The 72089-nt window shown below is 34.0% G+C and overlaps 4 protein-coding genes and 1 pseudogene across 4 annotated transcripts; all 5 read right to left on the bottom strand.

Annotated features, from left to right (window-relative positions):
* Positions 1–15134: 15134 nt before the first annotated feature.
* Positions 15135–17457, bottom strand: LOC116126536 (annotated as a pseudogene).
* A 2856-nt stretch (positions 17458–20313) lies between these two features.
* Positions 20314–26353, bottom strand: LOC116126588 (BAG family molecular chaperone regulator 7-like). The gene is made up of 3 exons (XM_031412267.1): positions 25479–26353; positions 23991–24281; positions 20314–20767 (listed from the first exon to the last, which is right to left on the bottom strand). The coding sequence occupies exons 1-3, from the start codon at positions 26157–26159 to the stop codon at positions 20540–20542; spliced, it is 1200 nt and encodes a 399-aa protein (XP_031268127.1). The 5' UTR covers positions 26160–26353; the 3' UTR covers positions 20314–20539.
* Positions 26354–37584: 11231 nt separating this feature from the next.
* On the bottom strand, positions 37585–39185 carry LOC116126535. Its single transcript, XM_031412221.1, has 4 exons — positions 39057–39185; positions 38792–38939; positions 38266–38330; positions 37585–37746 (listed from the first exon to the last, which is right to left on the bottom strand). Exons 1-4 carry the CDS (start codon positions 39177–39179, stop codon positions 37585–37587), a joined length of 498 nt encoding a protein of 165 aa, XP_031268081.1. The 5' UTR covers positions 39180–39185.
* Positions 39186–42013: 2828 nt separating this feature from the next.
* LOC116126562 (E3 ubiquitin protein ligase RIN2-like) lies at positions 42014–50546 on the bottom strand. The gene is made up of 13 exons (XM_031412234.1): positions 50346–50546; positions 49470–49908; positions 48295–48372; positions 46689–46775; positions 46463–46584; positions 45827–45923; positions 45615–45720; positions 44855–45012; positions 44592–44729; positions 44445–44512; positions 44120–44350; positions 43161–43548; positions 42014–42398 (listed from the first exon to the last, which is right to left on the bottom strand). The coding sequence occupies exons 2-13, from the start codon at positions 49707–49709 to the stop codon at positions 42342–42344; spliced, it is 1770 nt and encodes a 589-aa protein (XP_031268094.1). The 5' UTR covers positions 49710–49908; positions 50346–50546; the 3' UTR covers positions 42014–42341.
* Positions 50547–54153: 3607 nt separating this feature from the next.
* On the bottom strand, positions 54154–62575 carry LOC116126534 (E3 ubiquitin protein ligase RIN2-like). Its single transcript, XM_031412220.1, has 5 exons — positions 62375–62575; positions 61499–61937; positions 60325–60402; positions 58716–58802; positions 54154–54483 (listed from the first exon to the last, which is right to left on the bottom strand). The coding sequence occupies exons 2-5, from the start codon at positions 61736–61738 to the stop codon at positions 54154–54156; spliced, it is 735 nt and encodes a 244-aa protein (XP_031268080.1). The 5' UTR covers positions 61739–61937; positions 62375–62575.
* Between the last annotated feature and the right edge of the window lie 9514 nt (positions 62576–72089).

The following is a 72089-nucleotide window of genomic DNA, read 5'->3' as shown; positions in this document are numbered from 1 at the left end:
TTAGGTGTCATGAATTCAACATTTTTGGATTAGAGTTCTTAACGCTTATGAGTACATTCTTCCAACTAATCAAGGTATGGACCATATAGATCTGGTCTCACCTTTTATTCTAATCAAATAACTTTTATTCTAATCAAATAAAACATACTTTAAACAAGAGTTACTCTATCTACTTAGGATTTAGATAGACACGTCCTTAATTGCTAGAGTGTGAAATTTATGTTTAGTTGTAGTATTTATACTAAACATAAAATTCACATGGTCTATTCAATACATTCTAGATGCACAAGTATCTTTGGCCTAAAGCCTTCCACTTCAATAACTCGAGACTCGTCATTCCCCATTAAGGCATACAACACAATAACCTTTAACTAAATAAAGTGTCCAACTTTATTTAAGGTTGTGAACAAGTTTTGGACTTATAAAAAAATATATCTCCTATATATGAACACTTCATATAAATAGTTCTTCACAACGATCGAAGTTTAGGAGCCTTACACATTATGATGATTAAGTTATCAAACGATTTAATACATTGTATGATTTATCATGAATAAAAAACATGTTTGTCATTAAAAAAAAAAAAAAAAAAAAAAAATCTTGCATGTAGGACATATTCCAAAAACCTTTGAAATCAAGCATATTAAGATTAATTTTGGTCGTTCAAATATAACTTACAAATTTATGCTAATTCGTACGTAAAAGATGAGATATTAATGAACATACTCTTAACTTTTTATTATTTCTTATTTTTTCTAATTTCAGCATTGGATTGAATTAAAAAAATGGGTATAAGCCCATTGGCCGTAAAACCTAAAGAAGATCATACAATCCAATAAGAATTGTAAACATCGATTTGATACTATTGAACTTCTCGGGAATGCTTGTAAGTTGTAAGATTTCGGACCCATAAAGAGATCTTCCCGCTGGCTGAGGATCCACCACTTCGAGCATTGCTTCAAGCTCGTCCACCATTGACCTCTTTGCAGCTCGCACCATCAGATCAGCTCCCTAACATTGCGAAGAATCAGAATATCAGATGGAAAAGCAATATAGACTAATGCTTCATTTCAATAATGCAGAAAACAGTGTTAAAAACCACACCTGCAATAGGCAAATGATATGCCACTAGGATTGTGTTTGATAGTTAGGGTTAGTCTAGGTTTTACTTCTCCAGATTGAAATAAACTGAACCATGTTATATTTGGCATAACATGGAACTGGATAAAAACGTATATATCAAAAAATTAATTAAAAATCTTTAAAACTAATTTAATATTTTATTTTTCAATTATTAAAATTCTCTGTAACATTCTATTTATAATGTGAGTAAATAATTTCTCAGTTATAATTATATATTAAATTAAATTAACATTACATAGTTAACAATATTTATATTTATGTTATGACTTAAAATTGAAAATTCTACTTAAGAATATTAATAAAATAAAGTAATGAATATATAATTTTATTCAAATAATAATAATAATTCTATTCTATTGGTATTAATCATCGCAATTCTATCATCTTACTTTTAATAATAATAATCTTAAGTAATGTATACTAACAATTATTATATTCTTTAACAAACTTAAATGGAAAATATATTAATTAACAATTTATCATTTTAGATCATTATTTCCATCGCACGAATAAAAATTTTAGTATTATTGAATATAGTATTTCTATTTTTGGATAGTAAAGTTAAATTAAGTATACAAAATTTATTAAAAAATTTCTACTAATATTATTCTTTTAAATATATAAATTATTTAAGAATAGATCATTATATAAGAACAATATGATATTATTAATAACATTTTAGCAATAAAATAAAACATTAACATTAATTTACTTAATATACATTACATAAAATGTAAAAGGAAAAAAAAAAAGACTGTCAACTTCCAACAAGGAGAACGGGACTAAGTCTCGTCCCATTCCCCTAAAAGAGTAACCCAACATGCGATTGGACTAATTTATTGTTTGACATATTTTTTAAACAATCAATAATACTAAACTTACCGATTTTTCCCTACCGATTTTCTATCCAGACTGACGTGGCATGAAATTATTGAGGCAGATTTGATGTGGATTGATGGGGCAGATGAGAGGCACATGCCACGTCAGTCTGGATAGAAAATCAGTAGGGAAAAGTCGGTAAGTGTAGTATTACTGTTAAACAATTGATTCAATCCGCCTTACAAGTAGCCCAACATGGGTTGACATGATACGAAAATTTTTGTATCGTGCCAGGGCCTTAAAAAAAAGACGCAAGGCCGACACGACACGACACAGCCCGCTAAAAAAAGTACAAAAAAAGTTAGTCATTAATCGTTAATAACTGTTAAATTTCTTTTATTTTTTCACACTACAATTCTAGTCTTCATTAAACAGGCAAGTTGTCCTGCATGCACAGGCCACAACACGGCCCATGGCACGACATACCTTGCATTTTTAGGCACGACACGACATCACCCACTGTCAACTCTAATCCAACCCTGTGTCCCAACTAGAGTTGACAGTGGGCCGTACCGTGTCGTGTCTAGGCCTGTCATGTCATTGGTCATGCATGCCAAGATCCACAAAAATTTGTGCCATGGGTCGTGCGATGCCAAGACCCACAGAAATTCATGCCTTGTCATGTCTTGCTAGCCCGCCAAATCTAAAGGCCCACAACACGACTCGATATATAGCATGTTGTGTTGTGGGCCTAGCACACAGGCCAGCCCACACACTTAATGAAGACTGGAATTGAAGTATGAATAAATGGGAAATAAAAAAAAAAAAAATGAAATACCCACTACCCCCCTTGCGTAAGAGTAATGCTATGTGCACTAACTAATTAGTACTAATCCAAGTACAAACATTAAAAATTTGAAATTTTTTTTTTAAGTTTTTTGGAAAATTTCAAATTTTCAATATTAGTACTTGGATTAGTACAAATGGTTAGTGCACATAGTATTATTCCTTGCGTAATGACTAATTTAAAATAAGCGTTACCCCTTATGAAGGTAAGGGTTATTTAAAAATAATTGTTACTCCCTTAAAATTTAAACTAACCATTACCCCCCTGTGTAGGGGGGTAACGGTTATTTAAAACCGTCGTTACCCCACTATTTTAAATAATATTCGTTATTAACGATTAATTTTTTTTATATGTACTTTTTTTAGCAAGTCGTGCCGTGCCGGCCCACGTGCCTTTTTTTTATGGCCCGCATTATTGTGGGCTTTGGCACGAACCCATGCCGGGCTACTTTTGAAGTGGGTCATGCCAGCACATGTTTTAAGGTGGGTAGACAAGAAATAAGCCTAGTCCTGTCCAATCCGGACTCCCAAGTCCCAAACATACCCAGAGTTTTAGTGCTAAAAGCCACTGCCTATAAATCTAGCAACCATATCAAAGTGTTGTGCTTAAGAAACTTCTAATTCAAGTTTTGAGTCCACCCCCATTGACACTTTATTGAGAAAAAAAAACATGTTAATAAGGGGTATGAGAGTTGGCAACCTTCAGCACTGTAGGAAAGGGTGAAAGATACAAGCGAAAGGCAGACCAACCACATATGCAAAGTTCAACACTACTGAATGCATTTTTAGTGCACTTATTTCCTATTATACAAAGGAAAATGGGCAAGACAAACTAATTCAGTGACAGATTCCTGTATCATCCCTGAATTGTCAGCATAAGCTACATGCTTACACATATACCAAATGAGAGTAAATACACCATTTTAGTTGGCTAATTAACTTAAAATAAACTACCTAATATATACAAATAATTAATTTTCCAAGAACACACATTAATCAAACTCAAATAAAAACATCTCATATAGAAGCTTGCTTCTAGATAAGATTGTCAAAATCAAAAAAAAAAAAAAAAAAAAAGAAGGAACTATGGTTAACAACATTAAGAATTACCAGAGCAACAACCGTTATTGCAGACCATATACCCAACTATGTATGCATGAAAGGTAAATCACCAAATAGAAGTAAAAAAGTAAAGCAGCTTTCTGAAATACAAGTAAACTTACCTCAATGGCATCAACAGTGAGGAGTAGGACCATAATTTTCTCTGAGAACCTTTGTCGCTCTTCTGCATCACGAGCCACTTGACGACGGTAGGAGAAGTTGTTGAACAATGCTCTAATCTCCTTCAACTTCATCTTTGCAAAAGCCAGATCTCTAAGAGCACGAAGAGCCTGAGATCTTCGAATCAGATAAGCTCTGAAAGTCATCTGAATCATTATTGCTGCATCTTGAGGAGACAGTTCCTTGTGCTTGCCCCTGATGTTTCTAACAACTCCAGGTCTTTTTGAAAAAGCCTTCCTCGACAAGAAAATAGAACATTAGAGCCTCAGAACATCGGGAACACTCAAGTAAAAGAACATATAAGCTTTTAGTGCAAAATAATAAAGGCATAAAGGCTTTATAAGTTCATAAGGATTGGATTTGCGTGTTTACGAAAATAAGAATGATATGATTTATTTTCCTTCAATAATAGGGGTATAATCAAGTAAACAAAGGATGCATTTGAATCACTAACACTTAGAATGAATAGTACTATACTTCTCAAATGATGTGGCTTTAATTTAAGAAATTAATGTGGATAATGAAATAATCTGGGAAATTAAATGCGAACCTATGTAGACTCTGATACAAGGTCTTTAAAAACAGTTAGATAACGATAAATAAAAATGTGGTGAACCTCATCAACCGTTCATAATTCACTGATATCAACAGGACCTCGTATTGTAAACCACTAGGAAGCATATCCTTCCAACTGAAAAAGTAAATGCATGCCTTTCCATTCATATAATCTTTTTCTTTCTGTCATCTGCAATACTCAGAATCCCTGGACTTTGATTATGAGTCAACAATCCAATAAATTGTTAGCCAGGAGACTGGTAAAACACAATGTTGTTTACTAATTCAGGAATTAATGGTATAAAATTATATTCTCCCAAATGCAATCATTGAATGACCTAGAACTGCATTGAAGATGTATTAGTGAGACAAGCATAACAAGAAGAAAATCTGATCAATAATTCACCGGAGTCTAGTTTCAGCACAAAGGAACCAAACTTAAAAACTAAAAAAAAAAAAAAACTAAAAAAAAGGCATCCCGCATTATACCCTGAAAGGGAATTGTGCGACTGTATTATGTATATAGTTCAAAACCTTCTCCAATTCGCTTATTCGCTACTTCAACTGAAATTCAAGACACACACCTAACAATAAAATTAAAAAAATTAAATTCACTTTCATACCATAATAATATCAGGCAACTAGCAGATGGCAGTGATAAACACTTAATTAAGATACATAGAAGGGAACAGACAATCAACATCACGAAATTCTCCATGCCTTCATCATGTAGTCATTTTCACAAATCAGATAATTCGTGTCTACAGGTCAGTAAAGGGTTTCAATTATAATTGACCACACACAATAATACACTACTTTTAAATTTAATACTCGCTGTCGCAAAGGATTTAATTAAAAAAAAAAAAAAAAATTTGACATACCTGTCTTAAAACAAGAGCCCCATGATCGCAAGGCTCTTCGATCTCCACCACACGCCTGTCATTCTCTCCTTTCTTCGTATCTTTTTTCTTCTCTTTCTTCTCTTTCTTATCTGATTTGCTACAGTCACATCACCACCGATATTTATAGAGTTTCGGGTTTGACGAAACGTGCCGTACAGGGTAAACTCTCGGTTGTTGAATCGGGAACACACCACCTAAATTAATTTATTAGCGTTTACTCACGCCTTCTGTGACAGCGAATTAGTTACCTGCCACGGGATGGGCGAGTGGATGGATGAAAATAGAGGGAGCGCGTGAAGATGTGGGTTTTGTGAATTTAATTTGTCAATAACTAAAAGAACCGGAAAGGGAGAAGCTTCTGATTAGTTTAATAAAAACGGTCTAACGTCGAGGGGTCCACAGGAATCTTGGGGAGGAAGGACACGTGGCTTGAAGATTTTGCGGCCAAAGTGCGTGACGACACCTGTGACTGAATCGGAGCTGATATGGCCACGTTTGGAGCGGGGCCCGCCACGTAAGTGCTGGACGTGTTTAGAGACGTGTCGTCGCTTTCAATCACAGCTGTGTGGTCGTCGGTCCGTGACGGATGCTGTGTTTAAATTATAGCAGCCAAATACGTGGACCCACGTGCCAGGTTATGGGACCGTAGGGACCTACTTGTTTTAAGAAATAACAGCCACAATGGTTCCCACGTGTGATTGACACTGTTATTCTACTTACATCACAGAACAAAAATACTTCATAAAATTGTTTGAAAAGTATACAATAAAATAAATAAATAATTTTTATTTCATTTCTAAGTGTCACTTGGTCGAGGCATTAACAAAAACATTTATTGGTGATGTAATGTTGCCTCTTGGACCCTTGGTGACATCTTAAAGCCAATTTCATTTATAAATAATTAGCATCATATTATTTACAATACTTCCTGTTATGTCTAAAAAAGTAGGACTGACATAGAACTTTGTCAACATGGAGTGGTTAAAGCTTGGAAATGATCTGCGATCGCTAAGACGCAAGCACATCGTGCGATGACATAAGCGGCATGTCCTTGTCAATGCAGTGGGTAAGTGTCAAGTTAGTAAATGGCTGGGAAGATTGTCCACATGTCTAAACCTTGCATAAGACAAGAAAATCATTCGGGCAGGTGAATAATGAGACGCAGAGAATGATTTGCACGATACCCCACCCACTTACAGATTTAGTAATCATTATCTTGGTTCATCCCACTACAAATAGAGGCATTCCCTCTCATTTGCAGGATTGGCTAATTTTCACTCTGAAATAGTTTACTCTCTCTCTCACTTGTATTCTCTCTAATTTGTATATCAGTTCACTGAACGCGAATTGATCTTATTCTCTTATTAATACAATATTAGTGGATGTAGGATTCTCTTTTGAGCATCCGAACCACTTTAAACATTGTCTTTCACCCTTTATTAAGTTCAATACTCTCATCTCGCGTGTGATCTCTAAGTCTCTTTAGCATTTCACACGTGCGAATAGTTGGTGTCAAAATCAAGTATCAACCGTTTGACACTAGAATGAGGGCCTGATTTAGTACCTGCTCTTCATCAGAGAAATCTCTGACTAGTCAGTCCCACCACAGCAAATGGTTCGCGGCTTTGAATCTGAGCGAACCAACTATGGCAATAAAGAGATCCCCCAAGTATAGGATGACACTTCTCCCAAAGTGCCATCAGTCCAGCAGAATATCATGGGGGATATTCCTTCAAGTTTGCGGCTTGACCTAGCCGTCATGAGCTATCTGGAGAGATTCAATAACACCCTCCAAACAGTCAGCCAAACGCTTGACCGATCGAATCAGGTCACGCCAGTTGAATCCAATGAGGCGGTGCCACCGCCAAAGACGTCTGCAAGTTGCGTGAAAGTGCAGAAGAGGCCGAAAGCCTATGCTGCGCACTGTAGCGCGTCAGAGAAAGGGGAAGCAAGTGGCGCTCAACGGACCCAAAGGCTCATAGGGGCTAGCAAACACCGATCACACCTCGAGTAGAATACCTGTGGCATTGCGACTCAGTGACATGTCGCGGCATCAACTGTCCCATGCCACATTGCACGAACACTCCCACAAAAGTGCAAGGCAAGGAAATTCTCATTATTGCCAAAATGACGATTTCGATCGTCATCGTGTAGGGGATTCCCATCGTCTGCGGGTCGGTTCGTACCACCGTGGAGGTTGGAAAAATTTCCCAAACCACTCAATGCCATCGCACGGCTCTAGCCAGCTTATGCTCTGCTGATCGCCTCCAGGAAGTTGCGACCTTATCTACATGTCTACACAATCCATGTATTGACCAACTATCTGCTCAAACAGGTCCTTTAGAAACCAAAAGCTTCAGGTAAGTTACTCAAGTAGGTGATAGAACTAAGTCAGTTAGATCTGTAGTACAGACCGAAAACAACCATTAAAGGGCAAATTGTTGCTGATTTCATTTCAGAATTCTCATACCAACCAGTTAAGGAATCTAAGCAGCATGTCAGCAAAGTCACCCAGGAAACCATTCAGAATCTATCAACCTGGAGCCTTTATGTTGATGGATCCTCGAACAGAAGGAGGGCCAGGGTAGGCCTTCCTTAGTCCCGGAGGGACTCGCATCCACGGTATTCTTCGATTTGGGTTCAAAGCAACCAATAATGAAGCCAAGTACGAAGCATTGCTCGCTAGTCTACGATTGGCAAAAGAAATTGGGTCAACTGTGATCAGTGTCCACAACGACTCCATACTGGTCGTTAACCAGATTTTGGGGGAATATCAAGCCAAGGAAGAAAACATGATCAATTATCTGCAGAAGGCTAAGGCCGAACTCGAGTCTTTCAAGCACTTCGCGATCAGACAGATTCCTAGAGATAGTGATTCTTTTCCAGATGCCTTGGCAAGAATAGCCTCGTCGCTAGACTTAGATGCACCAGAAAGTATTCTTGTTCAATACATAGAGATCCCTAGCATCAAATCAGCCGAACAAGCCGTGAATGCGATAGAATCAATTTCCTAGATGACTCCAATCATTCAGTATCTCCGGGATGGGACCTTGCCCAACGACAAGGTTGAGGCAAGAACCCTCCGAACTAGAGCTGCTCGTTACACACTTATAGGAGATCAATTGTACAAGCGAGGGTTTAGCTCCCCTCTCCTCTGATGTGTAACCGACGAAGAAACAGCTATATCATGAGGAAGATACATGAAGGGATCTGCGGTAACCACACTGCTGCGCGATCCCTCGCTAACAAAGTTGTTCGTCAAGGGTACTATTGGCCCCTACTCCAAGAAGACACCTTCAACTTTGTAAAAAAATGTGACAAATGTCAGCGATTCGTGAATGTACCGTGAGCTCCTTCCCACTAGCTGATAACAATGACTAGTCCCTGGTCATTCTCCATGTAGGGAATTGATCTCATTGGAACCATGCCAGTCAGAAAGGGAGGGGTCAAGTATACAGTGGTTGTGGTGGATTATTTCACCAAGTGGGCCGAAGTCGAACCACTGGTCGTGATCACTACCAAGAAGTTCAAGAACTTTGTCTTCAAAAATATAGTGTGCCACTTCAGAATTCTTTATACCTTCATCTCTGATAATGGGAAACAGTTCGACAATAAGGATTTAAGCAGTTTTGCGACGAGTTGGGGATACATAAAAAGTTTTCCTTGGTTGCAAGATCGTAAGCCAATGGTTAGGTTGAAACTGTTAACAAAACCATCAAGCATACTCTAAAAGCTAAGCTTGGCGCTGCCACGGGTAATTGGGTCGATGACCTCCCCGAAGTCTTATGGGCATACAGGACAACTCCAAGAACCTCTACTTTAGAAACACCTTTCTCGCTAGCATATGGTTGTGAGGCAATGATCCCAGTGGAAGTAGGGACTAGCTCACTTTGGAGAGACCTATTCAATGAGAAGGACAATGAAGCACTTATGCGTGCAAGTCTGGACTTAGTTGAAGAACGTCGCGGCAAGGCTCCGCTAAAGATAGCATATCAATAGCGCGCGAAAAGTTTCTTCGACTCTAAAGTCAAGAGAAGAGACTTCCAGGTCGACAACCTGGTTCTAAAAGAAGTCCTTCTCGGTACAAGAGAACCAAGTGCGGGAGTATTAGGGCCAAACTGGAAAGACCCATATCGCATCGCTAAGGTGATATGGTCAGGGACTTATCACCTCAAAAGACTCAACAGTTCCGAGGTACCGCAAGCTTGGAATGCTGAACATCTTCGCCCCTATTATCAGTAATTCCGAAGTCGCTTGTTTTTAATTTCCTTGTAAAGATTTCTTTTGAGCTTTGTAAATAAGATCGCTCTTATGTAATATTATTCATCGCATTTGTTTTCCGTTCTGTTCGCATGTGTAACATTTGTCTAGTGCAAAATCTATAAATGCTATCACAAATAGTTAGCGAATGACCTTATATCCACATGTGTAACGTTTGTGGAACACAAAAAATTATAAGTATTCACAAATGGTTCAAGAAACAATCTTTTTATTTATTTATTTAAGTCAAATCTGAAATACAGATGTGTGACCTCAGTGTCTTCGGGTTGGTTGCCGACTATCAGGTCAGTTGCCGGCTCCTCCAGGACATATTCCTCCGGGACATACTCCTCCGAATGGTCATCTCCCGGATGAAACTCTTGACTTTCCTGCTCGTTGTTGGCCCTCGCCATGGAAGCAAGGTTCCTTTGGTAGTCAACAGGGAGATTGGTGAGGTCCATGTTCGGATTCCTAGGTCGCGGGGCATAGATGGACTGAATAGACCGGTAAGCAGCTTTCCTCTCAATTTCCAATTTTTGTCGTTTTATCTCTTCGGTTAACGAAGCAACGCGCCCCCGGGACAATTCGAGGTCAGCCTCAAATGCCCCCTTATGCTTTTCGATGGTTTCCCACAACTGCGCCCTTTCCTCTTCTGCTTGCAAAGCCCGCTTGGAGTTCGCTTTCATCTCTAACTCTTTCTCGCCAGCCTCCTTGGTAAGCTTGGCCACTGTCCGTTGGAGCTCTTTGACCTTCTCTCCCTTCTTCTCGAGCTCGGCCTTCTGGAAGTTCACCGTGCGGAGAGCAGCATTCCTCTCTGATAGGTACTAGTTCACCTTAATGGTGGACAAGTTCAACTCCATCTGCGCAGCTTCTAAGTACTGCTTCAGCTTCGCGTTCTCCTCTTTCAGCTCGACGAGCCCCCCAGCGGCTTCTTGTTGAGTCTTCTGCTGGGCCAGGTGCATAGCGAGCAAAGACTGCATAGCAAAGGAAACAGGGGGTTAAGTTCCATTTTGTCAAAAAAACAAAGGAAATATGAAAAGTCCTCGATGAGGACAAACCCTCTTACTTGAGTTTGCAGCTGGAATGCCATGGTCATCAGGTCCACGGGGTTGGAGGCCACGAACTGTGCAAAAGTCTCGGCGAGCTGGTGCTTTAGCAGGGGGAACATCACCGACTGCAGGTCCTCTAGGAATTGCCCCATGGAGTCCAACACAGGCATACTAGCTCCCGTAGCAGGCGGCATCTCGCCTATCGTCTCCTTGCCCGCTCTCCTCCCAGGAGCTGCAATCTGGCCTTGCTCCCTGCACAGACCCTCGGGGGCAAGCAAAATTCCAGTTGCACACTTGGGAAGACCTCCGGAGCGAAAAGCCTGGTAAGGTTGCGACCTCCCAAGCTGCACGCCCAAGCCCTCCGGCTCAGACTCTGACCTTTCGGTTGTTAACTGCTTCCTCTTCTTGGTCTTCTGGGCCACAGTCTTATGCTTAGGCCGAACAGCCACAAGCTGGGGAGCGTCCACTTGCTGGTCGGCGGGAGTTGGCGCCCTCACTACAGTCCCTTCGAGGGGGGTGCCACTGGGACCTGCCTCGACTGGTCCCTTGGCTCCGACTCTAGGAAAGGTGAACCCCCTGGCTCGCAGCGACTTGGGTACCTTGGGTGGCATGGTCGCTGCATGCAGATATCATTAGTAAGAAGTTCGCTACATGCAAAAAATAAGATTGACTAAGGCTACGGACACTTACGCGGTAAGTATTCCAAGGTTGTCTTGGGATTAAAAAAGTCATACTTCCTCAAGTTTGTGGTCGTCACGAGTAGTTTTGCGTCACGACACTGATCGGGCAGAAGACCGAAAGCTATTATCCGAGTGAAGTTGGTGAGATCTGTCAACCTGGTCGTCCTGTTTCCTGCGAAGACACGAAATAGTTCGTTAGCGAAGGCTAAAAGAAAAGGAAAAACTCGCCAAGTAAAAGAAGGGATAACCTACTTGGCTCCCTAAAATGGCAAATACCATCGTAATTGAAAAAGAAAAACTTCGTGTCATATGCCCCGACGTTGCTGGGGTAATTGAATATTCCTCCCTTGATCGTGGTTCACTTCAAGAGGTAATAAGAGTCCTTGTCCTTGCTCTTTTTTAAATAATACAAGCAGGCGAGCTATAGCGTAGTCAGTTCGCCGAGATCGTTCTCGCGACACGCGATATACATAGCCACGGCTATCATATACGTGTTCGGTGTCAACTGTAGAGGCGCAACCCCGAAGTAATCAAGGACTAACCTTATGAAAGGATGGAAGGGAATCAGTGCTCCGCATTTAAATATATTCTCGGAGATCGCAGCCATTCCCTCTAGTGGATTCCGAGCTGTGTGCGACCTATATTGGTAGACGTTTGCGCTAAGTGCGTATTGGTCTTCCACTTTCTGCATTTTCTCTTGAGTGGCCATTGACAGAATTTCTTGCGAGAGACCCACTAGGGCGTCCTGTGCCGATGAGATCGTCCTCTTGCCTGATCAGGTCGCTGCAGGGTCCATCTTTTCTATGGTCTGAAAAAGAGCGACACGCAAATGTTACTTAGCCTTCGTATAAAGTTTTGTACGATTCTAAAGCTCTGCCAAAATATGGAGCCAGAGAGAAGAGAGAGAGAGAGGGATTAAGAAATGATAATAATATGATAATAACTAATGAACAAATTTTGCAAAGAAATTGCAGAGAGCAAGAACGAGATCAAGAACGAGATCAAGCCAGATAAAAGAGAGGGGCTTTAACTAAGCCGTCTCAGTGTTCCATATTTATGTTGGAGGAAACGTGCTTAACTGGTTAAATTCTCTTGGTGGTTGAAATGGGAACACACCACCTAAATTAATTTATTCGCGTTTACTCAATTAATTTGTCAATAACTGTAAGAACCGCAATGGAGAAGATTCTGATTAGTTTCCTCACTTCAATAAAAACGGTCTGACGTCGAAGGAATCCACAGGAATCTTGGGGAGGAAGGACACGTGGCGGGGTGATACGTGCTTTGCAGGAGTAAGTAAGCTGGCGTGGGTTGCGGGAGGGAGGGACCCAGTCCGAGCTGGCAACAGAAGCTTCATAATTTTACTTGGTCAAATATAGATTCCGACAAGAGAAGTAAAAAATTGACTGAGATTTTATTGAATGGGGGTGGCGGTTGGTGAAGCTATGGAGTAGTGTCAAGTGTGTGTATATTTTGGAACTCACAATGGAATCTTTTAATTCAACGCCGCGTATAGTGATTTTGAATAGCAGGATAAAAGTAACCATAATTATTATTATTATTTTAATAATTGAGATATTCAACCTAGTTTGTGCACATATTAATTAATCTTTAGAGTATATTAAATAGACTATAAACTCAAATGACCAAGTAAACCATAATGTTATTATGATAGATGACCCTAAGGTTTGAACTCAAGAACTCAAGGAAGGAAGCAAACCTCTTTAACCACCAGGTCAATCCCTTGTGTTTTTTTTTTTTTTTTTTTTCTATCTTTATATATCCTAAGCTTAATATTATGTGTAGACAAGTCTAACATTAATATTGTTGTTACTTAAAAACACAACAGTCGAAGATACCCAATCGACCACGACGGGATTGGGTAGGATGCGTGTTTGATTAAGAGTAACCAATTTGGAATAAATTTTAGTGAAAAAGTGATAAGAGAACAGAGACGATTTTTAAAATGGTTCGATTCAAGCCTAAATTCGCTGCTATGTTATTGTTTTGTATTTGCTTTATACACAAAGTGATTACAGAGAAAAAAACACGTAAAAGCGATGTTAAACCCTCTCTAAGTGGATTTCCTATTCTTGTATGAATAATCGCTCCTCTAAAACTAAGGTGGTTTCTCCTTTTTATATACTCTTTTTGGTAGTGGTTGGGAGTGGTTATTACGGAGTGAATTACAGACATAATCCTCCATAATACAGATCTGAGTCAAGCCTCCTCATACTTAAGTGTGAATACGTATTCATGCTTAATACTGATGAATTTGTTAGTGAAGTCATTTCCTGTGAGGGCAACACGTGAGGCAAACCTTTCTGTCATACCCTAACATGGTATAGAGGACAAGTGGCATGAATCTGATCATCCAAAATAATTGTACAACAAATATTATGCACAAACAAAAATTAAATAATTTTTTAATTTTAATTGTCAGCCTCTTTGACTATCTAATAATAATAGTGATATAAGCTCTTCTAGATACGTCATAAAAAGACCCTAAAAAGTTAGAATTAACCTAATTTGTGGGTTCGTAGAAATTGGTTTGATTGATAATTAATTAAACATAGAAAATATTAAAGAGCAGCCAAGAAGGTTTTAGAATTTAGAGATTTAAGTTTGAGAAAGTTCGGAACACGTGGCCACCAACCTGGCACCTTAACTATATTATTAAGAAAAGAATCTCTAATGGGATATTAATTCTCAACCTTATTAGCCACTGAGTTTGACTTAGACCAAGTTGTTTATACATTTCTGTGACGTCATTAGAATCTAATTTGTATTCTTAATTAATTAAATAAATAAAAGATAAAAAATACTAAGAAAGTAAGAATCAAGCTGACAGTCTACATCAAACAATAAATATAAAACTCAGATAACTCAACGTGAATCAACTCAATTTTATAGACACAAAAATTATATATTTGTTTTTAAAAATAGAATCAAAGCCCACCAAGCAGACGCAATCAGGAAAAAAGTTGTTTGATTAAATATTTAAATATTTAATAAATAAATAGCAAAATATTTGAAGATTTTGTTTGAAGGAACAAAAGTCTTGATTTTGCCTTTAATTTTGGAAAGTGATGCATGGGACACTAAAATGTGAAATGAGCAAGCATGGCTGAGTCAGATTGATATTACGTTTTTACTTTGATTTTTAATTACCCCAATACTCAGGGAGTCAGGGTTATTTTCTTGGATTGCTTGCCAAATACTAGTTAATTGTATAACAATTGTCAAATAAAAAACTTTATGATTACGTATCTGGTATAATCAATGTTCGAAAAATTCATTACATTTTAATTTTAATAATGTTATAAATGATTGATATTCAAACCAAATAAATTTGATTGGGCTAGCTGATTCATCCTTTCATGTTGAACAAGGCCCATTTAAAATGATCGGCCCAACACCCAAATAGTTAGTAATCTTTCAACTTTGATTACAGTGGCTTTATTTATTGTGCTCTAAAGAAAATTTTATTAATTTTGACATTCATTGCAATATAATTACGATTTATAATATCATATAGTCATAGAGACAAATATGATTGTTAAAAATTAGTAGATCCAAAACTTTTTACTGCACGCAAATTAGAAACTGGAAGATGGCAAGCTAGTGTTGGAGAGAAAACTAGTGAACAGAGAAAGTGACCAATCTCGTGCCGACAATACAGCTTGGTGGCCTCCGCCGCGTATGGTGGTCAAGGTGAGTCCTTTATCATAAGTCTCCACCCACCCAGCTACTTGACGCTTGTAAAACCACGGTCTCCATTCTTCCATAACTGGTAACCCTAATTTGTTTACACTATATCTTGTAGACGTCACCGGTACTCTTGCATCCGCGTCACCACTGTAGTATTAATCATTTATTAATTTTATGATAAACCAATCGACGTGGTTGAATAATTACTTAAAAAAAATTACTATAAGAGTATTAATGTTTGAAAATGTGGTACCTATAGGTCCAGATGCGCATTCCTGCGTCTAAGAGCTTCGAAATGGTCGGCAACACAGTCGCCGGAGAGTCGGTCCATTTGGTAAGCTGAGAACTGAATAATTACATGAAAAACAATATGAGAAAAATAAAAAAATTGATACAATTTGGGTCTCGTATTTATCTTACAAATTAAATGTACCTGCATAGAGTGTAAGGATAGGGCAAATTGGTCACGTTGGCATGAAGTGCCCTTTGAACCTCTTTTTGGTTGAAATACTTTCTTACATAATTGTTTACACATGGATCAAACGTTGATTGTATGTCCTAAAATCAAAATATTAAATTAAATTAAATTAAGTTAAACACGTTTATATATATTTATATTGCAAATTTATGATTCTCTTAAATTTTAATATTCACTTAATTACTTCAAGGTTTGAAGAATTGGTGGTGGCAGAAAAGTTAAGGACGCAAACAGGGAGTAGATGTTAATATCAATGCCGGAAAAGCATCGAAGAAAGCTTTGAGTTGATCGTTGCATCGACTACTTGTATGAGGAGCTTAAAATCTTCACAGTCTGCCTTTAAGCTTTGTGAGTTTGTCTGATATGATTCCGTGACTCCATGCATAATCCACATCCCAAGGGTATCTGTTTGATCGTTAATCACCATTTCCCATCTGATTTTTTTTTTTTTCAATCAACATTAAATTTCAATTATTAGCAATTTAGTGGAGTGTAGAAAACAAATTTTAAGTAGGTTGAAGGAAAGAAATGTTAATATATTATATTAGGTAACAGAAGTAGTTCTTTCAGGGCGAGCTCACCCTCAATTTAAAAAAAAAATATTATATGTACAATTTTTAGATTTTGACCCAACCTAACAGAAATATTAATGGACAAAAATATTATGTGCAATTAATTTTTATTTTGGCTCACCCTAACAAAATTTCTGGATCCGCCCTTTGTTTTTTTGTGTATAGATAATAGGAAGGGTTACTACCATGAATCCTTGAGATTGATACATGATTCTTGGGTAGCTCCTTTGTTTGTTTCAAAAAAAATCAGCAAGTTGAGGAGCATAGTGTCCTAAATAATATAGAGATGAAAGCAAAATTATTTCTACATGATCAAGATATTATACGAAATTAACATATAATTTTCTTTTTATTTTTATCATTATATATCCAAAAACAAAGGAGTATTACACATGGCTATAACAATTTAATGAAAAAAAAACAAATTTAGTTATATTATTATTCAAAAATATCTTGTGATAATGAATATAAAATAATACGAAAAAGATTAATGTGAATAAAACCATACCACCATAACTCTCTCCGATATATAAAAATCATTGGATTTGAAGTCGGGAAACCTTTGAACCATCCAAGTAAATGCAAGAGTGTCATTGGCTACAACTTGATCACCGATCTCAAGTAAATCATTAGAGTTGCTGGTGTATAAAAGCCTACGCTCACCGGTGACTCTAGGAATAGAAGATTTCAACTAATTCCATTTTAACATAAGAGCGAAGGTTAGAAATGAAAAAAAAAAAAAAAAAAAAAGGTAATGATAAATATAGAGGAGATGCAAATTCGAGATCGTCATTACCTTTATTCCAAGAGTATTTATTGAGTTGTGAGTCGATTTATAAAATAGCTTGGCCTTCGTACCAAAAATGGTCCTTTCTTGTGCAGCTCCAAAGGCCACTGATGAGCAGCCAGGTCCCCCTTCAACCAAATTACAAAGGGCTTAACAGCAGGTTCAGTTTGAGCTTCAAAGAACCAGTAGAACATTGCCTTTTCATTTTGAGTTTGAAGTTGAATATAGCCGGAATAGTGCTGGAAGCTCCCCGGTGGTTGTCCCGGCAAGTTTGTGACTCTGTCGGCGACCCTTTGTTGAGCTTCTTCATCGGCAGCCATGGTGGAAGCCACCAAAGTGGTTATTAGAAGGCAAAGTAGCAAATGCCTCTCCATTGCTTCTTCCACTTAAGTGATGATGTTTTAGATGCCCTACATGAGAGTAAAGAGTGCATTTATATAGAGAAGAAAGGAGATTACACTGCCCTCTAATTATGGAAGAGATTTGGTTAGGGCAGGATAAAATATAAAAAGTGGTTTTAACTTATTCTTATACTAGAAAATTCTACCCATCTTATTCTTGTAATAGAATATATAGGAATAAGGTAGGTTTTAAGGTACAACTCTTTCCTTGTAGAATTAATGCACCTTTTGTTGGGATTTTTTTACATCTCACATGAATCACAGTGAAAGATGATTTTAGGTTGGGCTTACTAGAGCTTGTGGTGTTAGGTTGGAAACTTTATAACTCAAATTATATTTTCAATTCAGGAATTAAAATAGGGTTACGCAAGAAACTAATATGAACATATTTAATTAAAACTCCAATGAACAAGTTTATTATCTATTTAACTCTTAATTTCAATGAGCCTTGATCTATTAATTCTAGGCTATTCCACTAAAAACCCAAAATTGAACTCTTTAATTTAATTTTCTATTAAGAAAGCTTTGTTAAATTAATTTGATTAATTGTACATTAAAATCCTATCTATATGGCAATTAATAGCATGTGTATCCTCATTGAATATCAATGGTTGAAGTTGGGAGAATTTACCGTTTACCCTTTCATTAATATCTTAATCCGTTGAGACCATTTTTCATCTAATGGACGATTAAGATTGTCACAGTTCATATAAATATAAACACAATCTCAGTTTGATGAATATAATCATCTAATATTTGGCCAAAATTATTATCCGAAAGTCCTTGAAAAATCCTCAAGGTGATATTTTATCTCACTTAGGTGTCATGAATTCAACATTTTTGGATTAGAGTTCTTAATGCTTATGAGTACATTCTTCCAACTAATCAAGGTATGGACCATATAGATGTGGTCTCACCTTTTATTCTAATCAAATAAAACATACTTTAAACAAGAGCTACTCTATCCACTTAGGATTTAGATAGACAGGCCTTTAATTGCCAAAGTGTGAAATTTATGTTTAGTTATGGTATTTATACTAAACATAAAATTCACATGATATATTCAATACATTCTAAATGGGCAAGTACCTTTGGCCTGAAGTCTTCCACCTTACAAACTTGAGACTGGATATTCTCCATAAGGCATACAACACAACAACCTTTAACTAAATAAAGTGCCTAACTTTATATAAGGTGGTGAACAAGTTTTGGACTTAAAAAAAAAAATATTTCCTATATATGAACATTTCATATAAATAGTTATTTACAACGATCTAAGTTTAGGAGTCTTACACGTTATGTTGATTAAGTTATCAAACAATTTAATACATTGTATGATTTATCATGAATCAAATACATGTTTATCATTAAAAAAACATCTTGCATCTAGGACATATTCATACAACCTTTGAAATCAAGCATATTAAGATTAATTTTAATTGTTCAAAATGTATTAGTTTATGACTTGCAAATTTACACTAATTCCTACGTAAAAGATGAGATATTAATGAACATGCTCTAGACTGTGTTTGTTTTATTATTTAGAGTAGTATTTTTGAAAAAGTAGAGTTGGGTCGTTATTATGAGGTAGGATTTTAAAATAACAAAACACCCCCAAAGTTTGTTAATTTAGCTAAACGTCCCGATAATAAAAAGTTTATAAATTGACAAAAATACCCCCACCCACCCACATTGAATATCAATAGTTGGAGCTAGGAGAATTTACCGTTTACCCTTTCAATTACATCTTAATCCGTTGAGAGCATTTTTCATCTAATGGACGATTAAGGTTGTCACAGTTTATACAAATATAAACACAATCTCAATTTCATTAATCTAAATATCTAAATATCTAATCATCTAATACTTGGCCAAAATTATTATCCAAAAGTCCTTGAAAAATCCTCAAGGTGATATTTTATCTCACTTAGGTGTCATGAATTCAGTATTTATATATTAGAGTTCTCAATGCTTATGAGTACATTCTTCCAACTAATCAAGGTATTGACCATATAGATGTGGTCTCACCTTTTATTCTAATCAAATAAAACATATTTTAAACAAGAGCTACTCTATCTACTTAGGATTTAGATAGACACGTCCTTAATTGCTAGAGTGTGAAATTTATGTTTAGTTATGGTATTTATACTAAACATAAAATTCACGTGGTCTATTCAATACATTCTAGATGCACAAGTATCTTTGGCCTAAAGCCTTCCACTCTCGAGTTATTCCCCATCAAGGCATACAACACAATAACCTTTAACTAAATTAAGTGTCCAACTTTATTTAAGGTTGTGAACAAGTTTTGGACTTATAAAAAAATATATCTCCTATATATGAACACTTCATGTAAATAGTTCTTTACAACAATCGAAGTTTAGGAGCCTAACTCATTATGATGATTAAGTTATCAAACAATTTAGTACATTGTATGATTTATCATGAATAAAAAAACATTTTTGTCATTAAAAAAAAAAAAAAAAAAAAAAAACCATCTTGCATCTAGGACATATTCCTAAAACCTTTGAAATCAAGCATATTAAGATTAATTTTAGTCGTTCAAATATAACCTACAAATTTACGCTAATTCGTACGTAAAAGATGAGATATTACTGAACATACTCTTTAACTTTTTATTATTTCTTATTTTTTCTAATTTCAGCATTGGATTGAATTAAAAAAATGGGTATAAGCCCATTGGCCGTAAAACCTAAAGAAGATCATACAATCCAATAAGAATTGTAAACATCGTATTTGATACTATTGAACTTCTCGGGAATGCTTGTAAGTTGTAAGATTTCGTACCCATAAAATCCAAGGCGAAAATGGGCTCAACCGCATTCACCAACAAAAATTTACCGAAAAATGAGATAACAAACTAGAGTTCACTCAGGTTGCAAAAATAAATAGCCAGCACAAATACAAGTCCAAGCACATCAAGTAAAATCCTCAGCCTCAGGCAATGTAAAGACCAATTGTAAACACTTAAATAACAACATATAAAAACACTGACCCCAAAAGGGAGGTGATTTATTAATTACACAACCTTATACTATATGCATGCCTCAAAAGTGCCGGCAGCCTTCTCTTCGTCGATCATTTGTACAACCTGTGCAACGCCTGCTGCAATTTCTTTCTGAATAACACCATCAGGCATGTCAAAGGTCCTTCTCCTCATTGAAAGAGATCTTCCCGCTGGCTGAGGATCCACCACTTCAAGCATTGCTTCAAGCTCGTCCACCATTAACCTCTTTGCAGCTCGCACCATCAGATCAGCTCCCTAACATTGCGAAGAATCAGAATATCAGATGGAAAAGCAATATAGACTAATGCTTCATTTCAATAATGTAGAAAACAGTGTTAAAAACCACACCTACAATAGGCAAATGATATGCAACTAAGATTGTGTTTGATAGTTAGGGTTAGTCTAGGTTTACTTCTCCAGATTGAAATAAACTGAACTACGTTATATTTGGCATAACATAGAACTGGATATAAACGTATATATCAAAAAATTAATTAAAAATCTTTAAAACTAATTTAATATTTTATTTTTCAATTATTAAAATTCTCTGTAACATTCTATTTATAATATGAGTAAATAATTTCTCAGTTATAATTATATATTAAATTAAATTAACATTACCTAGTTAACAATATTTATATTTATGTTATGACTTAAAATTGAAAATTCTACTTAAGAATATTAATAAAATAAAGTAATGAATATATAATTTTATTCAAATAATAATAATAATTCTATTCTATTGGTATTAATCATCTCAATTCTATCATCTGACTTTTAATAATAATTATCTTAAGTAATTTATACTAACAATATTATATTTTTTAATAAACTTAAATGGAAAATATATTAATTAACAATTTATCATTTTAGATCATTATTTCCATCGCACGAATAAAAATTTTAGTATTATTGAATATAGTATTTGTATTTTTGGATAGTAAAGTTAAATTAAGTATACAAAATTTATTAAAACATTTCTACTGATATTATTCTTTTAAATGTATAAATTATTTAAGAATAGATCATTATATAAGAACAATATGATATTATTAATAATGACATTAATAACATTTTAGCAATATAATAAAACATTAACATTAATTTACTTAATATACATTACATAAAATGTAAAAGAAAAAAAAAAAAAAAAGACTGTCAACTTCCAACAAGGAGAACGGGACCAAGTCTCGTCCCATTCTCCTAAAAGAGTAACCCAACATGCGATTGGACTAATTTATTGCTTGCAATGTTTTTTAAACAATTGATTCAATCCGCCTTACAAGTAGCCCAACATGGGTTGACATAACACGAAAATTTTCGTATCGTGCCAGGGCCTTAAAAAAAGACACAAGGCCGACACGACACGACATAGCCCGCTAAAAATATAAAAAGTGGTTAGGGCATGATAAAATATAAAAAGTGGTTTTAACTTATTCTTATACTAGAAAATTCTACCCATCTTATTCTTGTAATAGAATATATAGGAATAAGGTAGGTTTTAAGGTACAACTCTTTCCTTGTAGAATTAATGCACCTTTTGTTGGGATTTTTTTACATCTCACATGAATCACAGTGAAAGATGATTTTAGGTTGGGCTTACTAGAGCTTGTGGTGTTAGGTTGGAAACTTTATAACTCAAATTATATTTTCAATTCAGGAATTAAGAATTGTGGTGTTAGGTTGCACGAAAATTTTCGTATCGTGCCAGGGCCTTAAAAAAAGACACAAGGCCGACACGACACGACATAGCCCGCTAAAAAAAGTACAAAAAAAGTTAGTTGTTAATCGTTAATAACTGTTAAATTTCTTTTATTTTTTCACACTACAATTCTAGTCTTCATTAAGCAGGCAAGTTGTCCTGCATGCTAAGACCATAGCACGGCCCATGGCACGACATACCTTGCATTTTTAGGCATGACACGACATGACCCACTGTCGACTCTAATCCAATCCTACGTCCCAACTAGAGCCGACAGTGGGCCGTGCCGTGTCGTGCCTAGGCCTGTCGTGTCGTTGGCCATGCATGCCAAGATCCACAAAAATTTGTGCCATGGGTCGTGTGATGCCAAGACCCACAAAAATTCATGCCTTGTCATGTCGTGTCGACCCGTCAAATCTGAAGCCCCACGACACGACTCGATATATAGCATGTTGTGTTGTGGGCCTAGCACACAAGCCAGCCCACGCACTTAATGAAGACTGGAATTAAAGTATGAATAAATGGGAAATTAAAAAAAAAAAAAAAAAGAAATATCCACTACCCCCCTTGCGTAAGAGTAATGCTATGTGCACTAACCAATTAGTACTAATCCAAGTACTAACATTGAAATTTTAAATTTTTTTTTTTTTTAAGTTTTTGGGGAAATTTCAAATGTTCAATATTAGTACTTAGATTAGTACAAATGGTTAGTGCACATAGTATTATTCCTTGCGTAATGACTAATTTAAAATAACCGTTACCCCCTATGAAGGTAACGGTTATTTAAAAATAATTGTTACTCCCTTATAATTTAAACTAACCATTACCCCCTGTGCAAGGGGGTAACGGTTATTTAAAACCGTCGTTACCCCACTATTTTAAATAATATTTGTTATTAACGACTAATTTTTTTTATATGTACTTTTTTTAGCAAGTCGCGCCGTGCCGGCCCTGCCTTTTTTCTATGGCCCGCATTATTGTGAGCTTTGGCACGAACCCATGCCGGGCTACTTTTAAAGTGGGTCATGCCAGCACATGTTTTAAGGTGGGTAGACAAGAAATAAGCCTAGTCCTGTCCAATCCGGACTCCCAAACATACCCCGAGTTTTAGTGCTAAAAGCCACTGCCTATAAATCTAGCAACCATATCAAAGTGTTGTGCTTAAGAAACTTCTAATTCAAGTTTTGAGTCCACCCCCATTGACACTTTATTGAGAAAAAAAACATGTTAATAAGGGGTATGAGAGTTGGCAACCTTCAGCACTGTAGGAAAGGGTGAAAGATACAAGCGAAAGGCAGACCAACCACATATGCAAAGTTCAACACTACTGAATGCATTTTTAGTGCACTTATTTCCTATTATACAAAGGAAAATGGGCAAGACAAACTAATTCAGTGACAGATTCCTGTATCATCCCTGAATTGTCAGCATAAGCTACATGCTTACACATATACCAAATGAGAGTAAATACACCATTTTAGTTGGCTAATTAACTTAAAATAAACTACCTAATATATACAAATAATTAATTTTCCAAGAACACACATTAATCAAACTCAAATAAAAACATCTCATATAGAAGCTTGCTTCTAGATAAGATTGTCAAAATCAAAAAAAAAAAAAAAAAAAAGAAGGAACTATGGTTAACAACATTAAGAATTACCAGAGCAACAACCGTTATTGCAGACCATATACCCAACTATGTATGCATGAAAGGTAAATCACCAAATAGAAGTAAAAAAGTAAAGCAGCTTTCTGAAATACAAGTAAACTTACCTCAATGGCATCAACAGTGAGGAGTAGGACGATAATTTTCTCTGAGAACCTTTGTCGCTCTTCTGCATCACGAGCCACTTGACGACGGTAGGAGAAGTTGTTGAACAATGCTCTAATCTCCTTCAACTTCGTCTTTGCAACAGCCAGATCTCTAAGCGCACGAAGAGCCTGAGATCTTCGAATCAGATAAGCTCTGAAAGTCATCTGAATCATTATTGCTGCATCTTGAGGAGACAGTTCCTTGTGCTTGCCCCTGATGTTTCTAACAACTCCAGGTCTTTTTGAAAAAGCCTTCCTCGACAAGAAAATAGAACATTAGAGCCTCAGAACATCGGGAACACTCAAGTAAAAGAACATATAAGCTTTTAGTACAGAATAATAAAGGCATAAAGGCTTTATAAGTTCATAAGGATTGGATTTGCGTGTTTACGAAAATAAGAATGATATGATTTATTTTCCTTCAATAATAGGGGTATAATCAAGTAAACAAAGGATGCATTTGAATCACTAACAATTAGAATGAATAGTACTATACTTCTCAAATGATGTGGCTTTAATTTAAGAAATTAATGTGGATAATGAAATAATCTGGGAAATTAAATGCGAACCTATATAGACTCTGATACAAGGTCTATAAAAACAGTTAGATAACGATAAATAAAAATGTGGTGAACCTCATCAACCGTTCATAATTCACTAATATCAACAGGACCTGGTATTGTAAACCACTAGGAAGCATATCCTTCCAATTGAAAAAGAAAATGCATGCCTTTCCATTCATATAATCTTTTTCTTTTTGTCATCTGCAATACTCAGGATCCCTGGACTTTGATTATGAGTCAACAATCCAATAAATTGTTAGCCAGGAGACTGGTAAAATACAATCCTGTTTACTAATTCAGGAATGAATGGTATAAAATTATATTCTCCCAAATGCAATCATTGAATGACCTAGAGCTGCATTGAAGATGTATTACTGAGACAAGCATAAGAAGAAGAAAATCTGATCACTAATTCACCGGAGTCTAGTTTCAGCTCAAAGGAACCAAAATTAAAAACTTAAAAAAAAAAAAAAAAAAAATGGCAGCCCGCATTATACCCTGAAAGGGAAATGTGCGACTGTATTATGTATATGGTTCAAAACCTTCTCCAATTCGCTTATTCGCTACTTCAACTGAAATTCAAGACACACACCTAACAATAAAATTAAAAAAATTAAATTCACTTTCATACCATTATAATATCAGGAAACTAGCAGATGGCAGTGATAAACACTTAATTAAGATACATAGAAGGGAACAAACAATCAACATCACGAAATTCTCCATGTCTTCATCATGTAGTCATTTTCACAAATCAGATAATTCGTGTCTACAGGTCAGTAAAGGGTTTCAATTACAATTGACCACACACAATAATACACTACTTTTAAATTTAACACTCGCTGTCGCAAAGGATTTAATTAAAAAAGAAAAAAAATTGACATACCTGTCTTAAAACAAGAGCCCCATGATCGCAAGGCTCTTCGATCTCCACCACACGCCTGTCATTCTCTCCTTTCTTCGTATCTTTCTTCTTCTCTTTCTTATCTGATTTGCTACAGTCACCTGCATCACCAGTTGATGCTTCAAAGGTGTAAGTCCTCAAGGTCGGACCATCTTCTCCTTTTCCCTTAATCTTAGCCGTCCATTTATAGTTCTTATCAATCTTCTTTTTCTCTTCCTTCCCCTTCTTTTTCCCTTCCTTAATTTCAGCAGTCCATTTATACTTCCGATCAACTGGACCGCCCTCGATCTCCGCCGTCCATGTGTACTTCCTGTTCCCTTCGTTGGCTTTCGCGTTGACAAGCCTGTCAAATCTCGACTCGAGCGCGGTCACTCTGTCACACAGAGTCTCCAAGGCAAACTCAGGTGCGAACCTCTTCTGAACTCTCTTGTAGGAGTAAAGCGACGGCGTTTTCTCAATTTGGACCAGATCGGTGACAGTATCAAGAACTTCAAAGGGACTAGGTTTAGGAGTCAAGAGATCGAGAGCGAAGCTTCGATCGTATTCTTCTTCGAAAAATGAGGAAAATGATAATGGCGTTGGCGCGAAAATGGAGGTTTCTCTGACGAAGAGTGGTGGTGCATAGTAAGGCTCAACAAATTCAATCCTGGTGAAGCGTCTCATTTTCGGTTGAGTTGAATCGGTTCACTCAGTGAGTCAAACTTGAACGGGTTAGGGTTTTTTGCTGGGAGTAGACTGGATTGGTTTACGATGAGCTTAAAAGGAGCTTGAAAAGAAGAAGGCGACAAAATTTTGTAATGAGCGAGGAGAGGATGAAAAGATAAACGTCACAAAGAGTGAAAAAGATGTCTTTCAGGGGTAAATTAGAAAAAAAAATAAGAGAGAAAGGGTGGCGGTGCTAGTCTGTTTGGTAGTGAACCCTGGTTCGCCGCATACTGGAGGATAGTGAAAAGACGGAAACGGGCAGGTGGGTGTTGAGAAATTACGGAGACATGAGAATCTGATAGTGCGATTACAAGTTATAATTCGGTGGGGAAGGGCATGTGGGATCTGAAATCTGACTGTTCCACGTGACGCGTGACGTAAAGGGTATCTAAAGTTGGTTCACTGCTGCGATTACAGTTACACATTACACTTGCGTTTTGGGAGAATGATATTGAAAACGTGATATATGTTTTTAAACGATTAACAACATTTTACATTCAAACTAAAAATATTATTATGTATTTAGGATTCTTATATCTTGTTAATCACGCATGAAAAAATGATAAACATCTTTAAAATTTGAGCAAAATCTCATACAAAATTTAATTTTATCTCAAAAATGTTTTTATATTAAATTAAAATTTATAATTTAGTGACAGAAGGATCATACTTATCATTCAAATAGAGTAAATATATATTCTTTGTTAACCACCACCGAATGGTCTAATAATCAATTAAGAGTTTTAGTTATATTATTCAAAAGGTTTTGATTTCAATCTACTTGGATGATAATTGTGATAATTTATCCGATTCTCAATTTTTAGAGTTGACAAGATTAGGGCAAAAAAAAAAACTTTTATTCTTGTTGATGCACCATTTGGCATCATTGATGAGTTCAAGAAGGCATTTGGTTGGGGGATTATTGGAGATTATTAGGTTAAGTAATCTTATATTACTTGATTATCATGTTTAGTTATCAAGTAATATAAGATATCAATAATCTTCAAATACCAATAATAATTACTATTGATAATATTAGAGGTAATCTGATTACCTTCATTTTCTTAGGTATTCTAAGATTACCAGGGTTGTCTTTTTTTATTATAATTATATCCCTTATTAATAAAATTTTAGGACAATAATGCCCTTATTTTTAAATTTATTTACATGAATATGACTTTTACTATTTCACCCAAATTAATTAACTTTTTGGACAAAATTACCCTTCAATTCAAAACAAATTGCAATCCACCCAAGCCACCAACCCTACCCACCTGTCGTCGCTTGCTGTCGGCAACCACCGTCGCTGTCAGGCGCCGCCACCGGAACGGCACATGAAAGGCAGAAAATAGCTGTCGTGCGCCGATATGGCCATTTCCGGCAAGATATCTGGCCGTCGACGACTAGATCTGTTATGTCTGACCATTTTCGACTAGATCTGTCATGTCTGACCATTTTCGACTAGATCTCTGGCTGGAAATGGCCATACTAAGGACGGAGGTCATTTCCTAACTTCCGTGTGCCATTACATTGTAGGCTGTCGGCGGCTTGCGGTGGTTGTTGGCAGTGGCTGGGTTGGTGGGAGTGCTTTGTTGATTTTCTAAACTTTTATTACAGGGTTGTTTTTGCTAAGTTTTTAAATGCAGGGGGTTATAATAATACAAATAATAATCAATATTAAAAAATAATATAATAATAATATTTAATTAGAGGATAATTCAGTCATTTAAATAACGTACCTACCAATTTATTCATCTCAACCAAACATATTAATATAATATATCTACCAATTAATCAAATACATTTTCCTAAAGATTCCCAGTAATCTTCAAGGTAACCTAACTTTCTAATAATCAAACATTCTCAATAATCCAACATTCTCTTAACCGCTTTCGAAAAGTTTGACCAAACTCCCCATGCTTATGTCAATGTCAATGCACAGTTAAACTTTCTATTTCATGGTGGTAAATTAGTTGCATCAATAATTAAAGAGTAAACAACATGTTCACACCCAAGGTTTAGCAAAATTACAAGTTTCCACCCTTAGTTTCATAAATTCTAGATAACCACCCTTAAATTAACAGAAAATTTTTTAATTTAATGGTTAAAGGGTAAAATTGTCATTTAAACTACATTAAATCTAAACAAAAAATAAAAATTTTAAAATAACCTTCCACGTCTCAAAATTCTCTTTCAAACACTCTTTCTCTAAAACTACTTCTTCTCTCCCGTCGCTTCGATCTCACTCCCTCTGCCACAACCTCCCATTTTTCTCCCTAACAGGCATTCGCGCATCTCTCTCCCTCCCTAACCCAATCTAGCCAAATTGGAAGCCGTGAATAGTGTGCTTATTGTCCACATCACTCTCGACTTTAATCCTCTAGTGAAAGAACTCTCTCGGCGTCAGGGAGCACTCAGATGGGCATTTGGCAACGTAAAGAGAAGATGAGGGCATGACACGAAGCAACGAGCAGCAGTACTCAACAAAGTCGTGACAACACCAACCACCAAAATCCGAAAGACACCGTGAACTTGTCGCGATGCAGTTGCGAGATCTACCGATCTCAAAGTTTGGCAAAGCAAACGCGATGAAAACCAATAAGACGCGGTCGACACAACCACTGGAGGTAGGCAGTGGATTGGGGAGTAGGGGCTGCAATTGACCAGATCTGGTGCAATAGGCCCGATGGGTTGGGATTTTGTGTTGATTTGGATCCATATGAGCAAGTTCAGTCAATTGTTCAGGTTATCAAATATTACAATGATCTGTATGAATTGATGGAGATTTGCTTTGGTTTACAGGATGTTGAAGCAGGTAGTGAAACAAGCATGACATATTTTCCCCATTTGACCCCCTCGGGCATTGTAAGGTTTCTTGGCTTAAACCCCAACTAGGATGTTCTAAAGTTGATCAAATTTGATTGAGAGTTGAAGAAATGAGAAGGCTTTGGTGGAACAAAGGAATGTGATCGGTTACCAAAAAAAGAAATAGAGGAATGCAGTAGAGATTTAGCCGCCATGTTGTAGAGAGTTTGAGTGATATCAAGGATGAGAGAATGAACCGTTTTAGGATGTGGTAAGTTAGTGAGGAGGATTAGACTAAATGCAGAAGAGAAGATTTAGGGGGTGTTTGTGAGTTTATGAAAATTAGCTTGTAAGCAACAATTGCTTATAAGCTAAAATTAACTTATAAGCATTTAAAATTTTAAGCAATTACATGTTTGGTTAAAGTATTTATAAGTGACTGATAAGTAATTGACGTGTTTGGTAAAATGTGGCTTATAAGTACATTTTATTATAAAATTACTAAAAAAGGTACTACATTAAACAATGGCATACTATAGAATTTTAAAATTAAATAAAGATAATATGGTAATATACTTGGTCAAACTAGCTTATAAGCAAAGTGCTTATAAGCCAAAAAAAAAAAAGTACCTCCCCCCCAACTTATTTTTTTTAGCTTATAAGCTCAAAAAAATTATAAACAAACAGGTCAGCTTAATTTTAGAGCTTATAAGCAAGTTTGACCAACTTATAAGTTTAGACAAATACCCCCTTAATATTGAAAGAATAAAAAAATCTAAAAAGGAAAAAGAATAAAAAAGATATATTGTTTTTGCTTTTAGGGTTGGTGACAACTATTTATTAATTTGACTGGATGGTGATAGTGGTTCGGTGGCGGTGGTGATAGTGGTGACACTGACTAGGTTGTGGTGGTAATGGCATTGACAATGGCTAGGTGGTTATAAATGGGGATGATGCAAAGGTTGAAGAAGAGAGTTTCAATGAAATAAATTTGAAAGTAAAAGATTATTTTTAATTCTAATAATTTGGGGGTTTAAAATTTTATTAATTTATTTGTCAAAGGCTGTTTGGTAATAACCCTTTTTATATTTTATCAAAACCAAAAAAATATTAACATTGTTGGGTACGATTGGCTAAGTATTTTTATTCATATTCTGGACTGATTCTACAGATAGTGTTTGTTTTATTATTTACACAATACTGTCTTGAAAGTTCAATCCTGACAAATTTTTTTTTTACCATTACAGTTTGCACCATTTCACTTTCTTAGTATCTATTACCAGCTTCGTGCTTCACTTCTCAGTTTGCATTACCGTTTTCAGTGCTTCACTTTCTTAGTATCCATCACCACCATTTCAGTTTCTGATAATCCATTACTAGGTTCAGTGCTTCACTTCCCAGTTTGCATTACCACCATTTCACTTTCTAGTATCTAGTACCAGCTTCAGTACTTCACTTCTCACCGTGAACCCGCAAATCCCTCTGTCACAAACCCACCGCGAACCCACCTTAGATCCCCAATCGTGAACCCGGAAATAGATCTGTCACAAACAAACCTACCGTGACCCGATCTGTCACACACAAACTCACCGTGACCCGATCTATCACATGCAAACCCAGCGTGACCCGATCTGTCGCAAACCAACCCACCGTGACCTGATCTGTCACAAACCAACCCACCGTGACCCGATATGTCACAAACCCACACCCTGATCTGTCACAAACCCACACCCCCATTTGAATCAAACCCACACCCCCCTTTGAATCAAACCCACACCCCCATCTGAATCAAACCTACCTCAGATCTATGTACAAGGAGATGCTATTTTGCGTTTTTTTATTTGTTTGGCACGAATGGATTGTGAATACCCACCTCAGATCTATGTACAAGGAGATGCTATTTTGCGTTTTTTTATTTGTTTGGCACGAATGGATTGTGAATGGGTTTTTGTTTGATCTGTGTATTATATTAATAAATCATTTATAAAAAAATATATTAATCAAATATTCAACACAAATATCAATGTCAAAATACTCTACCAAACACATATTTTAAAAATTTTATTTTCGTAATCATAACCTTATCTAACTATTCAATATTATTCCTAAAACTTTATTTAAAATAATAAATCAAACACATCCGTTTAATTTAAAGAGAATCTATAATTGACAAAAATAAGGATGAGAACTTGCCATTTCGATAAACAGTGGGTGGGAGCACGTCGTTTACTCATAATTAAAGTGAGCAAGCCATGCATACTGTCAAAAGATTTAACAATTATTACCATCTGTTTAATTATTTCACATAATTAATAGTCTTTAAGTCAATGATCTTGCAAGAAAATAATCATTATTATTTGTAGATATGATAAATCTAATGTCTGATGGAAAATTTGTTCCTAAACAAAATCTCAATCTGACATGCCAGCCAATACTAATTGACATGTGCAATTTTTTTGATTTAAAATCAAGGTGTTAAAAAAATGAATAATAGTAGGGTTACTCACCACCTTATTATCATTTACAAAGGTGCATCTGGGCAAGAGCATTTCTCACCTCCTCAGCTGAAAAAGGAGAGCGTAGGGGGAAAGAAGAATTTCTGGTTCCTCGGATAGCGGTCCAAAGAAGTTCTACCCAAAGAAGAGGCATGCTATCCCACTCAGACCAAGACATAACTCTTACTTGTTCAAATAACAATTAAGGTGAAGCAGGGTCAGGAATAATGAATCTCTTTATGGTAAACAGATCCATTTTGCAAGTTCGTTATTACGGGTAGTTCCTACAAAGGATCAGACTAATGTAAATATAACATATAATACAGATATTATATGTATAGTATAAGTATCATATGTAATTTTAACAAAAATAGTGAGACAGTTAGTAAACTCGTGAGTAAACATAGCATTATTGTAAAAAAATTGTGTTAAAATCTGAGAATCCCATTCGATTTTGGGTATGGAAAATACAACAGCCGAATTTTCGGTTCGATTATTGATTTAAGGAATTTATAAAACTGATTAACCATAACCGTTTTCACTTTAAAATAAAAAAATAAAAGAAAAAAAAAAAAAAACCTTAAACCCCCAAATCTATTTCTCTTTACTCTTCACCCTTTAGGCATTTCTCCTCTTTTTTTTTATTTATGTACAAACACAAATTTTAGAATTTAGAGTGAGATTCAACTCTTTTTTTTTTTTTTTTTATTTATGTACAAACACAAATTTTAGAATTTAGAGTGAGATTCAAACTAAGGTGAGGAACATATTCATATGTAAGTTGTAAACAAAATTAAATAAAATAAAGAAAATAAATGAAAAGGGAAAATCAATTAATTGGTTTTTACTAACCGAAAAATTTATTTAAAACCGAAAATTTGATTTTTCTCTTAACCAATTCAGTTTTGGTTCAAGAAAATTCTTAAACTAAAAAATCATTTCAGTTGCAAAAAAGGGCTAATCGGTTATGAACACCGATAATGTCAACAAATAATTATGATTGGTAAAATAAAAATGGAACTTACAATCACTAAGGTAAAATTTGCTTCGAATTTACAAATCATCCTCAAAATACACATTGTAATTTACTTCTACATAGGAGAAGTATTAAAAAGCACTTTAGGTAACTTTAACCGGTCAAAAGCACTTGTAATTACCGCCTTAAAAACTCTAATTAAGTTGGCATAAGCAAACTATTGTGCTTCACGTTACGAAAACAACTAGAAAAGCTTACCACGGCCAAACCCAATATCAAAGCCGTTCCAAGCACCAGCCCAGCAGCCAAAACGCTACCGTATTTCCAACCCCACCCTCTTCTCTTTTCTCTCTTCACTCCTTTCTCACTAAAATCCTTCTCATCTTTCAATCCTTCGAAAAAATTCTTCGCCTCTTCAAAACCCGGCCATCCCAACTCACCAGAACCCTCTTCTTGACGACCCTCATTTACCCACGACTCGTGATCCATGCTATGCACCTTTTCTTCCACCAATTCTTCGTAAAACTTCTCTGTCAGTTCAGGAGGAGAGGCGTCATCGTCATCATTGACAAATGACTCGCTGCAAGAGCAAGTTGAAACGGGCTCGAAATCTTCGTGATGAAATGTTAAGGCTATGGAATTGGAGTTCTCCCATTGGGTGAATGCAGTTTCGAGTTCTGTGAGCCTGCGAGTAATGTTGTGCAAGTTGTAGGGCTTTTTGGGATGCGATGCGATCTCGGCAGATAAAAGTTTTCTTAGGAACTGGAATCTTTTCTGAATATATTCAGAAATTTTGAGATGATCTTGTGAGGACTGGGATGGGAGAGAGAAGACTATGCTGAGTTCGGATTCGAGTTTTTGAAGTCTCTTCTGCAAAACGGAGGATCTCTTTGTCTTTGTCATTTTTATGAAGGTTTAATTTGGTAAATACTGAGGATTGGTTTGAGGTTGTAGGAGATGATGATGGAAGATGACGGTTATTTGCTTTGAGAGTTAATACGTGACGGTTGAGGCCTCAACTATCACGACTTGCAAAACGGTTTTACGATTAAATACGTGCCAAATTTCACCATTAATAAAACTACCTTACCTATCCTTTATATCAACAATATTTTCTTATCCTAACCATGATAAAAGAGCAAAGGATCTAACATAGGGTTACAAACGAATCGAGTTGTTTACAAACCGTTCGATATTCGTTCAATAACAACTCGATTCGACTCAATAACAAACGGTTCGTAAACAGTTCGATATTCGTTCAATAAAATATTCGATTCAAGTTCGAACAAGGGGTGTTTATTTGATTATGTTCGCGAACATAATTGTGTTCTAATAATTCATCCGTTCGCGAACACCCTGTTCACTTATTCGTTCGTTTATGTTCGAAAGCATGTTATACATTATTATATATATTTATATGGTGCTAAGTTTATTAAAGATTTTCTATGGTTTAGTGTTAAAAATGCAATTCTTTTGACTTTAAGGTCCTTAGTTCGAGTCGCATTAAGGTTTATATTTTTTCATTTTTTTCTTTTTTATATTATGTTTGGTTCACTTTGGATGAATTTTTTTTTAATGGTAATCAATAATAAAATATTATTATTATTATTATTTTTATATATGTATAATATGTTTGGATAGTTTTTTTTTTCCAAATGTCATCAATAATCAAATATATAAGTATATAACATTTTAATTAATAAATAATAAATATAGTATGCCAAATTGATGAACATAACATATTGTATAATCAAGTTATATATAATATGACAAATTTAATAACATAATAGTTTAATTATACTATATATATATAAACCCAATAACTAACCAACTAACCCGGCCCAACCCAAATTTTTTATTCAAATAGGTATTCGAACAGAAATTCACGAGTTATTCGAACAATTTTGAATGGTGATTCTATGTTTGTTCGAGTTCGAACACGATTTCGAACAATCCATTATGCTTATCGAACGATTTTCGAAGAGGGGTGTTCGTTGGCGTTCGGTTTGTTTGCAACCCTAGTCCAACATAGGTTCTTGAGTTCAAGTCCTCATAGGCCCTAATGGGGATGACCATTGAGGGGATTTACCTGGTCGTCACCTTTAAGGCCTTAGAGGATTAGTTGAGGTGCGCATAAGCTGGCTCAGATACCTCTGGTTAACAAAAAAAATAAAATCTAATCCTCATAATTAAAGACAAAAATGATATTACTATTATTAAAAAAAATATATGAATATCATTATAGGAAATTAATTGACAAAATAAATAACATTTATGCTACTCCTCTTATATAGGGATGATAAAATATGTTGTAATTAAGAAGTATTGATTGTTTTCAACAATATGTATATTGGTAGTTTGTTTTATTTTATTTCAAATTTCAAATAATTAAAACTAGCTACTTTGTGCTAGAGTTTAAAAAAAAAAAAAAAAAAAAAAAAAAAAAAAAAAAAAAAGAGCTCTTCTAGAAACCATAAAATAATTAGTATACTTTTAATAAAACAACTAATAATTTTTTTTTTTAAAAACGCAATTTTCAAAAATCTAAAATATCATGGTGGTACCAAATCAACTATATTACAAACTAATATCCTTATATTACGTCTGAATTTGTTTTCTTCTTATTAATCTTTACATTACATATGATTGATAGTTATTAAATTTAATATTTATATAACGTGAATAAATTAGTTTAAAATTATTGCTATTGTAATATAAATGTGCAACCATAAATTTTCTCTACCTACATCAAATATGGAATCAAACAAAACAATAACTTAGATGGGCAACCAGGACCGAGCCCAATGTCCAGCCCAGTCCATGATCTTTCTAAATGTTCTTATTCAATTATTCCTTCATGAGTCATAAAATCATTGAGCTTATTGTAAGTTTAAAGAACAGGTGACCTGTCATTTATTTCATCATCGATCGGATCACTTTGTCCTTCAACTTGAAAAAAGGTTAAATTATACCTTATAATCATTCACTATTTATTGAGTAAACGACTTTCTCCCACCCAAGGTTTGCCTTAATGACACTTATCCATCCAAAAAATTTCAAAATACCACTTTCTCACTCAATGTTTATATTCCGTTGATACCCAATGTCAATTCCGACGACGAAAATTCTCTTTATCACCACCATTTGAACCTCATATCTCTTCTCTACAAAACCTCTCCCACTTCGACACCTGATTTCTTGTCGATTGTCGGTTACTGCAAGATTAAGGTTTCTTATTCTTAACTAATTTTCGATTGATTTTATCGACGAATATTCAATTGGTCACCACCATTTGATCCACTAGCCTCCACTTTATAAAACCCCTCTTATCTTGGCTCCTAGTAATTTACCAAACACCAACGAGAAAATGAAATGTATTTTAAGTATTAACAAAATATGAACTTCAGATGAGAAAGTGGTATTTTCGAACTTATTTTGTGGGAAAGTATCATTAAGGCAAACCTTGAACGGGAAAAAGTCGTTTACTCACTATTTTATCAGCTAATCGTATGTGTTCTACTAATAACACTTGAAATTGTTACTTAACCGGGATTGATTCTGGATTCATTATTCACTTATTATATGACCTCTTCTATGTTAGTTAGTGATCTCTAGATAGGGTTATAGGTGTAGAGAATTTGCAGTAATGGTGGTGAAAGAGTTCCTTTATAACCAGCAGCTTACGTATCAAACTAGGGTTGAACTCTGAATAGTGATCCAGCAATTTGGGATGCATCCCAAGAGGATTAGTTGTGGCTTGTCTGGAGGAGATTGAGACATGCAATTTCGTTTGTCTAATTGTATTACATTTTCTATTCTTTTTGTACAAGTTCGTCAGGCTCTTTATGTTCTTTTGCATCCAATTTTTATCATGGGGATTTGGGCACGAAATTATAAAATTAATCTTGTTCATATATTTTAATGCATATTAGTTCAACTTTTTTCCTTGTTTTTTGATATGGAACTTTGTGCTTATAAAACATATGGGAGACATTCTCGACATGGTTGCTTACGTTCCATTCCATTTGTATTGTCTACTAATTAAACCACTTTTCACCTACTAAATTCATAATTATATAAGCAATAATATTCTCTTAATCTGCGACAAGAACTCACATATAAACATCTTGGGGTAGCCGAGTGGTTGAATTGAAACTCTTAGAGTATATACTTAAAAGGTTTTGAGTTCGATTATCTCAATTGTTAATAGGGGTAGCCACTGGAGGTTTATCCGACCGTTATCTTCTAGGCCTGGAGGATTAGTTAAGATGCGTACAAGTTACTCGGACACCCCAATCACAAAAAAGAATTTGGTTATTTCATAATTAGTAAAAGTAATGGATTAATTGCAAAAAAAAAAAAAAAAAAAAAAAAAAAAGAAAACAAACCTCATATATAATAGCTACATAACTAGATACAAAAATCAATTTATTTATAATTATATAATTTGAAGTTATATAAGAAAGTATATATATAAGTCAAATATTTTCAATATATATAATTGTTTCTCAAATTAATTAAACCTTAATTATCGCCTACAGTAGAATTAGACTTTGTTTAAGAGTAACAAAAGGAAGGATCAATTGGACCTAATTAGATTGGGAATTAATATTTAATTGTTCCAATCAATTAGCGGAGATTCAGTCATCCTCTTGACCCTAATCTCACTCTCCCTTCATATTTTAAATTGATAAGGGTCAAGTAAAGCTCAAGATAAACAAAATGAAAACGTCAAATGTGGCCATCGAATTTACTCTCTATATTGAATCTTTCCAGGCAAAGTTTTCTTGCTTCAAAAATCTTTCAGAAAACTGTTTACAACAACTGAATTACTGAATAAAAAGTTAATTGCTTTAATTTGTTCATTTTAGCAAATAAAAGAGGAGGAATTTAAAGAAAAAAAAATTTATTCTTTGTTGTGCTTGCAACTGGATTACAAATGCTTTCAACTACAGATATATAGCACAACATACACACACACACACAGAGATCTTGGCTAGTAGCCAGTCCATGATGCACTTGAAATATCTAGCTGGCTTGCTCATTCTATGATTCTCTTCAAATTCTTATATGAAAACAACTGCATTGCCATTATCAAAATACGAATTTAGGTTTGTCTATTGTGAATGGGTGGTGTCTGATGCGGTGGGTTATAATCATCTGTCATAGCCACTTCTTCTTCTTCAACTTTGTCATTACTGAAATATTCTACTGCTTTTTTAACCTGGTCTGTACCAGATTCTACTAGTAATGCTCGCCTTCTCCATCCCTACATAATCAACACATAGTATATAGTAATGTGTTATATATATATATTTATATATCAAAAATATATAATTCTATCTTCTTCGAGCGATTTTTTGACACTCTTTATCAAGAGTGTGCTATATCTTATTACGGATACTATCAATTATTGCGAAGCTTATTTCCAATGTGCAATGTTCAATCACTTTTTAAAATATATAGCAAATAATCATCTCAGGTTTTTTTGAATAATATTTTGTAATAAAAAGCAAAAACATCTATATATATATATATATATTAATCTGTTCATTCAAACTATATACTTCATAAATGAAATTTAATGTATAATAGAGCCTGATATTACAAATATATAAGCACATGCATATGCAATTAATCGTTTCATGCATGCACAAACGATAAACTTTCTTTTGTTGCCCTGAGGACATGGGCATATCACATAAGCTTCAGGTTATGATATAAACCCTATGTCCAAAACCCCTTTAACTACACACAGCTAGCTAGCATCAGATATATATGAATTTACCTGTGTGGCAGTTGTTGCCTTATTAAGCAAATTCACGTTACTAGAGGACTCAAAAATCTCAGTTCCTGCATGTTTCATTCCTATCAATAACGAACAATCAACAGCAACGATGAAACTATATAAGAAGCAAAAATCTCATAATTACTACAATAAAATCTCTGGTTTTTAAACTACAAGAACAAATGAATACTATGTTCGGATATAGTGAAACAAATATACAGAGTCAACAACTTTGAGGCTCATTGGGGTTCTTCCCAACTAGTTATAAAGGCTAAATAAGGCTTAAGGATGCTAGCTCGATCGACAAGGTAAGTTCAAATGGTGAATAATTAGCTGGGAAGCATGAAGATTAGTGGATGTAGAAGGGAGGATGAATTAAAAATAGAACTTCAGTTATGAGAAGGAGTCCGAGTTCTCGGTTGTGAATAATCTGAGAAAATTCCAGGAATAGTTTTGCCTTTGACATGGTTCTGAACGGGTTCAGTACGCCAAGAAACTGAAACAAGGGACTTGATTGGAACATGACCTGAAATTTTCTTTATTGAGTCCTTTGGTTCTCGAGTTGTTGCACCTCCATGACTTATCTTATTATCATCAACAATGCTATGTCCAATACTTGTTCCTCTTCCAACTGATGAATTGAAGTGATCAAGTAATTTAACCTTCTCCACAACCTGCACCAGAAACCAGATAATTATTAGTAAAAGAATAAAGAAGAAAAAAGAAGATTGTATGTAGATCGTATGGTTTAAATGTAAAATAAAGAGAAGCAAAGGTGGATGAGCGGCAACCTCGCCAGAGAAGTGGAGCTGCACTGTGCTAGAACCCTCATGGATGACCCCAAAAGGGCGAGCATTACATGGATGGAAGGAAAGACATAAAATCAAGATGAGAAGAGAAAGTATGATGGACATGATGATGACTAGCTTAAATCAATAGCTAGCCCTTGCCCCCTTTAAGAAATAGATCAGAGAGTAGTTCAAAAGAAAAGTGGCTTCTCTGCAGGATATACGTATCTTCTTTAGTGTTTGATCAATGGAGTACACATAAAGATTGACTATATGTACTGTATAATTAATTAATTAAAGCAGGTTTTGGAAGAGACAAGACAACATTGCTGTTTATAAGAATGTTAACATGGAGGTAAGTGAGTGATTTGATTATGGGAAAACAAAATAAATTGTGTTGTTTTGGTCATTTACTTTTTTAATTTTTCACAAAGAATTCTCGATTTCATTAAATTTAATTGTTGTATTATCTGTTTGGATTTAATAGAAAGTAGCATCGTAGTTCATACGAGAGTAAGTGACTTTTCCCAACTTAACTAATGGTTTAATTACACTTTCCCAATCGTAGAACTAATTGAGCCAACAATAATAAATAGTAAACAAATTAAAATTAGAAAAGTATTAAAATATAGTAGCACATTTCAAACATTTTCCTCGATATGCTCAACCAGAAATTGTAGAGGTTGCGTGGTCAAAAAACAACAGCCATATTCAAAGAGAGATTGAGCAAATAAATTAATATTGTAGGATTTCAATTCACAAGGCTAGGGTTACCTTTTTGTTTGATAACTCCAATTCTTGTCGTCTGATTTCATGCTGGCTCCGTGTTTGTTGCTCTTTTCCACCGTATTACCTTGACACAAAAACTTACCAAAACATTATTTATTTTCACAGATAGACTTTTAACTGTTAAAACCCATTAATATATAATTACCTTATACTATAACTACATTTTTTAATTTATTATTCCATTCAACCTGAGATTGATAGCGTAATTATTTATATCATGGACTTGGTCAACTTCATAAGGGCAAAAAAAACCAAAAAAAAAAAAAAAAAAAAGATGGATACATTTGGGGATCATTTTTTTAAGTTTTCTTTAATCTGATTATCACAGATAAATTTTCAAGAAAAAACATACGTGATTAATATCTAAGAATCTAATAATGGGGAAATTTTTCTTGAAGAATTGTAACACAAAAGAGTAGGTAAAACCTCTGTTTTGAAAACCGGACCTGACCGGTCCGATCGGGAGCCGGCGCTTCTCCTGTCCGGTTCAGGTCTTAGGGAGGTTTTTGTAAAATTTTAAAATTATAAGGGTTAATTTGTTATTTTATAGGGGTGTTTTGGAGATATGTCGAAAGTTTAGGGATTAATTAAAAATTTTTGGGGGCCTTAATTAAATAGAAATTTTAGGGACTAATTTGAACTTTTTTAGAGGAATTTTTGTAATATATTAAAATTTAAGGATTAATAATAATTTTTAAAAGATAAAATTATCGCTGACGTCATCGGTCCAACCGATTGATCCATGACCCGAGCAGCAAACGAGTTACCCTCCGGTCCGGGTTTTAAAACAGCGGGTAAAACCTCTCAAAATTGAGGAGAAAGATCTACTCCTTAAATTAACATAATTTTAAATCTAAAGATGAGTTACTGAATGCAGAACAGTCTCATCTCATGCACTGTGTTATATTTCAACTTTAAAGAATAAAAGGTTTTTCTTTCCCCTCTAAATCTGTATCATATAAATGATGATACATTTTTTTTTTGCCTTAAGTTGACATTTAAAATATAAGAATTAGGGGGTGTCTGTCTGAGCTTATAAGCTCTTAAATTAAGTTGATCTGTTTGATTATAACTTTTTTGGACTTATAAACTCAGCTTATAAGAAGAAAAAAAAGGTGGGTAGAGGGGGGGAGGCACTTTTTTTTTTTTTTTTTTTCAGTTGACTAAATATATTACCACATTATTCATATTTAATTTTAAAATCCGGTTGAATAATTTATTAATTGATAAAATGATATAATATCATTTTTAGTCTTTTTAATAATAAAATGTATTTATAAGACACGTTTTATCAAACGCGTCAACTATTTATCAGTCACTTATAAATACATTAACCAAACACGTAACAGCTTAAAATTTTAAATGTTTATCTCTGTTTTAAAAACCAGACTGGACCGGTCTGACCGGGACTCGACAGCTTCTCCGGACCGGCTCAGGTCCTAGGGAGGTTTTGTAATATTTCAAAATTATAAGGGTTACTTTATAATTTTATAAGGGTGTTTTGAAGATATTTCAAAAGTGTAAGGATTAATTGGTAATTTTTTTGGGGCATTTTTTGAAATAAATAAAAAATTTAGGGACTAATTTGATCTTTTTAAGGAGATTTTTTGTAATATATTAAAATTTGAGGGATTAATGATAATTTTTTTAAAATAAAATTATCGTTGATATCATCGGTCCAATCGACCGGTCCAACCGATTGGACCGGTTGACTAGTGACCCGAACAGCAAAACATGTTACCCTCCAGTCTGACTTTTAAAACAATGATGCTTATAAGCTCAAATTAACTTATAAATACCAATTGCTTATAAATTAATTTGCATAAGCACAGTCAAACAAGTTCTTAGACTTCAGCTCTCGGATTAATAACTCTTTTTTAGTATAACTAAATTTTGAGACATTTAAAATTCAATATACGTATTTCTTAATGGTCTTTACTTTAATGAATTTGAATTTTTAAGATATGAAATCCTAATCTTATATAATATAATATTCAAATGAGTGTTAATCTATGGGCCTGAGTGTTCGACCAATGAAGAACCCAAGGAGGAGGTGTTTCTTAAAGCCCCGCATTCTTGGAAGGCTCGTTGCCCTTGTCCACACGCCGGCAAATCTATGGCATTTACACGCGAAAATAATTTAATTGAAGGGAGAAGAAAATGGAATGGAATGCAGCATCAAAACCGGACTGCATATAATAATATAACAGTCTGTGAAATGTGTATATAGCAAATTTTATTTTTCCATGTAGTACATAGTAATACTAAGGGCTATATTTGTGTTCTTCACTGAGAACAACTGATTTACCGAGCTGCCTTTTTGTACAGAGAATGGAGCTCTCGACATTTAATCTTTTTTTCTTAAAATAACAAACATATAAAACCATTCTGTTTGATAATACGAACCACCTTCCTGCTGCGCATGCACGCCTTCAAACTTATACACTGGATCATGATTCTCATTCACGTATTCACGGGGCGTTAAAATATGTAAGCAAATCACATTTGAAGAAGATTATTCACAGTAACAGTAGCTGAATTTGTTCTTTGCAAGTCCTGCAAAATTACATTAGTTAAACATAACCGGTAAATATGGAAAACTCAAAGACTAAACATGAATTGTCATTGTCAATTACATGAATTCCAAAATGACCATTTAGCACCAAATTAAACATAATCAGTTACTGAAATGCACCTCCGCCCAATCCGGTTGTCTACATCGATGCTAGTAAAGGTAAGCAAAACCCTAAAGTTGGCTTCGGGCTAATTACTTGACTGAGTTGGTTTCCTATATATAATAAAAATAGGGAAGTTGTTACCATTATCTTAATAAAAAAATGACCCTGCATGCAAGTTAGACAAGGCATCTTCAGAGGATAAAACCCTTCAAAAAATTTCACATTGACCCAAAGTATACTCGTGATTTTTTTTTTTTTGAGAAACAACCTCCCACAACTGGGAAAAGTTTTGTTTTTTTTTCAACGCACCGTGTGGGTTACAGGAGACGAAGCTGGGGCTCTGGAAGAAAAGAAAAGGGGATATTTCTAGCAACAGCCACAAAAACATGCTTTCCCACCACAGGACTTCTAGATACCATGTGTCTGTATACGAGATTTAACAGTGGAATACTATGAAAGGTGAAAATCTAGCAGAAGTAGCTTGCGTGACAGGAAAAGCGAGATAAAATTTCTTTCCCAACAGAAAAAGTTAATCTAACTACAAACATAGATGACATAATTGACCTGAACTGAAGGATAACTAAAGGCTAAAGATAATTGACCAACAAGAGCATTATCAAACATAAAATCCAAACTATACCTGTAAAATTAACTCATCTGGGACATGTGGCAGAACCTCTCGCACAGTCTCAGCCATAGCAAGTATGTTTGCTATGTCATCATTTCCAGACCATGAGGCTGATCTAGTATGTAGACCACCAGTATTTCCAAGGTATCTTCCAGCAACAGGAGGAGGAACAGGTGAACCAGAAGCAGCACCAGCAGCCTGAGAAGGATTCATTTGCCAAAGGCTCCAAGAAGTATCCTCAATGGCAGTTTGTGCATAGGTTTCTCCTACAGATGCAAGATGTCTCATCATCATCTGAACTCTCCCTAATCCAACTGATCTCATAGCTGTAGAAGGACCAGCTCCATCAACACCTTGGCTTGGCCAAGTATGCAACCAACTTGAATCAAGTCCTGCACTCCTAAAGAACAAAAGGAGAAATGGAAAAGAACAAAATATTGTAAACTGAACACCCTATGAATATGACATTGTTTGATCAATTGCAAGTTTTATGCATGAATTTTACACATCAGAGAACAGAGAAACAATCTTTTGGTATCAGCAAAAGCTACAATAAATTAACTTGAAGAGAAATTGACTAATTTCAATATTCAAATGCGAGTCCTGCCTAAAATGGAATTTAGTGATCAGAGAAGCAGAAGCACAAAAGGTTCTACTAAACAAATTTGAACTTGTTACTATTATATCCAGGAAAATGGCTGCTAGTCTTATTAATGGAAAGGTTAGATGCTTGACAAAAATCTAGGTTTAAGTCATCCATGGTAGTAAGCCTAAAGCCCCAGGATCACACAGACCTAACCAAAAAGGAACTTCAGCAACAAGCCAGAACTGAGTTCCGAAGGTCTAAAGTGTAAATCTAGTGGATTTTAACACCACTAAACCAAAGGAGTGCTTTTTCAAATATAAACAGTAAGATTAATAATTTCAAGGCAAGAAAATGAACTGCATTTATGTAAAGTAAGGAACTGAACCTCCAAGGGCTATCTTCCATAGGGTTCTGTGTCTGAGTTGGGAAAACACCAGTGGGAAGGGTTTGTGCAGAATTGTTTTGCCTATCTAGGCCCAAACTTAATTGACGAGCTAACTGTTCATCGCTGGAAACTTCCCCAGCACGAGGGGTTGCATTGTTTTCAGGTCTACCCACAAAAAGCGGTTTTCGACATGTAGGGCATGAGTACATCTCATTTAAACCTTGATCCAACCTGCCATTTACAAATTACAATTCAACATTATATTAAGCCTCGTAGACTGCAAATACACAAGCTGAGGGTCAGTCACAAATAACATAAAACATACCAAGATCTCAAGCACGCAAGATGGAAAAGGTGATTGCAGTGAAGCTTTTTAGCCTTTGCCATGGGCTCCTGAAAAATTTCCCAGTTCATCACAATTCAAGGGATCAAGTGGAACCTAAAAGGCCAACAACAAAAGACAAAAGCATACCCGACAGATAGCACATTCATCGTCATATGCACGTAGCTCTTCAGATGTTGCATCAGGAAGCGCAGCATGAAGGTCCCCTAAAGCTACTCTCAGTTTGATGAATCCTTTTATACGCTTTATGATAGCACTTAGCAAGGCCTGTAGATAAAGCTGATTATATAAACATAAAGCAAGTGAAATAAAGATATATTAAAACAACCTGCTAGCTAGATGTTAATATTTTGCAATTAAAAATAGAATAGAATATTTACAGAAATATTTACACGTATGTTTAAGAAAAGGACTGCATCCACAAGATGGAAAGCCATGCCACGAAGCCACCAAATATGCATGTAATGACCAAGTGCCATAAACAATGTAGCCATGTCTAGGAAAAAGCCCAAATTTCGGATAAGAATGCCCTTCCATTCCAACAATGCACCTGCACAAACATTCCTTCATCAGAACATGAATCACAACCTAAATTTAGGTATATCGCCGATGGGCACTAAAACAATCAAAATTAGCCAAACTTCAAACTGAAAAGGACACCTCATCGGAACGAAAAACAGTAAAAAAGTACCAAATTTTGAAACTGAAAAGGACCTATGTAGTTTATCAAGGAGATTGAATTCGTTAATATGCTGCAAATATATGAAAACCGTCATTCACAAAGCACCTAATAATTAGCAAAGTAACTGAAAATATCACAACTAACACATCTCCTACTTATAAAATCATGCTAAGCCAGACTAAAATATGAGATAAAGAAATTGAGCTTTACTGTTTATCAATGCAACAAAACCCATCAGTAAAGAGAGAAATCTTTCAGTGCAGCTAATATAGTGTTTCAGTTCCCCAGAAAAATACCTCTTTGAAATATCACAACCACAACAAAAAACAAAAGAAACTATAAATAATTTCTAATGGAATAATTAAAAGCACAATGGAACTACCAAGCCTAAGAATAACCAACTATCCCTTGTCCTACCTTAGGTATCACACTAACGCATCAACGAGAAGCTAGAGAGTCGGAAAAATCACCTGCCGCTGATGTGTCGAAGAACTTTGGCCTTTCACAGTTTGTGCTATTCCCTGCTGCATGGTGGATCCATATATCAAGCAACTGGAAACCATGAACCAAAATGGCCTACAGGAAGCATTTTCGGTACCAAATGACTTCATCAATCAAGGCTTAAGAAATATTAAAATTAAAAAATATGTATCATATTCCATGAGGTTTTCTATAACATTACCTGCATGGTCTCAAAAGCGACACTCAGAGGCTCAAAAAATAACAACAGGGACATAGATGAATCCAGTATTCTGCACATTATTAGACATAGCCTTATCCTGCAAGTGTGAAACAACTAACATAAGAGACACTTCTAAGCTTTACAAAATTACTAAAAACATAGTGTCTGCCTGTTCATTAGTAAATTAAAGTCTTTAAAATGAATAAAGGTAAAATATTGCATTCCTATATTTGAAAGTGTGAGGAAAGCAGAAAGCAAATAGAACACCTTTTCCTGAATTAGCATTAGGCCTTAATACCAACTACTCTTAACACTCTTAACATAGAAGACAATAGTCCAAATACTCAGAAAAATGATTCATACTCTTAGAGAGTGCATAGAATCCTTCAGAAGAAAGATACTCTTTTGTCTACAATAAGATTTGGTTGCTTGCAAATTCTCAGATGTTGGAAGTCAGTTATTTCTTTCAACATCACCCTTAAGTGTAAGCCTAGTTGTAGTGGTGAATGAAAATATGCAGATTAGATCCATGATTCCATTACAAGAAAACTAAAAAGGTAAACATACACACAAAAAGGCATTCGTAAATTCATTATTCATAAAATATATACAAAACATAAGAACATTAGTTCATACCAGATAATGTCAACAGAGAGAACCAAAGGTAATACTGAAAACACGCGGAAATATGTCCATGGTGTCGCAGAGGGAGATGCATTCAAACGTTCGAGTCTATCTCTTGCCAAGGCTTGAAACATCTGCTCGATATGCATGAGACTTGTCATATATATGTTGCAATTAAATGTCCTTACTGATTGAATCTTAAAATAGAATGTCCATTGAAGTCCATTGCATCACATACCTTTAAAGAACATAAGACTGTCAACCAAATTGACCACAAGCCCATTTGATATACTGTTGGTGGAACAACAAGCGGTAGAAATGTTCCCTGTTCAATATCCAATGATATGCATAGAACAATAGAACTGTTAAATCTTAGCAAAAAAAGTATATTTATGAAGATAATTGAGATTATACACAGCAACTTTGTACATGACTTAAGTCTTAACATCTTCAATTGTCAGAAAATTATAAAAAGTCAAATCATCAACATAGAAGATCATACAATCACCGAACAAGATCTAAATTGATAAGATAAACAACCAGCACCATTGTAGTGATCAAATTATAAAACCAGAGAGCTGTTTGCAATAAAAAAATAAGGGTATATAAAATCCATCACTTGCAAAACAGCATAAAGAACCAGGAAGCTCCTAAATCAGCCAAAGAGCCCGTCTTCGCCATGAATATATAGTGCCAAACTGTTCTCTCAAAAAGCAGATCTCAGTATCTTTTATAAATATGATCAACAACTTCTCATCTTATATATCCAATCTTCTCTCGTAAAATGTCTTCAAGACATTGATTTGTGACAAAAAAAAAAAAAAATCATTAACCCCTCCCGATAAGATTTTCCTCCATGCTGAATGACCAACACAATTAAAGCCAACCAAAAGTAGGTTTACAGCATCTCAAAAGCACTTATATATACACTGTTTTGTAGGCCTCAAAGTACCCAAAGAATACCTTAATGACATCAACCTTCCATTTGAAAAGAAAAGAGAAACGAAAAAACCTTGACATTACCAATCTCACATTTTATTTCTCTGTCTAAAATTTCTTTGCTGTATCCACAAACAAAAACAAACATACTTATACACAAGCAGATGTGAACAAACACAAAGTACTTAGCACAAGTCTGAGGATGCTTAATAAATGATAAAATAGTAGTTTTAAAGCTGGGTGCTTATATTCTAGGTCTCCTGTATACGACAATGAGACATTGAATATAAGCACTTTCCATTTCACAGAGAACTCTTCACTATTAGATGATGCGAGCAGCTGGAATCAAAGTTAATTACTGTTCACATTAGAGAATAGATCCCAGTCTGCAAAGTACCATCTTAAATTTACATAACTTGTCAAAATTAAAAAAAAATTAAAAAAACATATAAAATTCCCACTAGCAAAAGTTAAGGGCACATTTACATCAACCGATGAAGATACCCATCTCTCATTAATTAATTCTTGTCCAAAAGCTTTCTCACTACTGATGTATGCGAATGAGGACAGAGAAGTTCACAGATTGTTGAATTCCCTAATCCAAGTTCTCCCAAGAGAATGTGATATGTTACTGAACTAAAGTAATCTAAGCAGTTCCGTATCCATATCAACCTCAAAAGACATTTTTTTGTTGTATAAATTCTAGCAGAATTTGGCAGATCAACAAACTTCATTTTCTCCTATGAATTACTCTAACACTCCTAAATTATACTTATGATTTATTAAATTCTGTAGCAAATGAAGAAAAAGAACCAGCAATGAACTATTTGTAAACTTCAGAGTCCAAAATTCTAATTACACATATTCATACATTTTGCGACTAATTGGAAGTAAGGAATATTCACCTTGTAAATGACATAGTTGATAAGACGTTCCACAAATTTACGAGTTTCAGAAGGATACAACTCTACAAAGAATATAGTCTGCAAGGGGAAAACAGATATTAAAACCATTAAAACAACACTGATAGGAAAAAAATTATCAACATTATCATGAGTTAACCAATCTATATCTAAAAAGAGAAGAAGAATAAGAATCGATCTAAATTTTATCAACAAAATTATTAGTTACGTGATATATATTTAAAAAAAGAGAAGAAGAAGAAGAGGGACCCATGTGGCATGGTACAGTTACAGTCCTTATAGAGATATAGATCAAACGTATGGAAGATGAGTGAAACATGTGAAAAGAGAAGAGAAGCAAATAAAATATCAAAACCCTAATCTTCTATTTAGAGAGAACCCAGAAGAGAGAAATGTTCTACAAACCAACATGCTCCATATATAAAGCCCGATCATTCTCAATACCCAACATAATATGTCACTAGCATCCTCATGGTATCCATTTTGATATATTACAGCTATTTTTATAATCAACTTTCAGTTATACATAAGAGCAAAGTGATCATGAAGCTTAAGAGGAATTTTTTTTCACAGCATCCAATTATGCTTCTTAGAGGCTTTTAGGAGAGCCATTCAGGTAAGCAGAAGTTGTACAGAGTGTGTACACCTCAAAGGTGTATAGGATACAAGGTTCCATTCAGTTGAAAATTGACTAATAGAAAGTTTGAAACAATTGGGATTTTTTGGAGATTGGATGCAGTTACCAACGAGATGTAGTGTGTATAAAAATTGGTACTCTTTTCAGACACAAAAACTGCATGTTGCTGTATTGTAGTAACTGCTGTTCTATATGTAGTCAGCTAGTCACATATATGTAACAACATCTTGTGTCATACTTTGACTTATGCTTCTGGTGGTAAGTGTTGAAGCTACCACTCTGGAACAAATTAGACATGTAAATACCAAAGAATTATTATGCTGAGTGAACCAGAGGAGAATTAATTTATAACAAAACAAAAACTGGAGCAACGGATTGCCAAAATAAATTTTTTGACTAAATCCTTTTTTTGCACTTTGTTTAACTAAGCATATGCCACTTCGCGCAAACTTGTATGATCAGGAAATCATGATTGTAATAGCATTTTATACTAAAATTCAAATCACAAAAACCAACATACCTTGAGACAAAGAATAAGTAGAATAAAAACATTGAGCGCAAAATTTGCCAGCAATGCAACTGTGGCATACGAACCCAAGAACAACTCCAGGGCATGGTTGGCATTCTCCAAGTCAACCAAATTCTCACCGATTAACCCATCTGTTCTTAGTTTATGTAATGAAAACTCTGTCCACCACTGAAGACCTACAAAACTTAAAACTGTACAAACAGCTGAAATTGCTAAGTAGCTCACCCCCATTGGTTATAATTATAAATATAGCCTCTTCACCACAACCTAACTCTCGGATATTCATTACAACTAAATCACCATGACTTTCTGATCGAAAGAATCTCAAAATTAGGCACCAATTAGGGAGTTACAAATGTTAAGTTGGCCCCCACCTGCATTGATTTACCAAACTTAACCTCCAAACTTCCAAAGATCAAATCTACTATACCTGCAAGAACACAAAAAACCAATCTAATTAATCATATGCTGCAGTTAATAAATCCCCTCATCAATCAACCAAAATAGAAAAAACTAATCAACAATTTTAAAAAAAGAAACCTATAATTTGTGTTTGATTCGACAAAGAAAAAATCACATAGGAATTAATTAAAACCAAAAATAAAAACTATCAAACACAAAACAATAAATGTTAAATAAAATGGCGATTATATTAAAATGATAGATTTCATTGACCAAAACACGATTAACATCGGCAGACAAAAAATTCACGAAACGAAACCCTAATAATACAATTCAACTTACAATTCTGAATGACGTGTAATCAATCGGAAAAAAATATGAATTCATTCGTATTAAAATTCACAGAGTTAAAAGAATTTCAACAGTCAAAGATGAATATGATGATGATGAAAGCAATAAACGAACCTGATTCGATCTAAGAGGAAGCTATAATAGCGTTGCAGGAGGATTGTATTTGTACAGAATTTATCTGCATAGCTTTAGCTTTAAATTTATAAAATTTAATAATAATTTTAGTTTTCGTTTTAGAAAGAGAAAAAAAAAAAAAAGACAATAACTTTAGAAAGCGGAGAGAATAAGTCAGTTTTTGCGGGAAGGAAAGCGAAACCGGGATCCGCAAATAAATTATTTCTTAAATAGGTAATTATATATATATATATATATATATAAATTACCTAATAATTTATTACAAATTTCAGTAAATAAATTGTTCTCTTAATTGACCGATTAGGTAGTTATGGAGTCATTATCAACCATTGGAAGCATGGTTAAATCAATAAAGTTAAATTAATATAGTTTTCTGTTACTTAGGTAAAACATCATTCAAATCATCTTTATATTGTCTATTAATAGGTAGAAAAAATATCTGTCTACCCATCCTTATCTCTTTCTGTTTTGATAATTATAATTAAATTTAACCATCTTTAAACCATTGATTATTTAGTTAATAGACTAAAGTTCCCTTGTGTTATTTTTTAGTTAAAACAATGATAAAATTTATATTTTATACAAATATTAATAAGACATAGTATAGTCAAAATTAAGGAATTTAATAACTACGTCACTTGAAGTTAACGTGAAACCTATAAAATACCATTTAGAGAATCAACGTAACAAAATCTCTTTCTTCTTTTGGGCCAAGCCAACCTTGAGTATCAAGGCAGGCAAATTTTATTCCATGGAAAAATAAAATAATAAAATTGTTGATACTTAATTTTGATATTAACGTATATGTAAAATGCTAAAAAATTATACGTGAGATGATTATAATAAGTGAATGAGATATAGTGATTACAATAGCATGCTAAGACGTAAAATAAAAGTTGATAAGAAGATTTTTATAATTGTTCGGATACTTAAAGCGACTTCTAGATTTACTATGTTCGTTTATATAAAAGTTATTTTCTGATAGCTAGACAAGCTTACAAGAATTCATGAGCTGTGATCTGGGATTACAAGTGTTTATGTTTGTGAACTCTAAGAGAATGTTAAACCAATCTTTTTCTAGTTGCGTATCTTTGTTATTTTCTTTGTTGAATGCGTGTGTGCCTAACCTCTATTTTATAAAGAAGAGTGTCTATTTATATCTATTTAGCTCAAGATAATTATTACATTTTTGCAAGTGACCTAGTGTCGTGAAGATTCTTCCTGCCTTCTCATTCATTGAGAACTTCAAGTATATCATCAAATTAAATGGGACTTGGACAAGTGTACGAACCAAATTCACTCAAGCACAAATTCTTGAGTCATTTTGGATCTTTGACAGCTATATTTTTTTTGTCTTTGGAGACGTGTCATGTTCTAGACAGTATAATGGTTTCCTAAATTCTGATTGGTGTTTGATGACGTCAACATATTTCAACCTTTATTTTAGGCATAACCAAAACAAAAAAAAAGAAAAAAAACTCTTTGTTACCATTGTTTTGTTTAGATGATAAATTGATGATTCCCCGTTTTGTTCTTCTCAACTGCTCAACTTAGTCTGTAGTTTGTAATTTTATCAATAACATTATCTATTATTATTTTAATTAATCTATTTTTCATATTTTCTTTTTTTTTATTTAAGTATAATTGACCTAATAGACCAAAAAATAAATGTAAAAAATTAGTGCAAACTTTAATTTTGTTATATTTTGTATAGAGAGGGGTATTGATTAGGATATAGATATGGAGAGGATTAATGTATGTAATAAAGAAATATATTAAAGACCCAAAAAAAAAATTAATTACATAATTTATTTATGAAAAAAAAATGTATTTTTAATGCATTGATATGATCATAATTTTTTGTATTTTGTGTTATTGATATGTGTAAATAAGCTGATTAAACCATAATCACCATGCATCAATTAAGGGAATAAAAAATATTTAGGTGGCATTATTTTTTTAATTTAGTTTTAGAAATGAATTCAAAAATAATTCAAAATTTTAAGGATGTTTTTACTATAATTTTCATGTCCAATATTAAAAAATAAAGTGGAGAGAAGACTAAAAAAACACATCTATTTTATGAGGGGCAATCAGAGTATGTTGGCACACCCTCAATTAAAAAAAAATATATTAATATGTATTTTTTTTTTTTTTTTTGTGACAATTTCGACTAGAAAAATAGAATATTATATGTCAATTAGTTTTTTATTTTGGAAATTTCTGTATTCATTATGATTTTATGTTTTCATATTTCAGAATTTTAAATTCAATAATTTTTTTTTTTTATGGAAAAATTAAATTAAAGGACACCATCCTTCGATTTGGTAAGGATTCTAGTTATGGAGACCAGTTAGATGGGTTTTAAGGTCTGAAAATGGGTTTTGGTAAATGATTAAGGTCTAGTTGATTTGTGATGCAAAATAATTTTCAAAAATACAATTCAAACTTTTTTAGTTGTATTTTTAATTTTGAAATGCATTTGATAAAAACTAAAAAAAAATGTTTTCAAATTAAATGTCTGAGAAAACTGTGAAAACACTTTTGATTGTTTTTAATTTTACACTAGTTTTTGAATTGTATTCGAAAACTGATTTTGAAAACATTTATACTCATTTTTACTAAATGCATTTTCTTAAAATTTGTTATCAATCCCTTGTTTTCAAAAACAAAAAACTGTATTTAAATTATTTACCAACAGGCCCTTAAGGATTTATGAAAAGAGATATTTTCGCCACTGAAAATAAGAGTATACAACTCTTTCCCACCCAAATAATTACTTAATGATACTTTCATACTCACAGACTTTTAAAATACCATTTTACTACCTAAATTTATATTTCGTTTCCAATTCCGCAATCGTTGCAACCCCACACACTACCATTATCTTCCTCGATCATCACTTACTAAAATCTCTCAAACCCTACTCCCACCAAGCCTGCCAATTGTCAGCAATCAAGGGATTAGAGTTCATGCAGTTGTCCCTCCCAAGTCAAATTCTGATCAATCCCAACCACTAAAACCCAACCTTCCACCACCAAAATACTTATCAGCCTCCCCTCTTCAAAAGCTCCAACAACCTAGACCGAGTTTGCTCTCTGTTCACTGTCGAAATATAAATTTGGATAGTAAAGTGGTATTTTAAAAGTCCGTGGGTGGGAAAAAGTCGTTAACTCTTGAAAACAATGTATAATGTTATTTTGCTAGAAACTTTTAAAAAAATGTTATTTTTCAATTCTACCCCTAAAAATAAATAAACCCCAATAGGTTTCACAATTTCTCACATATCACCCACAACTATTAGAAATGCTAGTACACCCCATTAATTCCGTCAGTTAACTTTATATATAATCAAGGTACTATTTGTAATTGTTAAACTAAAAATGGTATTTTTGACTTTCTTAATTTTTCTATAAAAACCCTAAATAAAAATCTTTGTCCATCCTATTTCTGATACACTCATTTTTGCTAAATAAACAATTAAGAACGAAATAAGTTTCTTGACACTTCGAGGGGTCAAGGCCTCCCAAATTCCCAATACAATAGTAAGGTGCAAATTTTCTGATATTCGATGTTTTTATTCCATGATAAAAGATCATTTAAATACAAGCCAAAAGCCAAACTAACTGAGCAAAAATATGGAATAATGCTAACAACTCAAACATAAACTTAAACAAGAAAACTAAAATGAAGAAACTAATTCCATGTTCAAAACAGAATGATGTGATCAATGTGGACTTGGTAGTTTGATAAGTTTCCACGTAACCATGTAACATCTCCTCCCCTCTTACAAAGCATCCTCGTCCTCAAGGATAAAATCTAGAAAACGCTCTTGAATCAAATCACGAACATTCCAAGTTGAGTCTGCGGGAGACAAGCCCTTCCAATGGACTAAAATCTCAGTCTTGCCTTTACGAACTTGCTGGTCCAACACAACCTTAGGAGAAGGAATGAGTTGGTCTATAGAATTAACTTCAGGGAGGACATCTAGCACTACATGATCAGCACCAAGCTTCTTCTTAAGAACAAAGACATGAAAAATTGGATGTATTTTTGACATAGTAGGCAATTTCAACTTATAAGCCACCTTGCCAATTTTTTCAATGATCTCAAAGGGCTAAAATAACGAGTTGACAACTTTTAGTTCTTCCTCAAAGTAAGAGAGGTTTGGCAATAAGGTTGGAGCTTCAAATAAACAAAATCTCCTACTTGGAACTCCCTCTCTATATGCTTGGCGTCATAATTTTTTTTCATTCGAGCTTGAGCCTTGGCCATACAATCTCGAATTTCACCAAACACCTGGTCACGAGAAACAAGCTCTTCTTCTACTATAACTAGGGGTGTTCAAAAGAACCGTTCGGAACCGGAACCGTTAGGTACCCGATGTTTGGTTCTGGTTCCTACCCAGAACCGATCGTCAACGGGTAGGTTCCGGTTCCAAAAATCTGGAACCGTACTGTACGGTTCCGGTTCCGATTCCTAGAATCAGGAACCGGAATCAGAACCGAGAACCGGGACTGAAATGAAATGTTATTAAAGAATGAGGGGGTTATTGTAATTTACCTGCCACATATAAATACTTTAGATTAGGGCAAAAAAAACTCATCTTCTTTCTTCCCTTCTCGCGTGAATCAGCTAGTCACATATATGTAACAACATCTTGTGTCATACTTTGACTTATGCTTCTGGTGGTAAGTGTTGAAGCTACCACTCTGGAACAAATAGACATGTAAATACCAAAGAATTATTATGCTGAGTGAACAGAGGAGAATTAATTTATAACAAAACAAAAACTGGAGCAACGGATTGCCAAAATAAATTTTTTGACTAAATCCTTTTTTTGCACTTTGTTTAACTAAGCATATGCCACTTCGCGCAAACTTGTATGATCAGGAAATCATGATTGTAAAATTCAAATCACAAAAAATATATACCTTGAGACAAAGAATAAGTAGAATAAAAACATTGAGCGCAAAATTGCCAGCAATGCAACTGTGGCATACGAACCCAAGAACAACTCCAGGGCATGGTTGGCATTCTCCAAGTCAACCAAATTCTCACCGATTAACCCATCTGTTCTAGTTTATAATGAAAACCTGTCCACCACTGAAGACCTACAAACTTAAAACTGTACAAACAGCTGAAATCGCTAAGTAGTCACCCCCATTGGATAATTATAATATAGCCTCCCACACAACCTAACTCTCGGAATTCATTACAACTAAATCACCATGACTTTCTGATCGAAAGAATCTCAAAATTAGGCACCAATTAGGGAGTTACAAATGTTAAGTTGGCCCCGACCTGCATTGATTTACCAAACTTAACCTCCAAACTTCCAAAGATCAAATCTACTATACCGCAAGAACACAAAAAACCAATCTAATTAATCATTGCTGCAGTTAATAAATCCTCATCAATCAACCAAATAAGAAAAAACTAATCAACAATTTTAAAAAAAGAAACCTATAATTTGTGTTTGATTCGACAAAGAAAAAATCACATAGGAATTAATAAAACCAAAAATAAAAACTATCAAACACAAAACAAAAAATGTTAAATAAAATGGCGATTATATTAAAATGATAGATTCATTGACCAAAACCGATTAACATCGGCAGCACAAAAATTCACGAAACGAAACCTAATAATACAATTCAACTTACAATTCTGAATGACGTGTAATCAATCGGAAAAAAATATGAATTCATCGTATTAAAATTCAAGAGTAAAAGAATTTCAACAGTCAAAGATGAATATGATGATGATGAAAACAATAACGAACCTGATTCGATTAAGAGGAAGCTATAATAGCGTTGCAGGAGGGTTGTATTTGTACAGAATTATCTGCATAGCTTAGCTTTAAATTTATAAATTTAATAATAATTTTAGTTTTCGTTTTAGAAAGAGAAAAAAAAAAAAAAGACAATAACTTTAGAAAGCGGAGAGAATAAGTCAGTTTTTGCGGGAAGGAAAGCGAAACCGGGATCCGCAAATAAATTATTTCTTAAATAGGTAATATTATATATTATATATAAATATACTAATAATTTATTACAAATTTCAGTAAATAAATTGTTCTCTTAATTGACCGATTAGTAGTTATGGAGTCATTATCAACCATTGGAAGCATGGTTAAATCAATAAAGTTAAATTAATATAGTTTTCTGTTACTTAGGAAAACATCATTCAAATATCTTTATATTGTCTATTAATAGGTAGAAAAAATATCTGTCTACCCATCCTTATCTCTTCTGTTTTGATAATTATAATTAAATTTAACCATCTTTAACCATTGATTATTTAGTTAATAGACTAAAGGTCCCTTGTGTTATTTTTTAGTTAAAACAATGATAAAATTATATTTTATACAATATTAATAAGACATAGTATATCAAAATTAAGGAATTTAATAACTACGCACTGAAGTTAACGTGAAACCTATAAAATACCATTTAGAGAATAACGTAACAAAATCTCTTCTCTTTTGGGCCAAGCCAACCTTGAGTCAAGGCAGGCAAATTTATTCCATGGAAAAATAAAATAATAAAATTGTGATAATTAATTTGATATTACGTATATGTAAATGCTAAAAAATTATACGTGAGATGATTATAATAAGTGAATGAGATATAGTGATTACAATAGCATGCTAAGACGTAAATAAAAGTTGATAAGAAGATTTTTATAAGTGTCGGATACTTAAAGCGATTCTAGTTACTATGTTCGTTTATATAAAAGTTATTTTCTGATAGCTAGACAAGCTTACAAGAATCAGAGCTGTGATCTGGAGTACAAGTGTTTATGTTTGGAACTCTAAGAGAATGTTAAACCAATCTTTTCTAGTTGCGTATCTTTGTTATTTCTTTGTTGAAGGGTGTGTGCCAACCTCTATTTTATAAAGAAGAGTGTCTATTTATATCTATTTAGCTCAAGATAATTATTACATTTTTGCAAGTGACCTAGTGTCGTGAAGATCTTCCTGCCTTCTCATTCATTGAGAACTTCAAGTATATCATCCAATTAAATGGGACTTGGACAAGTGTACGAACACAAATTCACTCAAGCACAAATTCTTGAGTCATTTGGATCTTTGACAGCTATATTTTTTTGTCTTTGGAGACGTGTCATGTTCTAGACAGTATAATGGTTTCCTAAATTCTGTTGGTGTTTGATGACGTCAACATATTTCAACCTTTATTTTAGGCATAACCAAACAAAAAAAAAGAAAAAAAAACCTTTGTTACCATTGTTTTGTTTAGATGATAATTGATGATTCCCGTTTTGTTCTTCTCAACTGCTCAACTTATGTCTGTAGTTGGTAAGTTACAAAACATTATCATTATTATTTTAATTAATCTATTTTTCATATTTCTTTTTTTTTTTAAGTATAATTGACCTAATAGGACCAAAAAAATAAATGTAAAAAATTAGGCAAACTTTAATTTTGTTATATTTTGTATAAAGAGAGGGGTATTGTTAGGAATAAGATTGGAGAGGATTAATGTATGTAATAAAGAAAATATAAAGACCCAAAAAAAAAAAAAATTAATTACATAATTTATTATGAAAAAAGAAAGTATTTTAATGCATTGATATGATCATAATTTTTTGTATTTTGTGTTATTGGATGTGTAAATAAGCGATAAACCATAATCATACATGCAATCAAATTAAGGGAATAAAGAAATATTTAGGTGGCATTATTTTTTAATTAGTTTTTAGAAATGAATTCAAAAATAAATCAAAATTTTAAGGATGTTTTTACTATAATTTCATGTACCAATATTAAAAATAAAGTGGAGAGAGACTAAAAAAAACATCTATTTATGGAGGGGCCAATCAGAGTATGTTGGCACACCCTAAATTAAAAAAAAAAATATTAATATGTAATTTTTTTTTTTTTTTTGTGACAATTTCGACTAGAAAAATAGAATATATATGTGCAATTAGTTTTTATTTTGGAAATTTCTGTATATTATGATTTTATGTTTTCATATTTCAGAATTTTAAATACATAATTTTTTTTTTTATGGAAAAATAAATTAAAGGACACCATCCTTCGATTTGGTAAGGATTCTAGTTATGGAGAACCAGTTAGATGGGTTTTAAGGTCTGAAAAATGGTGTTTGGTTAAATGATAGGTCTATGTGATTTGTGAGCAAAATAATTTCAAAAATACAATTCAAACTTTTTTGTTGTATTTTAAATTTGAAAATGCATTGATATAAAACTAAAAAAAAATGTTTTCAAATTAAATGTCTGAGAAAACTGTGAAAACAACTTTTGATTGTTTTTAATTTACACTAGTTAAATGGAATGTCCATTGAAGTCCATTGCATCACATACCTTTAAAGAACATAAGACTGTCAACCAAATTGACCACAAGCCCATTTGATATACTGTTGGTGGAACAACAAGCGGTAGAAATGTTCCCTGTTCAATATCCAATGATATGCATAGAACAATAGAACTGTTAAATCTTAGCAAAAAAAGTATATTTTTGAAGATAATTGAGATTATACACAGCCACTTCGTACATGACTTAAGTCTTAACATCTTCAATTGTCAGAAAATTATAAAAAGTCAAATCATCATCATAGAAGATCATACAATCACCGAACAAGATCTAAATTGATAAGATAAAACAACCAGCACCATTGTAGTGATCAAATTATAAAACCAGAGAGCTGTTTGCAATAAAAAAATAAGGGTATATAAAATCCATCACTTGCAAAACAGCATAAAGAACCAGGAAGCTCCTAAATCAGCCAAAGAGCCCTTCTTCGCCATAATATATAGTGCCAAACCGTTCTCTCAAAAAGCAGATCTCAATATCTTTTACAAATATGATCAACAACTTCTCATCTTATATATCCAATCTTCCCTCGTAAAATGTCTTCAAGACATTGATTTGTGACAAAAAAAAAAAAAAAAAATCATTAACCCCTCCCGATAAGATTTTCCTCCATGCTGAATGACCAACACAATTAAAGCCAACCAAAAGTAGGTTTACAGCATCTCAAAAGCACTTATATATACACTGTTTTGTAGGCCTCAAAGTACCCAAAGAATACCTTAATGACATCAACCTTCCATTTGAAAAGAAAAGAGAAACGAAAAAACCTTGACATTACCAATCTCACATTTTATTTCTCTGTCTAAAATTTCTTTGCTGTATCCACAAACAAAAACAAACATACTTATACACAAGCAGATGTGAACAAACACAAAGTACTTAGCACAAGTCTGAGGATGCTTAATAAATGATAAAATAGTAGTTTTAAAGCTGGGTGCTTATATTCTAGGTCTCCTGTATACGACAATGAGACATTGAATATAAGCACTTTCCATTTCACAGAGAACTCTTCACTATTAGATGATGCGAGCAGCTGGAATCAAAGTTAATTACTGTTCACATTAGAGAATAGATCCCAGTCTGCAAAGTACCATCTTAAATTTACATAACTTGTCAAAATTAAAAAAAAATTAAAAAAACATATAAAATTCCCACTAGCAAAAGTTAAGGGCACATTTACATCAACTGATGAAGATACCCATCTCTCATTAATTAATTCTTGTCCAAAAGCTTTCTCACTACTGATGTATGCTAACGAGGACAGAGAAGTTCACAGATTGTTGAATTCCCTAATCCAAGTTCTCCCAAGAGAATGTGATACTTTACTGAACTAAAGTAATCTAAGCAGTTCCGTATCCATATCTACCTCAAAAGACATTTTTTTGTTGTATAAATTCTAGCAGAATTTGGCAGATCAACAAACTTCATTTTCTCCTATGAATTACTCTAACACTCCTAAATTATACTTATGATTTATTAAATTCTGTAGCAAATGAAGAAAAAGAACCAGCAATGAACTATTTGTAAACTTCAGAGTCCAAAATTCTAATTACACATATTCATACATTTTGCGACTAATTGGAAGTAAGGAATATTCACCTTGTAAATGACATAGTTGATAAGACGTTCCACAAATTTACGAGTTTCAGAAGGATACAACTCTACAAAGAATATAGTCTGCAAGGGGAAAACAGATATTAAAACCATTAAAACAACACTGATAGGAAAAAAATTATCAACATTATCATGAGTTAACCAATCTATATCTAAAAAGAGAAGAAGAACAAGAATCGATCTAAATTTTATCAACAAAATTATTAGTTACGTGATATATATTTAAAAAAAGAGAAGAAGAAGAAGAGGGACCCATGTGGCATGGTACAGTTACAGTCCTTATAGAGATATAGATCAAACGTATGGAAGATGAGTGAAACATGTGAAAAGAGAAGAGAAGCAAATAAAATATCAAAACCCTAATCTTCTATTTAGAGAGAACCCAGAAGAGAGAAATGTTCTACAAACCAACATGCTCCATATATAAAGCCCAATCATTCTCAATACCCAACATAATATGTCACTAGCATCCTCATGGTATCCATTTTCATATATTACAGCTATTTTTATAATCAACTTTCAGTTATACATGAGAGCAAAGTGATCATGAAGCTTAAGAGGAATTTTTTTCACAGCATCCAATTATGCTTCTTAGAGGCTTTTAGGAGAGCCATTCAGGTAAGCAGAAGTTGTACAGAGTGTGTACACCTCAAAGGTGTATAGGATACAAGGTTCCATTCAGTTGAAAATTGACTAATAGAAAGTTTTAAACAATTGGGATTTTTTTGAGATTGGATGCAGTTACCAACGAGATGTAGTGTGTATAAAAATTGGTACTCTTTTCAGACACAAAAACTGCATGTTGCTGTATTGTAGTAACTGCTGTTCTATATGTAGTCAGCTAGTCACATATATGTAACAACATCTTGTGTCATACTTTGACTTATGCTTCTGGTGGTAAGTGTTGAAGCTACGACTCTGGAACAAATTAGACGTGTAAATACCAAAGAATTATTATGGTGAGTGAACCAGAGGAGAATTAATTTATAACAAAACAAAAACTAGAGCAACGGATTGCCAAAATAAATTTCTTGACTAAATCCTTTTTTTGCACTTTGTTTAACTAAGCATATGCCACTTCACGCAAACTTGTATGATCAGGAAATCATGATTGTAATAGCATTTTATACTAAAATTCAAATCACAAAAACCAACATACCTTGAGACAAAGAATAAGTAGAATAAAAACATTGAGCGCAAAATTTGCCAGCAATGCAACTGTGGCATACGAACCCAAGAACAACTCCAGGGCATGGTTGGCATTCTCCAAGTCAACCAAATTCTCACCGATTAACCCATCTGTTCTTAGTTTATGTAATGAAAACTCTGTCCACCACTGAAGACCTACAAAACTTAAAACTGTACAAACAGCTGAAATTGCTAAGTAGCTCACCCCCATTGGTTATAATTATAAATATAGCCTCTTCACCACAACCTAACTCTCGGATATTCATTACAACTAAATCACCATGACTTTCTGATCGAAAGAATCTCAAAATTAGGCACCAATTAGGGAGTTACAAATGTTAAGTTGGCCCCCACCTGCATTGATTTACCAAACTTAACCTCCAAACTTCCAAAGATCAAATCTACTATACCTGCAAGAACACAAAAAACCAATCTAATTAATCATATGCTGCAGTTAATAAATCCCCTCATCAATCAACCAAAATAGAAAAAACTAATCAACAATTTTAAAAAAAGAAACCTATAATTTGTGTTTGATTCGACAAAGAAAAAATCACATAGGAATTAATTAAAACCAAAAATAAAAACTATCAAACACAAAACAATAAATGTTAAATAAAATGGCGATTATATTAAAATGATAGATTTCATTGACCAAAACACGATTAACATCGGCAGACAAAAAATTCACGAAACGAAACCCTAATAATACAATTCAACTTACAATTCTGAATGACGTGTAATCAATCGGAAAAAAATATGAATTCATTCGTATTAAAATTCACAGAGTTAAAAGAATTTCAACAGTCAAAGATGAATATGATGATGATGAAAGCAATAAACGAACCTGATTCGATCTAAGAGGAAGCTATAATAGCGTTGCAGGAGGATTGTATTTGTACAGAATTTATCTGCATAGCTTTAGCTTTAAATTTATAAAATTTAATAATAATTTTAGTTTTCGTTTTAGAAAGAGAAAAAAAAAAAAAAGACAATAACTTTAGAAAGCGGAGAGAATAAGTCAGTTTTTGCGGGAAGGAAAGCGAAACCGGGATCCGCAAATAAATTATTTCTTAAATAGGTAATTATATATATATATATATATATATAAATTACCTAATAATTTATTACAAATTTCAGTAAATAAATTGTTCTCTTAATTGACCGATTAGGTAGTTATGGAGTCATTATCAACCATTGGAAGCATGGTTAAATCAATAAAGTTAAATTAATATAGTTTTCTGTTACTTAGGTAAAACATCATTCAAATCATCTTTATATTGTCTATTAATAGGTAGAAAAAATATCTGTCTACCCATCCTTATCTCTTTCTGTTTTGATAATTATAATTAAATTTAACAATCTTTAAACCATTGATTATTTAGTTAATAGACTAAAGTTCCCTTGTGTTATTTTTTAGTTAAAACAATGATAAAATTTATATTTTATACAAATATTAATAAGACATAGTATAGTCAAAATTAAGGAATTTAATAACTACGTCACTTGAAGTTAACGTGAAACCTATAAAATACCATTTAGAGAATCAACGTAACAAAATCTCTTTCTTCTTTTGGGCCAAGCCAACCTTGAGTATCAAGGCAGGCAAATTTTATTCCATGGAAAAATAAAATAATAAAATTGTTGATACTTAATTTTGATATTAACGTATATGTAAAATGCTAAAAAATTATACGTGAGATGATTATAATAAGTGAATGAGATATAGTGATTACAATAGCATGCTAAGACGTAAAATAAAAGTTGATAAGAAGATTTTTATAATTGTTCGGATACTTAAAGCGACTTCTAGATTTACTATGTTCGTTTATATAAAAGTTATTTTCTGATAGCTAGACAAGCTTACAAGAATTCATGAGCTGTGATCTGGGATTACAAGTGTTTATGTTTGTGAACTCTAAGAGAATGTTAAACCAATCTTTTTCTAGTTGCGTATCTTTGTTATTTTCTTTGTTGAATGCGTGTGTGCCTAACCTCTATTTTATAAAGAAGAGCGTCTATTTATATCTATTTAGCTCAAGATAATTATTACATTTTTGCAAGTGACCTAGTGTCGTGAAGATTCTTCCTGCCTTCTCATTCATTGAGAACTTCAAGTATATCATCAAATTAAATGGGACTTGGACAAGTGTACGAACCAAATTCACTCAAGCACAAATTCTTGAGTCATTTTGGATCTTTGACAGCTATATTTTTTTTGTCTTTGGAGACGTGTCATGTTCTAGACAGTATAATGGTTTCCTAAATTCTGATTGGTGTTTGATGACGTCAACATATTTCAACCTTTATTTTAGGCATAACCAAAACAAAAAAAAAGAAAAAAAACTCTTTGTTACCATTGTTTTGTTTAGATGATAAATTGATGATTCCCCGTTTTGTTCTTCTCAACTGCTCAACTTATGTCTGTAGTTGGTAAGTTATCAATAACATTATCTATTATTATTTTTAATTAATCTATTTTTTTCATATTTCTTTTTTTTTTATTTAAGTATAATTGACCTAATAGGACCAAAAAAAATAAATGTAAAAAATTAGTGCAAACTTTAATTTTGTTATATTTTGTATAAAGAAAGGGGTATTGATTAGGATATAAGATATGGAGAGGATTAATGTATGTAATAAAGAAATATATTAAAGACCNAAGGAATTTAATAACTACGTCACTTGAAGTTAACGTGAAACCTATAGAATACCATTTAGAGAATCAATGTAACAAAATCTCTTTCTTCTTTTGGGCCAAGCCAACCTTGAGTATCAAGGCAGGCAAATTTTATTCCATGGAAAAATAAAATAATAAAATTGTTGATACTTAATTTTGATATTAACGTATATGTAAAATGCTAAAAAATTATACGTGAGATGATTATAATAAGTGAATGAGATATAGTGATTACAATAGCATGCTAAGACGTAAAATAAAAGTTGATAAGAAGATTTTTATAATTGTTCGGATACTTAAAGCGACTTCTAGATTTACTATGTTCGTTTATATAAAAGTTATTTTCTGATAGCTAGACAAGCTTACAAGAATTCATGAGCTGTGATCTGGGATTACAAGTGTTTATGTTTGTGAACTCTAAGAGAATGTTAAACCAATCTTTTTCTAGTTGCGTATCTTTGTTATTTTCTTTGTTGAATGCGTGTGTGCCTAACCTCTATTTTATAAAGAAGAGCGTCTATTTATATCTATTTAGCTCAAGATAATTATTACATTTTTGCAAGTGACCTAGTGTCGTGAAGATTCTTCCTGCCTTCTCATTCATTGAGAACTTCAAGTATATCATCAAATTAAATGGGACTTGGACAAGTGTACGAACCAAATTCACTCAAGCACAAATTCTTGAGTCATTTTGGATCTTTGACAGCTATATTTTTTTTGTCTTTGGAGACGTGTCATGTTCTAGACAGTATAATGGTTTCCTAAATTCTGATTGGTGTTTGATGACGTCAACATATTTCAACCTTTATTTTAGGCATAACCAAAACAAAAAAAAAGAAAAAAAACTCTTTGTTACCATTGTTTTGTTTAGATGATAAATTGATGATTCCCCGTTTTGTTCTTCTCAACTACTCAACTTATGTCTGTAGTTGGTAAGTTAACAATAACATTATCTATTATTATTTTTAATTAATCTATTTTTTTCATATTTCTTTTTTTTTTATTTAAGTATAATTGACCTAATAGGACCAAAAAAAATAAATGTAAAAAATTAGTGCAAACTTTAATTTTGTTATATTTTGTATAAAGAGAGGGGTATTGATTAGGATATAAGATATGGAGAGGATTAATGTATGTAATAAAGAAATATATTAAAGACCCAAAAAAAAAAAAAATTAATTACATAATTTATTTATGAAAAAAGAAAATGTATTTTTAATGCATTGATATGATCATAATTTTTTTGTATTTTTGTGTTATTGATATGTGTAAATAAGCTGATTAAACCATAATCATACATGCAATCAAATTAAGGGAATAAAAGAAATATTTTAGGTGGCATTATTTTTTTAATTTAGTTTTTAGAAATGAATTCAAAAATAATTCAAAATTTTAAGGATGTTTTTACTATAATTTTCATGTACCAATATTAAAAATAAAGTGGAGAGAAGACTAAAAAAAACATCTATTTTATGGAGGGGCAAATCAGAGTATGTTGGCACACCCTCAAATAAAAAAAAAAATATTAATATGTAATTTTTTTTTCTTTTCGTGACAATTTCAACTAGAAAAGTAGAATATGTTATATGCAATTAGTTTTTATTTTGGAAATTTCTGCATCCATCATGATTTTATGTTTTCATATTTCAGACTTTTAAATTACATAATTTTTTTTTTTAATGGAAAAATTATATTAAAGGACACCATCCTTCGATTTGGTAAGGATTCTAGTTCTGGACAATGTTTTAAAACCCGGCCGGTTCAACCGGGACCCGAAAGTTTCAACGGGCTGGGTTTAATTTTTTCCTATTCACCCAAAACCCTAGGATTTTCGGTGATGATCGGTGAACAATTAACTGTTGCAATGTTGGGGCTTTTGAAGAGCTATTTCCGATGAATGTAATGGTGGTGAAAGATTTGATTTCCGGTGAGTAAATAGACCGAAAATCGAACAAAACTGGCAGTGACAATGATGAGATTTTTTCGGCGATTTACGAGGCTAACGGGGGTGGGGTGAGGGGGTTTTGGTCAGGAAGAAAAGGGGAGTAATTCTAGGGTGATGGGAAGGGCTGTTGTTGCCGGAATCGATAGGATCTGGCCTGGAATGCCGACGTCAACGTCGGTGAGATCTGGCCGAAATCGAACTTATTTCAGCCAGATCTTGGGTATATTTTGATGGAAATGGGCTCAAGGGACGATTGGGGTTGCATCTGGGGTGTCGCCACCGCTAATCAGTAGCCGGTCGATTTGCAGTTGGGGTGTGTTTGATAAATTTCAAACTTATAGGGACTTACCTGTGATTTTTAGGGGTATATTTGCTGAATTTTAAAAGTTTTTATCAACGGGTCAACCCGGGACCTAGAAGCTTTGCCGGGTTTCATCCCGGGTTGGGTTTTAAAACATTAGTTCTGGAGAACCAGTTAGATGGGTTTTAAGGCCTGAAAAATGGGTTTTGGTTAAATCATCAAGGTCTATTTGATTTGTGATGCAAAAATAATTTTCAAAAACTAAAATACAATTCAAACTTTTTGAGTTGTATTTTAATATTTGAAAATGCATTTGATATAAAACTAAAAAAAAATGTTTTCAAATTAAATGTCTGAGAAAACTGTGAAAACAACTTTTGATTGTTTTTTAATTTTACACTAGTTTTTAGAATTGTATTCGAAAACTGATTTTGAAAACAATTCTACTCATTTTTACTAAATGCATTCTCTTAAAATTTGTTATATCCCTTGTTTTCAAAAACAAAAAACTGTATTTAAATTATTTGCCAAAAGGCCCTGAAGGCTGAAGGATTTGTAAAAAGAGATATTTTCGCCACTAAAAATAAGAGTATACAAGTTTTTCCCACCCAAATAATGACTTAATGATACTTTTCTACCGACAGACTTTTAAAATACCACTTTACTTTCTAAATTTATATTTCGTTTCCGATTCCGTAATCGTTGTGACCCCACACACCACCATTATCTTCCCCGATCATCACTCACTAAAACCCCTCAAACCCTACTCCCACCAATCCTGCCAATTGTCAGCAATCAAGGGATTAGGGTTCACACAGTTGTCCCTCCCAAGTCAAATTCCGATCAATTCCAACTACCAAAACCCAACCTTCCACCACTATAAGACTCATCGGCCTCCCCTCTTCAAAAACCTAACAACCTAGACCAAGTTTGCTCTTTGTTCGCTATCGAAATATAAATTTGGGTAATAAAGTAATATTTTAAAAGTCTGTGGGTGGAAAAGTGTCATTACACCATTATTTGGGTGGGAAAAAGTCGTTAACTCCTGAAAATAATGTATAATGTTATTTTGCTAGAAACTTTTCAAAAAATGTTATTTTTCAATTCTACCCCTAAAAGTAAATATTACATTTTGAAGGATAAAATAAACCCCAATAGGTTTCAAAATTTCTCACATATCACCCATAACTATTAGAAATACTAGTACGCCCCATTAATTTCGTCAGTTAACTTTAAATATAATCAAGGTACTATTTGTAATTGTTAAACTAAAAATGGTATTTTTGACTTTCTTATTTTTTCTATAAAAACCCTAAATAAAAATCTTTGTCCCTCCTATTTCTCATACACTCACTTTTTCTAAACAATTAAGAAATAAATAAGTTTCTTGACACTTTGAGGGGTCAAGGCCCCCCAATACAACAGTAAGTTGCGGATTTTCTGATATTCGATGTCTTTATTCCATGATAAAAGATCATTTAAATACAAGCCAAAAGCCAAACTAACTGAGCAAAAATATGGAACAATGCTAACAACTCAAACGTAAACCTAAACAAGAAAAGCTAAAATGAAGGAACTAATTCCATGTTCAAAACAGAATGATGTGATCAATGTGGACTTGGTATTTTGATAAGTTTCCACATAACCATGTAACATCTCCTCCCCTCTTATGAAGCATCCTCGTTCTCAAGGATAAAATCTGGAAAACGCTCTTGAATCAAATCACGAACCTCCCAAGTTGAGTCAGCTGGAGACAAGCCCTTCCAGTGGACTAAAATCTCAGTCTTGCCTTTACGAACTCACTGGTCCAACACAACCTGAGGAGAAGGAATGAGTTATTCTATAGAATTAACATTAGGGAGGACATCTAGCACTACATGATCAGCACCAAGCTTCTTCTTAAGAACAGAGACATGAAAAACTAGATGTATTTTTGACAGAGTAGGCAATTTCAACTTATAAGCTACCTTGCCAATTTTTTCAATGATCTCAAATGACCCAAAATAGAGAGCTGACAGCTTGTAGTTCTTCCTCAGAGTAAAAGAAGTTTGGTGATAAGGCTGGACTTCAAATAAACAAAATCTCCTACTTGGAACTCCCTCTCTATATGCTTGGCATCATAATTTTTTTTCATTCGAGCTTGAGCCTTGGCCATACAATCTCGAACTTCACCAACCACCTGGTCACGGGAAACAAACTCTTCTTCTACTGCAGCCACCCTTGTTGTTCCAGGAATATAACTCAACAATTGAAGAGGACTTCGACCATAGACAATCTCGAAAGGAGTTTTCTGAACAGTGGAATGCCAACTAGTGTTATAACAATATTCCACCTAAGATAACCAACGTAACCACTCCTTTGGTCGAGAGCTAGTGAAGCAACGAAGATACATTTCGAGTGTTCGATTAACAATTTCAGTTTGGCTGTCCCTTTGTAGATGATAGCTAGAGCTGAAATTGAATGAAGTACCATTTAAACAAAACAACTCCCTCCAAAATGCTCCTGTAAATGTTGGATCACGATCGCAAACTATCAACTTGGGAAGACCATGTAGCTTGAATACATTGTCAAAAAATAATCGAGCTACTCCAACTGTTGTGTAAGGGTGGGAAAGTGGAACAAAATGTGCATATTTTGACAATCTGTCAACAATGACAAAGATAGATGTTTTATCATTTGATTGCGGCAGGCTGTCAACAAAATCCATTGAAATATCTTCACATATTTGGGTTGGAATTGGAAGAGGTTGTAGGAGTCCAGCAGGTGCTAGATGTTCCACCTTCTGATGTTGGAAAATGTCACAACAGTGGATGAAGTCTTTGATTTGCCTCCTCATTGCTTGCCAATAAAAATTGGATTTAATCCTCTAGAGTGTCTTCATATAGCCCTCATGTGTGCTGCCATGAAATTCATTGATACTAGAGGAAGTAAGCTTAGAATCAGGAGGAAGATATATGCGCTCTTTAAACAAAATAACCCCATCAACCATACGCCATGGACCTAATGCCTTCCCTTGTTGAATTCATTCTTGTAAGGCTTAGAGGCATTAGAGTGTAGCGTTAGCACCAACTTCCTCCTTTATTGCCTCCAACCAATGAGGTAGTAATTGAGTGAATGCATATAAGCTACCAAAATTTTCCTGTACCTCATGTCTCCTTGAAAGAACATCAACTAGTATATTTTCACCTTCCTTCTTGTATTCTACCTTGAAGTCATACCCCATTAACTTGTAGAGCCAGCGTTGTTAGGCACTAGTTGTTCAAATGCTTCAAACTCTGGTGGTCAGTATGAACAATGAATTGTCTTCCTGAAAGGTAGGGCCACCATTTTCGAACTACAAGTATTAATGCCAAAATTTCTTTTTCGTAAGTTGAAAGAAGAAGATTCTTTCCATTGAGAGCTTGACTGAAATAAGCAATGGGGCATTCCTACAACAAAATAGCACTAACTCCAATCCAGAAGGCATCACACTCAACAATGAACGGTTTAGAAAAATCAGGAAGAGCTAATACTAGAGCTTTAGTCATTGCAAGCTTGAGTTTTTGAAAGGCTTCCTCAACTACCACACTCCATTCAAAGGAGTCTTTCTTTGGGCAAGTCACACTACTAGAAAATCTTATTTTCTGGCTTACTAGTACCTCTCAAAGTAACTTCTTTGGAGCCCCAACAAAACTTCATTTGTAGTTTCTCGAAGTCCTATTGGATTGGTCGCAATGTCCTTAGCCATTGTGTCCCAGCACACATCATACCCTTCAAAAGGCAATATAAAAAATTCAGTTGAAAATCTAACCTTTTAGAGTTTCATTTGCATCTGAGTGCATTTCCCAAGACTTTCTAATCTCTCCCCCGATGCCACCAATACTTCCAATCTTCCATCAGAGTTAGGATGTAGTTGTACTTGTTAAGCTATTCGCGAACTTATGAAGTTGTGAGTACTGCCTGAGTTAATTAAAACCATCATTGAATGACCTTTAAGACTTCCTTATAGCCTCATTATCCTTGGTGCTTGAACTCTTGACATTGCATGAAGTGATATGGCTGGAGCTGTATCAACAATTTCATCTTCGACTTCCATTATCATGTCATCATCTTCCTCGTCCCAACATGCCTCAATTCAAAAGAGCTTTGGGCAATTGTGTCCTGGGTTGTATTTGTTGTTACAATGGAAGCACAATCCCTAGCTTCGGCGTCTGCAAGTTCAACCGGCATCATCCTCTTGGCTATTGCATTCGTTATATTACATTCTTAAGGCCCTATAGCAGCTCATGTTGGGTTCACTGGTCGAGCAATTGGAAGAACCGATCTCTTATGTGCAAGGTCGCGACTTTCATATAACTTTGCCAATCCCACCACCATGGTTAGTGTAGAAGGCCTATTTGCTTGCATGTCGGTTTGAATGCTTTCTTTCAAGCATGTGATGAAACAACTGACTTTCCTAGATTGAAAGAGAGATCCAACTTTGGCCAATGTTCTTTCAAATCTGTTTTGGTATTCAATTACTGAGATAGTTATCCACAATTTGATAAGTTCACTAAACAGGTCTTCGAACTGATTTTGACCAAAACGAGAGAAGAACCCATTTCTAAAATCCTCCCAAGTCACATAAAGGATTTCTTGTTCCAATGTTTGGAACCACAGTTGGGCATCACCCTTCAAGTAAAATGATGACAACGCACCTTGTCTAATTCAACATTGTCATGAAACAAAAAATATTTCTCTGCCCAACTCATCCAAGTAACTGGGTCGTCTCAACCATCATATTGAGGGAAATCAAGTTTTATGGTTCTTGGAATGAAATTCGTGCTAGAGCTTCCTCCCTTAGAAGAACGTCCACCCATTTTAACACCAGAACCTTCACTAGTTTCATTGAAGTTCTTGCCACATAATTGTTGGTTCATCTTCTCCATTTGCTCAGTAACATGTTTGAGAAGATCATTTTGTCCATCAGAGAGAGATTTAAGGCCCTCCTCCGGCTTCTTCACTTGTGCAAATCCATAACCTTGCTCTGATACCAAAGATGATACACTCTCTTTTGCTAAATAAACAATTAAGAAAGAAATAAATTTCTTGACACTTCAAGTGGTCAAGGCCTCCTAATACAACAGTAAGTTGCAAATTTTTTGATACTCAGTGCCTTTATTCCATGATAAAAGATCCTTTAAATACAAGCCAAAAGCCAAACTAATTGAGCAAAAATAGGGAATAATGCTAACAACTCAAACATAAACTTAAACAAGAAAAGCTAAAATGAAGGAACTAATTCCATTTTCAAAACAGAATGGCGTGATCAATGTAGACTTTGTATTTTGATAAGTTTCCATGTAACCATGTATCAATTTCTTTCTTCTCTTTTCTTCTTATATTTCTATTTTTCTTTATCTTTTTTTCTCCTCCTCCTCTTCTCCCCTTATTTTACTTAAAAAAAATATTACAACTATTTAGGACATTGCAACTAGTCAAATCTTAAGGGCTAACTTTGGCCACCAAGGTTCTATTTGCGAGACCATTGTGATTTGATTAATCTTGCCAAATCACACCGGCACAAGTAGATAATCTCGTTTAGTCTTTNCAAGTTCAACCGGCATCATCCTCTTGGTTGTTGTATTTGTTGTATTACATTCTTGAGGCCCTATAGC

Source organism: Pistacia vera, unplaced genomic scaffold (genome assembly GCF_008641045.1).
Source record: "Pistacia vera cultivar Batoury unplaced genomic scaffold, PisVer_v2 Contig180, whole genome shotgun sequence".
NCBI classification, from domain to species: domain Eukaryota; kingdom Viridiplantae; phylum Streptophyta; class Magnoliopsida; order Sapindales; family Anacardiaceae; genus Pistacia; species Pistacia vera.
This window is presented reverse-complemented; position numbering and strand designations above follow the sequence as displayed.

Bases quoted from the DNA above. Each gene is read 5' to 3' on its own strand.
- LOC116126588 (XM_031412267.1), bottom strand. From the start codon at position 26,159: ATGAGACGCTTCACCAGGATTGAATTTGTTGAGCCTTACTATGCACCA. The intron at 24,282-25,478 runs GTATGTCAATTT...TTGTCGAGGAAG, and splicing joins GGGCTCTTGTTTTAAGACAG to GCTTTTTCAAAAAGACCTGG. The intron at 20,768-23,990 runs GTAAGTTTACTT...TCGCAATGTTAG, and splicing joins TCACTGTTGATGCCATTGAG to GGAGCTGATCTGATGGTGCG.
- LOC116126535 (XM_031412221.1), bottom strand. From the start codon at position 39,179: ATGTCCATCATACTTTCTCTTCTCATCTTGATTTTATGTCTTTCCTTC. The intron at 38,331-38,791 runs GTCATGTTCCAA...TGAAACATGCAG, and splicing joins CTCAATAAAGAAAATTTCAG to GAACTGAGATTTTTGAGTCC. The intron at 37,747-38,265 runs GTAAATTCATAT...TTGATTATGTAG, and splicing joins AGGCAACAACTGCCACACAG to GGATGGAGAAGGCGAGCATT.
- LOC116126562 (XM_031412234.1), bottom strand. From the start codon at position 49,709: ATGGGGGTGAGCTACTTAGCAATTTCAGCTGTTTGTACAGTTTTAAGT. The intron at 48,373-49,469 runs GTATGTTGGTTT...TTCCCCTTGCAG, and splicing joins TACTTATTCTTTGTCTCAAG to ACTATATTCTTTGTAGAGTT. The intron at 44,513-44,591 runs GTATGCTTTTGT...GAAATTTTTCAG, and splicing joins ATGAATGTGCTATCTGTCGG to GAGCCCATGGCAAAGGCTAA.
- LOC116126534 (XM_031412220.1), bottom strand. From the start codon at position 61,738: ATGGGGGTGAGCTACTTAGCAATTTCAGCTGTTTGTACAGTTTTAAGT. The intron at 60,403-61,498 runs GTATGTTGGTTT...TTCCCCTTGCAG, and splicing joins TACTTATTCTTTGTCTCAAG to ACTATATTCTTTGTAGAGTT. The intron at 58,803-60,324 runs GTGAATATTCCT...GATATTGAACAG, and splicing joins TCAACTATGTCATTTACAAG to GGAACATTTCTACCGCTTGT.